This window comes from Chenopodium quinoa, unplaced genomic scaffold (genome assembly GCF_001683475.1).
Source record: "Chenopodium quinoa cultivar QQ74 unplaced genomic scaffold, ASM168347v1, whole genome shotgun sequence".
NCBI classification, from domain to species: Eukaryota; Viridiplantae; Streptophyta; class Magnoliopsida; order Caryophyllales; family Amaranthaceae; genus Chenopodium; species Chenopodium quinoa.
The window spans coordinates 4,440,192-4,501,139 of record NW_018743252.1 but is presented as its reverse complement, the minus strand read 5'-3'; the positions used below and the strand labels follow the sequence as shown (position 1 = coordinate 4,501,139).

General features: G+C 39.7%; 4 protein-coding genes across 4 annotated transcripts in view; 2 read left to right on the top strand and 2 right to left on the bottom strand.

Annotated features, from left to right (window-relative positions):
* Nucleotides 1–20,877: 20,877 nt before the first annotated feature.
* Nucleotides 20,878–33,044, top strand: LOC110735060 (potassium channel SKOR-like). The gene is made up of 14 exons (XM_021915189.1): nucleotides 20,878–21,244; nucleotides 21,373–21,664; nucleotides 26,025–26,249; nucleotides 26,391–26,454; nucleotides 27,138–27,477; nucleotides 28,021–28,316; nucleotides 28,436–28,516; nucleotides 29,114–29,212; nucleotides 29,554–29,775; nucleotides 29,957–30,145; nucleotides 30,770–30,845; nucleotides 30,970–31,264; nucleotides 31,564–31,685; nucleotides 32,782–33,044. The coding sequence occupies exons 2-14, from the start codon at nucleotides 21,384–21,386 to the stop codon at nucleotides 33,021–33,023; spliced, it is 2,532 nt and encodes an 843-aa protein (XP_021770881.1). The 5' UTR covers nucleotides 20,878–21,244; nucleotides 21,373–21,383; the 3' UTR covers nucleotides 33,024–33,044.
* A 5,470-nt stretch (nucleotides 33,045–38,514) lies between these two features.
* On the bottom strand, nucleotides 38,515–39,946 carry LOC110735059 (cytochrome P450 704C1-like). The gene is made up of 2 exons (XM_021915188.1): nucleotides 39,540–39,946; nucleotides 38,515–39,427 (listed from the first exon to the last, which is right to left on the bottom strand). The coding sequence occupies exons 1-2, from the start codon at nucleotides 39,549–39,551 to the stop codon at nucleotides 39,122–39,124; spliced, it is 318 nt and encodes a 105-aa protein (XP_021770880.1). The 5' UTR covers nucleotides 39,552–39,946; the 3' UTR covers nucleotides 38,515–39,121.
* A 4,523-nt stretch (nucleotides 39,947–44,469) lies between these two features.
* On the top strand, nucleotides 44,470–48,034 carry LOC110735058 (UDP-glycosyltransferase 708C2-like). Its single transcript, XM_021915187.1, has 2 exons — nucleotides 44,470–45,541; nucleotides 47,327–48,034. The coding sequence occupies exons 1-2, from the start codon at nucleotides 44,800–44,802 to the stop codon at nucleotides 47,947–47,949; spliced, it is 1,365 nt and encodes a 454-aa protein (XP_021770879.1). The 5' UTR covers nucleotides 44,470–44,799; the 3' UTR covers nucleotides 47,950–48,034.
* A 12,104-nt stretch (nucleotides 48,035–60,138) lies between these two features.
* Nucleotides 60,139–60,948, bottom strand: part of LOC110735057 (probable mitochondrial saccharopine dehydrogenase-like oxidoreductase At5g39410) — a 4,103-nt gene continuing 3,293 nt past the window's right edge. Inside the window, exon 2 of the mRNA XM_021915186.1 lies at nucleotides 60,139–60,948. This exon is cut by the window's right edge and continues 205 nt beyond it. Coding sequence (XP_021770878.1) covers nucleotides 60,461–60,948 — 488 coding nt within the window. The 3' untranslated portion in view covers nucleotides 60,139–60,460.

Genomic DNA, 60,948 nt, shown 5'->3' with positions numbered 1-60,948 from the left:
TTTTTATTAATGATAAATTTTACAATTTAACTATATATTTATTTAAGGTTAATTTACAAATTACCACCCACAAAATATGCCTATTTCGACATAACCACCAAAAAAAAAATATTTTAAAATACCACCCACTAATTTAAAAAAACACTCAGATGACCACCCATTTAGCAATTCCGGTGGAATTTCCGTCAGTGGGCCCCACTTTTTATTATTTTTTTCCTTTTTTTTCTGACTTTCTCACTCTCTCTCCCCGATTTCACTCTTCTTCTTCCTACCTTCTTCCTTTCTTCTTCCCAACCACCACCCCCACCATTGCTCCCTCACCCCAATCTCCCCCACTTTGCTCAGAAACCCAGAAACCCATACCCACCATCACGCAAAACCAGAAAACCTTGCTCAAAACCATCGAAAACCCTTACCCCACCGCCGATTTTTGGGTTTCGGGGTGTTTGGAGTGGTTTTCGTAGCGAATCTTGTGGGCGTCGGGACGAATTTTGCCCAAAACCATCGAAAACCCGACCCTCTTCCCTCTTTCTCTCTCTGTTTCAATTTCCCTCCATTTGCAGGAAATCTTCGATCTTCAATACCCTAGAATTTACCCCCAATTTGATTAGGGTTTTGCAAGATCAAGAAGGGAACTTCCTCAAGAACTCAATGATTTCATCAAAAATTCAAGCGATCATACTATAAGACTTGATTTGGAATTCTGGGTTTCGATTTGTACTCGATGGGTTTTGATATAGAATTCGGGTTTTTATAGGGTGAGGCATGGCTGGGGGGAGGGCTGCTGGAACGGCTGAAAGAAAGGGGAAGAGGGAGAGGTTGGCTGGAAAAGGGATGTCAGGGGGAGGGGTTTCCGAACAGGGATTCAGGCTGCCGGAATCAATGGGGGAAGGGAAGGGTTGATATTCAATGGTGGGGGTGGTGGTTGGGAAGAAGAAAGGAAGAAGGTAGGAAGAAGAAGAGTGAAATCGGGGAGAGAGAGTGAGAGAGCCAGAAAAAAAAGGAAAAAAATAAAAAAAGTGGGGCCCATTGACGGAAATTTCACCGGAATTGCTAAATGGGTGGTCATCTGAGTGTTTTTTTAAATTAGTGGGTGGTATTTTAAATTTTTTTTTTTTTTGGGTGGTTATGTCAAAATAGGCATATTTTGTGGGTGGTAATTTGCAAATTAACCTTTATTTAATAGAAATTAGGAATTTTTTCCATAGATTGCAAAATCTAATCATAAGTTTACAAGACACTGATTATAAGGACAATAAAGTTAATAACCCAAAATTTACTCAACCACTCAAGCAAATGGATGAGATTACGGCAAATTAAAGATTCACACGGTCAATGGTTACTTAAACTTCTAAAACCACCTATTACAACTCATAAAAACACATCAACGTAAGATTAATAAGGAAACAATTAATAATTAATTTGTTGATCAATCCGAATATCCGATTAATTAAAACGAATACATACTAATCAATTCTGATTAACATCAAATACTATGGTCATTCTGTCAGGTTATAACATCTGGAAATAGTAAGGATAATTAATAATTAGTTGTCAAAGATGCTCGGACATTGCACGGATGTGGGTGGACGGATGGCCGTATTTTAATACCCCCAAAAAATCTAATTCAAAGTAATGAACATAAACTCAAAATAAAAGAACGCATCTTATCTTTACTCACAAAATGATGTAATTCCTTTTTTTTTTTTTTTTTTTTTTTTTTTTTTTTTTTTTTAAGTTAGAGTTGAGATTTTCCACTATTTATATATTATCATTAACTAAATTTTTTTACCAATATATAATACTACCTCCGTTAACAGTAAGTTGCAACGATTAGACATTTTTCCTCTCTATTTTATATCAAATCGTTGCAACTAACTGTTAACGGAGGTAGTATATAAATATGATCATATAATATATTGTTGGATTTGTCATAATGTCTACTTTTATAAATATTTTTTCATAGTCTTTACTAACCTCTAATTAAAAATATAGATGGTCAAAGTTGTATCTCGACAAATGTGCAAATTCAACTCTAACTTATAAAAAAAAACAGAAGGAGTATGAAATAATACAGAGCACGAAATATGAGGTTATATGATAGGGGTACCTACACACAAAAAAGTATAATCACGTTGATGAGATAACCACAAAACTATGTGTTAAACCTTGAGTATTGAGTCATAATTTCATTAGAAAAGCATGACAAATTTGCTTAAGACATGCTTAATCCTTCATTTTTAGAGTGTTGGAATATATAAAGGTCAAAATAAAACTAGTTTAATTACTAAATCTATATCTATACTAATTTATTAAAAAACGTTCCTAATAACATTTATATGCTATGTATACCCCTCATTACGCCACGTCACCCACTCAACTTTTCAGTATGCCACATGGTTATCCCTTTCATTTGTTTCTCATTGCACGTGATGCTCTTATAATAAAACAATTTCCCACAAGATTTGAATATGCAACATCTAATTCTATAACTAAGTGTCTTAATTACCATTAAAATATGTGATATTCTATGTTATCTTTTAAATACAAAATATTAATATGTAGTGAATGATAATATGAATAACAAATTTAATTATAAGAAAATTAAGAATTAAAAATATGTCATTAATTAAAACACATATTATTTATCAATTTCATGTAATGACACGGGGCATCACATGAGCCCAAATACTAGTTATACTTCAAATGAAAAAAAGTAGTAAACTTGGAATTATTTGTAAAGTTGTTGAACAACCTTTCAAATCTATGCATTTCAAAGGCTAAAAGATTAGTGTTTCGGGGTTTTCTGATGTCCTGCGGGAGAGTTATAATTCCGAGACTGGAACCGGACGCCTGTACCTGCAAAATAACGGAGACTCCTGAGAGCTCCGCCTCCAACGGTCAAGTTAGTACCTGATTAAGGAGTAATTAATACGGAAATTAAAGTAATAAGATCTCTCTAGGTGAGAGTGCTTAGTGTTGGTAATCTGCGTCGTTAGCGAGATTAGCCGGTTGTTGGTGTTCCGTAATATTTCTGTTCTTCTCTGCTTGATTACTTAATTCCCTCCTTAATTAATGAGGATTAATTGAGTATTTATAGCCTTGAGAAACGTGCCACTCTCTAGGTTTAAGGTAAACCTAGGGCTGATCGGGCCTCTAGACTGAATTGGGCCTTGATGGCCGGTTTTTCCCATTTGGCATGGGTGGACACGTGGCGTGTCTAAATTGGTCCGTAGAGGACGTATCTGTGATTGACACGTGGCAGGCTCCTGTTGGCCTTCGTGAAGGACACGTGGCGGAACCTGGTTGGTCCACTTGTCAGACGGTGATTGGTGGATAAAAATCCCCTAATCATTTGCCCCTCACAGGTGGCACGTGACTGGTCACGTGTCGCCTGTGACAGGTGTCGCACGGTGACAGGCGACGGCCTGTTACAGGTGTCACCTTGCAAACGGCCGAGAGATTTTCCCGCCCAAATTTTGAATTTGGAAGCGACCCTTCGCCTTCTCACCTTGCCTATATAAGGAAGTGCTGACTTCGGTCATTTTCACATTTGAGAACTTTGCGAGAACATTCGGACCCCTGAACTTGCTCTGACATTTCGGACCTTTTCTGCCTACCGCCTGTTCTGACAAGCCGACTGACCCGAACTTCCAGGACTTCATCAACCGTCACTCGTTCAGGTAACTCAGTTCTCTTACTCTTAATTTTCTTTTTATTTTTTGAAATGGCACCATGGAAGCACACGACACGACCTAAGTTAGTGATCAGCCGGTCACCGGGGACGGCTGAATCTAGGACTAGGAGTGCCGCCTGCCCTTTTCTGGACCCATCTTTTCCCTTTATACAAAGTCCGACTGTATCTGTGTCTATGCAGAACGTGATGGCCAGAACGAAACAGACTGCTATGATATCAAACTCAGACGGCTCCTCCCAAAGGGTGCTCCTTAGTGAAACATCTGACCAGGCGCCAGATGTAGAATTGAAACGAGGCGACTGCCAAGCCGACAGTTCTGAGAGAGGGGCTAAGGTGGTCCCTTCCCATCTTACCATTGACATGTCTAATTTCCCTCCTGCTCCTTCTAAGGGAGAGGAGGCGGGCCCCTCTGGGAGAAGGGAGGAGTCGTCCTCTTCGGACTCGTCAGAGGACGAGTCCGAGTCCAGCTCTTCTGGCCACAGTTCTCCTGGCTCAGAAGAAAAACATAGCCGCCTACAAGAGGCGAGAGTTTCTCATGCAGTTGAGAAGGGGGACAATTGGGCGGAGCCGTCCGCCTCTTACAGAGAGGAAAACGCCCCCTACTACTGCAGGGTACCCCGGGGCCGGATCGCAACCATGCAAGACAACGTGGCGAGCTTTATTGCTAACCACAAAATGGGCCCGGAATTTTTACTGTTTGTGCCGGATCCAGAAGACACTGTCGTCTGGCCGGCTGGTACCAGCTATGGTGACGGCTGCTTTGGCTGCTATGTGGCGGCCATCAAAGCTGGACTGCGCTTCCCATTACATCCGGCTGTTCAGCGGATTTTAGATGGGTATGATCTGGGGTTATGGCAGTTAGCCCCCAACTCTTGGGTAAACGTACTCGGCTATGTGGCCGGGTGCGAAATGTACGGGGTGGAGCCAAGCTTTGAGGCTTTCGCCCACATGAACTATCTCAGCCGGACCCCTAAGTCGGGAGGTACCGGCTGGTACCAACTAACAAGCCATAGGGGTTACCTCATGACGAGAGGTAAGGCGAACAAATGGAAGGATTGGCGGAACACCTTCCTTATTATCGAGGGTTCAGACACGGAGCTGAACAAACGCTTTAACAAGTGGAATAGGGATCCGCCTCTTCTCGCAGGCGGCCGCAGCATGCCGCCTGTTCCCCCAAAGGCTAAAAAAGAGATCCTAGACAAAGGACTCTTCAAAGTAGAGACTAGGGTGAACTCTACTTCAGGGGTACGAGAGCAAGTACCCCTAAACTGCGTCCCGAGCTTCAAGTGGCTCTATGACGAGTACTTTTTGGCCGCCTGTGGCCTCAGCAGTCGGTGCTCTAGAGGTAGCCGGCCTGACAAATACTCTGTTTTTTCACGCCTTGTTTACTTGGGATTTTTACTAACTTTGCTGTTTATTTCTTGCAGCTGACGCCATGAGTAAAATAACAGCATCCAAGACTGCAGCGGCCATATTGCGGGCCTCGCTCATGAAACAGTCGTATGCCGACTCCCCCAACAAGGAGGCACCCTTGGTAAGCTTCAAAAACTCTTCCTCTTTTAGTTGTCTTATGCATATACTAACTCTTTTTGTTTTCAGTCTGACACTCCAAGGGCTTCTTCCTCGCAACAGCCGGACCCCAAGGCCCGGAGGACGACTGTTGCAAGCTCTCCTGGGTCTTCCAGGAAAACAGTGGCGGCTGAGAAGCAGCCGGCCACTTCTTCAAAAACCCAGGCGGGGCCGCCTAGATGTATGGACACTCACGTGTAAAAACTCACTCTTACTTCCTTCTTGACTAGGTCTAACTTGTTTTTTTTTTTTTTTTTTTTTTTTTTTCCTTTCGCTTAATGCAGCCGGCCCCCAGGGACTTGACTTGGTTGAGGTAGCCAAGTCTATGGTTAAAGTAGTTCCTCCATCTGACAGGGAGGCGGTCAGGGGTGCCGGCACCCTTGACCTTGATGGGATTTCAGGGGTCCTAGCTGAGGTATACTTAGCATATTTTTGAGCTTTTGAGTTCCGGGACGCCTGTTATCTTTTTTGTATGGAAACTGACGCCTGTTTTTCTTTGTACTTAGGCCCTGCTCCGAGTCAACAGCCTTCGCAAGCCGATTGATCGGAAAAACAAAGAGGTAAAGGCCGCAAAGGCTATGGCCGCCTCCAGCTGTGATAAGGCAATGTTTCAAATTGCCCAAAATGAAGTACTGACCATTGATCTTCTTTATTATCAGGCGCAGGCTACCGCCGCTGTTCGGGCTCAGTTAGAGGCGGCCCAAAAGAAGGTTGACGAGCTGGAGGCGACCGTCACAAACCTTAAGGCCGAGCTGAAACCTCTTCGCCAAAAAATGCACTCTTACGAAGCCATGGAGAAATCTTTGGCCAACGTAAAAGAACGCCTGGTGAACCAAGAGAAGAGTCTTACCCAAGAGCTCTCGGATAAGGCCGAGCAAGAGAAACAAGAGCTCGTCCGGGAGATGGTGGAAGACTCCGCTCAAATCCAGCGCATGACCTGGGAACGACTGTTCCCCAGTGCCGACTTTGCCTCATGGGAAAGAACGTACCGCCAGTGTTCGGAAATATATAATCAACAGATCCTGGCGGCTGCTGAAGAAGAGGCGTTGGACGGTGCGTTGGAGGAGGAAGAGCCGGTTGTGGCGCTTGTGCCACTTGGGGGTAAGGCATCAAAAGAGGGTGCAGCTAAAGCCGAGTCCAGCAAGAAGAGTGCTGACCAGGCGGCAGCTGCTGATACTGAACTGCCCCCTACTTAAGCTTTTAGTATTTTTTTCACGGCCTGCGTGCCGTTTGCTTTGTAATTACCCGGCCAGGGGGCCGGGGTTTTGAATATTCTGCTGGTCTTTAATGGCCGGCTCATTTATCAAATTTTTGTTTTGGTTCAAATTTGTCTAAGTATTTTTAATTTGTTCACTAGACCGACTGTTGTGTATGGCCGAACGTTAAGACAGGTACAAATAGTAAGTATGCCGCCTATGCCCCTGGACGACTGGTGGTCTGTTTCCAGGGTAGATGATCAGTCGGCCATTTATTCAATCGGTATTCGAACTATTTATTCAATTTGTCTGACCAAGTAAATAGAATTACCTAGTCGCCAAGGAATTAAGTAGGAAAACAAGCGGCGGGTACCGGTTGTTTCCCTTTATTGCCAATGTTGGCTTTTAACTCGTAATTTGTTAACCTAGCAAGAGTATTGGTTGAGAGCCTTTGTTTATTAAAAACAAGTGGACGACTCATACCTTTTAGGCTCCATACTAAGTTTGAGTGACTATTAAGTTAACATAGGAGTTACTTAGTCTTCGTCACAATCTAGATTGAGTAGTAGAGGTACCAGGCGGCGTAGGCCGGCTAGACCCCTTGATTCGCCAATGTTTGTTGGCTATTAACTCAATAGGTTACTTAGTAGGAATAGGGGTTCGAGTGCCCTTGTTTGTTTAAAACAGGTGGACGACTCAAACTTTTTAGATTCCATACCAAATTTGAAGGAGTGACTATGAGTTAACGTTGGAGTTACTCAGTCGCCGTCACTTTTGTTTGAGAAGTAGAGGTACCAGGCGGCGTAGGCCGGCTAGACCCCTTGATTCGCCAATGTTTGTTGGCTATTAACTCAAGGGTACCCCCTGCATTTATCCCAAGTAATACAGGCGGTCATCTGACTCAGATGTCAACTGCTACCACTGGTTTGGTTAGTGATAAGAGTTATCCTTGTCTCAAAAACGGCTACGTGGTTGCCCTTGGGGACAGTCGTATAGGTGCCGTGTAATTAGTTTATAGAACAATGTTCCACCCAAAAGGGAGCTGCTCTCTGCGACGAATTTCATCCGGAGGGATGCCGTCGGACGCCTGCTATGATGTTGGGACAGGTCGTATTAGTTTTGTAGATTTGATCAGGTGGCTTGGCGCCTGGTCTGATCATTCGGCCGGTGGCCTTGGTAAGTTCTTGGTGAACGTAGGTGCTAAGTAAAAGAAGGGTAGCCGCCTGTTAGGCACAGGGTCGGCCAGGCCCTAATCTTTTTAGCTAAGTGTTTGAGTAAAATACTCAATGGAGAGTAGCCGACTGTAAAGGAACAGACGGCATGCCCCTCTGAAGATTGAGTGAAAAACTCAAATGGAGAGTAGCCGACTGTAAAGGTACAGACGACATGCCCCTCTGAAGATAGAGTGAAAAAACTCAATGGAGAGTAGCCGACTTTAAAGGTACAGACGGCATGCCCCTCGTAATACAAAAATTGAATAGTAAGTGCAAACTTTATTAAGTAGCTCTTTACTTTACATCTTTCAGAAGAAATATTTTTTAAGGTTATCTACATTCCAAGTTCGAGGCAACGGTTGTCCGTCTGGTGTTTCCAGACGGTAGGTACCGTCCCTGACTTCCGCATAGATTCGGTAGGGTCCTTCCCAGTTGGGAGTTAGTTTGCCAGACTCATTAGCCCTACCTACTGCTTCCATTTTTCTAAGTACAAAGTCCCCTACTTTGAGTGGACGCCTGTGTACTTTTTTGTTGTATGATCTAGTCATTCTCAGGCGATAGATCTCATGGCGCAAAACAGCATTGCCCCTCTTTTCAGGAAGTGAGTCTAATGCCAGGCGCATGGCTTCCTAGTTTGCCTCTTCGTTATACAGCATTACTCGAAGAGTCGGCTCGTAGTGTTCTATTGGAAGAACAGCTTCTGCACCATAAGTTAGGAGGAATGGAGTTTCTCCAGTCGCCCCTTTTTCAGTCGTCCTAATGGCCCAGAGAACATGTGGTAGTTCATCTGCCCATAGGCCGCCTGCTCGTTCAATCTTTTTCTTGAGACCGTCCGAGATGATTTTATTAAAGGCTTCTACATGGCCGTTTGCTTGTGGACGGCCGACAGATGCAAAGTGGTGGGCAATTCCTTGGTCTCCCAACCAGCTTTTGAGAACAGGCGTCTCAAATTGGGGACCATTATCAAAAACCATAGACATGGGAACCCCGAACCGAGTGATGACGTTTTTCCAAATGAATGAAATTACATCTTTCGTCTTGATTCCCTTTACAGCCTCCGCCTCTACCCATTTAGTGAAGTAGTCAACGGCAACAAGTATATACCTTCTGCCGCCTGTAGCAGGCGTATATGGACCCAGAATGTCCATGCCCCACTTAGCAAACGGTAGTGGGCTGTGAATGGTAGTAAGGTCAGTAGCCGGACGGTGAATTAATTTGCCAAACCTTTGGCACTTGTCACATTTTTTCACCATCTCCATTGCATCTGCTTCCAAAGTAGGCCAAAAGTAGCCTTGCCGCCTTGCCCTTTGAGCAAGCATCCTACCACCTATATGGGAAGCACAGAAACCAGAGTGAAGATCATCTAGTATCTCTCGTCCCTTTTCAGGAGTAACACACTTTAAGAAGGGTTGAAGGTACCCCCTCTTGTGAAGTTCTCCCTGTATCATTTCAAAACAGGAGGCTCGTTTTTTCAGTGCTGCCGCCTGTTGAGGATCATCCGGCAGTGTACCGTTTGTCAGATATGCCCTGATTGAATCCATCCAGGTTGAGCTTCTGTCTAGGATTCCAATAGGGTTTTCCTCGATACTTCTCTTCTCCATTACTTCCCAAAAAACAGTTCGAGGAGTATCGGAGGAGGCGGATGATGCTAATTTCGAAAGTGCATCTGCTTGGTTGTTTTCTGATCTCGGCACTTGGATCAGATGGAAATCCTCAAGGGAGCCGACTGCTTGTCGGACCGCCTGTAAATACTTGATCATGGCCGGATGAGTTGCTTTGTATTCGCCATTGTACTGACTCACTATCAATTGTGAATCAGAACAGGCGTCTATTTTTCTTGCCCCTGCCGCCTTGCACATGCGGATCCCGGCTAGTAAAGCTTCATATTCTGCCTCATTGTTTGAAGCCTGAAAACTGAAGCGTAGAGCATACTCGAACCTGTCGCCCTCTGGAGATTGACATACGACGCCTGCTCCACAACCGTTTGAAGTAGAGCTTCCGTCCACATATACCTTCCAGACTTGGTCTGGAACTTGAGAGTCAGGAGGACGAGTCATCTCTACAATAAAGTCAGCAAAGGCTTGCCCCTTCACTGCTTTTCTAGGCTCGAAAGTAACTTCGAGACTCTGTATTTCTATGGCCCATTTGATCATTCGTCCTGACGACTCCATGGTGGTAAGGGGCCGCTTGATTGGTTGGTCTGTATACACGACGACTCAACTCGGCATTTTTCAGTACGTGACTGACAAAGTAGACCGGGAGCTGACAGCCGTCCCTTTCAGCAAGGAGCACAGCGCTTAACGCATGATCAGAGACGACCAGGTACATGTAGAGATCTTCTTTGGGCAAAGGGCTGACCAGCCTCGGCAAGGAATGCAAGTGAACCTTTAATTTCTGGAAGGCGGCCTCAGCATCCGGCCCCCATTCAAACCTTGCCTTTTTCTTAATTGCCTGGAAAAAGTATAGGCATTTGTCGCCTGATCGGCTTAGGAATCTCCCCAAGGCCGCCAGACAACCTGTTAACTTCTGAACCTCTCGGACGGTACGAGGCGACTGCATGTCAATGACCGTCTGTACCTTCTCAGGGTTCGCCTCTATTCCTCTCTGATTGATAAGGAATCCGAGAAATTTCCCAGACTCAACTCCAAATACACATTTCTTGGGATTGAGCATGACTTGGTGCCGCCTGAGTGTGGCGAAAGTTTCTCGGAGGTCCGTCAGATGATCTTTCTGAAGTTTAGTCTTGACAATCATATCATCAATATATGCCTCGACGTTTCTCCCAATCTGATCAAAGAACACTGTGTTTATCATTCGTTGGAAGGTAGCCGGGGCATTCTTAAGACCAAACGGCATGACCGTGTAACAGTATAACCCCTGATCAGTGACGAAGGCCGTCTTCTCCTGATCTTTCTTCCATAAGGGAATTTGATGGAAACCAGAATAGGCGTCCATAAAACTCATCAAGGCATGGCCGGCTGTTGAGTCGACCAGGTTATCAATTTTAGGCAGAGGGTAACTGTCTTTGGGGCACGCCTTGTTCAAGTCTGTGTAGTCTACACACATTCGCCAGGTGCCATTCGGCTTTTTAACAAGCACCACATTTGCAACCCAATCTGGGAAGTAACATTGCCGAATGAACCTCTTTCTTCACCATGGTTCCGCTTCTTTTGCCGTACCGGCTTCTTTTTCGGATCCACAGCGAGTTTGTGTACTGCCAGATCAGGACTAATGCCTGGCATTTCATGGACTTCAAATGCAAAGATGTCCTTGTACTCTTTCAACAGGTTGTGAAAGTCGTCACCAAGGTTTCTCAGAGCAGTCGTCCCAACTTTGACTGTTCGGTCAGGACGGGAGTCGTCTAATATCAGGTCCGCATGCTCACCAGCCGGCTGAGGGCGGAACTCATCCGGCCGCTCCTCTGCCAATGATTGCTATTTTCTTGCTTTTCTTGCGGACTCTGTCTGGGACGCCTTTCTCTTTTTGTCGCCTGTTTCTTCAACAGGCGCACTCTCCTTGACATTGTCAAGGTCTGTTTTTTCTCCACTTGACCCAGTGGCCATAACAGTGGGCTTGACATCCGAGAGATAGCACTCTCGGGCCATCCTCTGATCTCCCCTTAGGGAGCCGACTGTTCCATTATCCCTTTCAAACTTAAGCAGCATAAGTGACGGGATTATAACAGCCTTGGAATTATTCAGGGTTGGTCGACCCAGAATCATGTTGTAGGCCGAGAGTTCCTCTACCACTAGGAACCGGACTACCATGTGTCGTCCTTCCCCTTTTTCGCCCAGGCGAATGGGTAGATCTACTCGTCCCAGTGGGTGGACGACTCCTCCTCCAAACCCTATTAAAGGGTGGGAGGCCGGATGTATGCAGTCCGTCTGATATTTCAGTTTTGACAGACATTTGCTGCTGATGAGATCTGAGGAGCTCCCGGTATCTATGAGGATTCGGCCAACTCTCTGGTTGGCCACTTTACATTCAATAACGAGAGGGTCGTCATGCGGCCCCCTTATTCCTCCTAGATCCTCTTCAGTGATGACAATCTCAGGAAATGTATATTTGGACGGCCGTTCTTGGTGAACGGAATTTACATCTAACCGCCTTATATTATCTTTGTTGCCCCTAATAGTGGGGCCGCCTCCTGAGAAGCCGCCTGCAATGGTGTAGACGACTGCATCATCTGTATCGGAACTGTCGGCCTGTTGATTCTTTTTGGCCGACTGCTTTTTTGAGGAAGTGTTCCCCGTAGATTTCTTGACATAAGTGTCAAGATCACCTTGATCAGCCAAGCGGTCTAGGTACCGCATGAGACTGATGCAGTCATTGGTGTGATGACCAACGTCATCATGATAAGCACAGATTTTGTCTTGGTTCCGGTTGCTTGCAGAACCCTTCATGGGGAGCGGCTTCTCAATTGAGAACCGTCCCTTTATTTCTTTTAGGATAAACTGGTTATCCTTGTTAAACACATACTTTGGGGAGTATGGTTTGAATTCTTTTTTCTTTTTCTGAGTCGGCTGTTTAGAGGAGTCAGCCGCCCAGACCTCTTTTCTTTTCTCATCTTTGTTGGACGACTGTTTCTGTCGTCCCTCTCTATTGTCGAACCTCTTCCCGTCCGACTGTTTTATCGTACACAGATCAGTCGCCTGTATATAGGCTTCTGCTTCAATCAAGGCCTCTTGAAGAGTCGCCACCCTTTTTCGAACTAAATCAAATTTGAAGGTAGACCCGTCTTTGAGACCTCTAAAAAAGTCAGTATAAGCTACCTCATCCGGTAACCCTTGAATCTGTATTCTCATCAGGTTGAACCGCCTGATGTAAGAACGAAGCCCCTCCTTCTCGCCCTGCTGAATTGTTCCCAAATCAAGGGTCGTTTTCTTCGCAGGGATGTTCATAGCGAAGTTGGAGGCAAATAAGTAAGCAAGCGTCCTGAAGTTGTTTACACAACCAGTCGGCAGGTTGCCGAACCATTGCTGTGCAATTCCCTTGAGAGTCGCTGGGAAACACTTGCACCAAGTGGGATCATCCAACCCTTGAAGGTACATCAGGTTGGTGAATGCCATCAGATGGTCTTCTGGGTTAGTAGTGCCGTCATAGGCGCCTACTAGAACATTTTTTACTTTGGCCGGCTGAGCGGCTTCAGTAATTTCCTTGGAGAAGGCCGACGGCTGTTCACCAAGTCTAAGCAGCCGTAGCTGCCAGTCCATAGGTTGGACGTTTTTTGCTGCAGGTCCACCAAATGGAGGTGGCTGCATAAAATACTGTTGTTGCGGCACAAATGGTAAGTTTGGTACCGCCTGGGCACTATGAAAGCCGGACTGACGGGAGGTGCCGCCTGACTGACTCTCATGGTACGACTGAGTATGCCTCATCGAGGCATTTCGCAAACTGTCCTGAAAATTTGAAGTAGAAGCCGACTCTGATAATCGGTCACTCTTCTTCTGCTCTAGCAGGAGCCGAGCATCTGTGAACGTTTGCTTTGACCCGTCCGCCTGAATATGACGAACCGGTTTCCTCTTTCCCGTAGGATAACAGAGTTTTGTAAAATCAAGAGCAGGTGGCTCCCGCTTCTTGGATTTAGGATGGGGAGTCGCCTCTCGCCCTTGAACTGGCTTCCTCTTCAGTGAAGTGGAAGGTTTCTTGGCCGACTGCTCTTTGACTGAAGCAGGCGGTTTTTTGTTGATCAACTCTTGAATCTCTCCCTTGAAGTCCCTCATGAAGGTCATGAGTTCGTTCCTTGTGATGGGAGCAGACCCATCAGTCGGCTGTTGCCGAGCAAGCTGTGCGCCTGTTGGCTCGCTTCCTGTTTGAAGATGCTCCCGTTCCCTCCTTTCGGTATGGCGGGTACGTCGGGCCCTTAGGGTCCCGTCTGGAGCTGTATGAGTTTCAACTTCAAATTCACTTTCGGTATCATGGTCCGACTGAACTTGAGGGTCGTCTAGGGGACGCCTCTCTTCTGGAGTCGGTACAGACTTGGATGCCATCTCTGAAGTACTCTCCCCACAGACGGCGCCAAATGTTTCGGGGTTTTCTGATGTCCTGCGGGAGAGTTACAATTCCGAGACTGGAACCGGACGCCTGTACCTGCAAAATAACGGAGACTCCTGAGAGCTCCGCCTCCAACGGTCAAGTTAGTACCTGATTAAGGAGTAATTAATACGGAAATTAAAGTAATAAGATCTCTCTAGGTGAGAGTGCTTAGTGTTGGTGATCTGCGTCGTTAGCGAGATTAGCCGGTTGTTGGTGTTCCGTAATATTTCTGTTCTTCTCTGCTTGATTACTTAATTCCCTCCTTAATTAATGAGGATTAATTGAGTATTTATAGCCTTGAGAAGCGTGCCACTCTCTAGGTTTAAGGTAAACCTAGGGCTGATCGGGCCTCTAGACTGAATTGGGCCTTGATGGCCGGTTTTCCCATTTGGCATGGGTGGACACGTGGCGTGTCTAAATTAGTCCGTAGAGGACGTATCTGTGATTGACACGTGGCAGGCTCCTGTTGGCCTTCGTGAAGGACACGTGGCGGAACCTGGTTGGTCCACTTGTCAGACGGTGATTGGTGGATAAAAATCCCCTAATCAATTAGTGTTTCTAAAAGCTACTTATACAAGGTAATCTTATTAAGTTATTAGAAAGACAATGATCTATTCTCCATGTTATCATATACTCTCTCCTTTATTTTTTTTTTCCCATTTGACTTTTCACGGTCTCCAAAACGCGTCTTTAAACGCATTTATCTCCGTTTGTACACGTGTAAAAATCATAAAAATTCGATATTAATAAACTATACAATGAGACGATTCTAACATGATCCCACATGAATATACTATCACTAAGAAATTAACGAGAATTCATGGTCAAAGTTTTGAAAGTTTGACCCATATTTTTGAAATGGGGCAAAAATTAAGGGAAGGAGGGAGTATTTTTTTTAAAAAAAACAAGTTTAGATAATTGATAATGACTTTTTTTTTTTTTTTTTTTTTTTTTTTGGAAGCAAAGGATTAATCAGTTGAAATAGACTCATATAGCTAGAACACACTTAATCATTTGGATTCTTTCCAAATATTTACTGGTATATGTTGTTTAATCAATCACTATCATAATATATTAATCTCCAATAAGTAAATAAAGTAACATTATAGACAAAGAAAATTGGAATACAATTTTTTTTTTTTTTTTTTTTGAGGGAAAGAAAAATTATAGAAATTTATTTTGTCTATACTTATAATTGTTATTTTTTTTCCTGAAAAAAAAAGGATAATTTGTAAATTACCACCCAAAAAATAGACCAATTTTGATATAACCACCCAAAAAATATTTTATATTAAATTACCACCCATTAAATTAAAAAAACGCGCAGATTACCACCCATTTAGAATTTTCGGTGGAATTTCCGTAGTGGACCCCGCTTTTTCTATTTTTTTTTTCTTCTATTTTCTGGCTTTCCCACTCTCTCTCCCCGATTTTTTTCAATCTCCATTCTTCCTGCCTTCAATTCTTCAACCTTCAATCCTTCCATTTCATGCTCACTTCTAAATTCTTCCTCTTCTTCTTCATCTACAATTCCCTGCTCCGTCTTCATCATCTTCACCACTTGCATCCTCTTCCTCTTCACCATCAACTTCCTCATCCAGTTCATCATCACCATGACCCCCCACTTCCCCCATCTCGGCATCAAGCCTAGCAGCATTCCCACCCACAACATCAACATGCCCCACAACGACACAAACACCAACAACAACCACCTTTAGCAGCCCACACGCACCCAATTGCAGCAGCATCAGCTCGCAACCACCGTACCCCACCTCTTCAAAATCGCTTCACCAATCTCACCCAATTCGTCGCCAATTAAACCCATTTCAGCCACCAATTGGTTCAATTTCATCCCCGACAACACCAATTTCAGCTCCAATTCAACATTCGACCATCAATTTATGCCCAATTTTGAAACCCAGATGTGAGTTCACCACGAGTTGTTAATTAAATTTTAGAATAAATGCTCAGATCTGTGAATTGAAACTCGCCCTTTATTTGGGATTATGAGAGCTTTCTCTCTCTAAATTTTGTTTTTGGGTTTCGAAGGCAGAGGTGGAGGGCAGTGAAGTTGAAGGCGGTGGTCGGTGGTGGTGGGGTAGATTGCAGTGGCTAGTGGTGTATGTTAAGGGCGGTGAGGTTGATTATGGTGGCTCGTGGGTGGTGCTTCCGGTGGGGAATTGTAGATGAAGAAGAAGAAGAAGAATCTGGAAGTGAGCTAGAGAAAAATGGAGGATTGAAGGTAGGAAGAAGGTTGAAGAAGTTAGGAAGATGGATTGAGAAAAAATCCAGGGAAAAAAAATTAAAATATGGGTAAAAATTTTAAATTACCACCCATTAGGTAGAGCCCACAGACGGAAAACCACTGGAATTTTAAAATGGGTGATAATCTGAGTGATTATTTAATTTAAGGGGTGGTAATTTAAAATAAAATAGTTTTTGGGTGGTTATATCAAAATTGGTCTATTTTTTTTTGGTGGTAATTTACAAATTATCCAAAAAAAAATATATAATTGTTTTTTTTTTTGAAAAACCTATTTTGTCTACAATTGTCCTATTTGTACGAAATTAAAAAAAATAAATTGTTTGAACTTATTTATTTTGTGCTAATATAAACTTATTTTAAATTAGCTAAACTTATATAAACTAAATACTAATACATAGATTAAAATAAGATGAATGACCAAACACCTAGTTAATCTTCAATTAATACTTCGTATTACCGTATAAAACAACAAACAATATGATATTAGCAAAAAAGCCAGATATTTTAATTTTGTACACAAGGGATACTTTGATTGATTCAAAACAATTACTTCCTCGATTTTTGAATAGGTGCATCATTGGTTTTTTTTTTTTTTTTACATCATTCCAAAAGTAACTTTTACCATGTTACTAATTGTTGTTGAGTTAATTTTATAATATGTTTTCAAAATTTTATCCATTTATCATTTTCATCAAATTATAATTAAATATATTAGTAATAATTTACGTAACAAACGCGTTTATTTAAAATGATGCAACTATTAAGAAACAAACGGGGAAAGCATTTAAAAAGTTGGGATACATATTTAGGGGTGAAAGTTCGGTATTCGGTTTGGATTACACCCCAAACCGAATCCAAACCGAATTATTTCGGTTTCGGATTTTTGAAACCGAATCCAAACCGAATTTGGATTCAATCCAATCCAATCCAAACCGAAATAATTCGGTTTTGAGAATTAAATCCAATCCAAACCGAAATAATTCGGTTTTGAGAATTAAATCCAATCCAAACCGAATTTTTATGGGCTGCTGTATTAGGCCTTAAAATCTGGGCTTTTTATTGGGCATATAATTTTGGGCCTTTTAAGGCCTAAATTTTGTACCTGTTCCTGAACAAAATTAAAGCATAAATTTTAACATACAACTTTCACAAGTCACAACCATATGCCATACTGCCATAGTAACTAAATTGTCCAGCCATACTGCCATAGACCATAGTAATTAAATACACTTACACATTGTCCACATTGAGACATAAGAACTTAACAAGTCTTAAAACTATCAAAACAGTCCACATGATGAATTGATAATAAAACAGACAAACAGTCCACAAATGAACTAGTTCAACCAACAGGGCAGCTTCATTCTTAGGCTCTTGGCAGAAACTTCAAGTCTTCAATCAATAGGGCAGCTTCATTCTTGGCAGCTAACTCTCAATCAAGCTCAACCAAGTCCGGGTTTTGACCACCAATTGTCATATTCCTCAAGTCTAATAACATTAAAAAAAAATAAACAAGTTACATAATATATATGAAATAATGAAAAAAAATAACATGATAATTGTTGTTTTATGTTACCTTCTTCAAGATCTTCAACTTCTTGTAAACACTCTTCTATATTAGGAAAGGGAGAAGAACGTAGCCAATTTTGAGCACAAACAAGTCCTTCAACGACCCTTGGAGTTAAGGAGCTCCTAAATGGGTCTAGAACCCTACCACCAGTGCTGAATGCACTCTCAGAGGCTACTGTTGAGATAGAGACAGCAAGTATATCACGGGCCATTCTTCCAATTGTTGGAAACCTAGCACTATTAAACTTCCACCACCCCAAAATATCAAAATTTTCACATTCCTCCTCCGTTTCCTCTTCTAAATATTTGTCTAACTCAATTTTTGCTTCTCCATCTTTCTCACACTTATGTTTCTTATACTTACTTTTCAATACCTGAAGCTTCTTTTGTTTGGGAGAAAATTGGGAACTGTCCATACTTGAGGACACTTCCTCCCTAATCACATCACCAGAAGAACCACGATACTCCTCATACAATGCATTCAAAGACTCTTTCAAATTATTCACCAAAACAAATGCATGCTTAGAATCATAAATTTCAATTAACATCCACTCAACATAATCTAACTTATAACGAGGATCAAGCACAACAGCAATAAAAATCAGCATGTTTATTTTCTCCGGATCACCCCAATATTTGTCATATTTCTCCTTCATTTTAGTAGCCATAAGACACATCTCCACATCATCATTTGTCATCAAATCTTTCAAAAGGACAGCAACACTCACCAATTCATGGAAAAATAAATTGGAAGTCACATGCAAAGACCCAGAGACACGCAACGTAAGATCATAAAAGACTTGTAAAAATTCAGAAAACCTTCTGACTGTTTCCCAATCCTCAGAAGTAGGGCAGCCCTTCCCCTCCCTCTCATTTAACTCAATCACATAATGAGGGTCCTCCTCAGAGTACCTCTCAAAAGCATACTCAAACACCAAAGCAGCATCCAACATTAAAAAGGTGGAATTCCACCTAGTAGGCACATCAAGGCACAACAACTTTTTAGAGTTGATTTTTTCTTCCACAACACATTTTTTAAACCTTACCAACCTAGAAGGGGATTGTTTGATGAATCTTACAGCTTGTCTCACACGAGTAATAGACTCATTAACAATTTTCAAGCCATCAGACACAACCAAATTCACAATATGAGCAACACAACGCATATGAAGGAACCGACCCTTAAGAACCCCAGCTTTCCAACCATTTATTTTCCTTCTCATATATCCTATTGCGGTATCATTTGAGCTAGCATTATCAACAGTTATGCAAAATACTTTCTCAAGTTCCCAATCAAGCAAACATTTCTCAATTTCTTTCCCAATTTCCTCCCCCTTATGACTTGATATAGGACAAAAATTCAGAATACGTTTTTGCAAATTCCAGTCATTATCAACAAAGTGAACAGTCAAGCACATGTAATTAATTTGCTGAATAGATGTCCATGTATCGGTTGTTAATGAAACCCTTGAGTTACAATTTTTTAATACCAATTTCAGCTTTCTTTTTTGAGTTAAAAAAGTTTCATAACAATCTTTAGCCACAGTAATTCTGGAAGGGACATGAAATCTAGGCTCCATTACATTACAAAATTTTTTAAAGCCTACTCCCTCAACAAACTTAAAAGGCAATTCATCAACTATAACCATCTCAGATAAAGCTTTTCTAATTACAGTTGGATCATATTTCACATAAGACAATCCACTAGTACAACCACTTTCAATTTTATTGCTTTTGAAAGACAACAAACTTTGTTTTGATTCTTTAGGAGTATTATAGGGGTACTTACGACATCTATTTATATGAGCCCACAATGGACTAGTGCCATTTCTCTTTGTACCACACTTGTATCTCATACCACAGTACTTGCAACGTGCTTCCATTCCAGTGTGTGTTTCTTCCTTGATAAAGTGCTCCCAAACCTCGGAACGATCCTTCATTCTCTTCCTCTTGGGTTTGGATTTTTCATTGTCAGATTCATGCTCCTCAATAGGGACATTCCCTTCAACATTATCCATATTTGTGGACATTCTGATAATCTGATTTAAAACAGAAAAAAGAACTCACTCAATAACCAACAATTTTTATGCAAATCTATGAAAAACAATCAATCTATCACCAGTTCGAGCATAATACAATTCGAGCATAATACAATTTCGAGCATAATACAATTCGAGCATAATAACTATTCAAAGAAAACAATCTATCACCAGTTCGAAAATAACAAAGAAAACATGCAATTCGAGCATAATACTATAATAGAACAACATATATTCTGAACTCTGAAGGAATATCATCAATTCGAGCATAATACAATTCGAGCATAATAACTATTCAAAGAAAACAATCTATCACCAGTTCGAAAATAACAAAGAAAACATGCAATTCGAGCATAATACTATAATAGAACAACATATATTCTGAACTCTGAAGGAATATCATCAATTCGAGCATAATACAATTCGAGCATAATAACTATTCAAAGAAAACAATCTATCACCAGTTCGAAAATAACAAAGAAAACATGCAATTCGAGCAGGAAAAGAGAAGTGCAAGTGAAATCTGAAATTCAAAAATAACAAACATGCAATTCGAGCAGGAAAAGAGAAGTGCAAGTGAAATCTGAAATTCAAAATAACAAAGAAAACATGCAATTCGAGCAGGAAAAGAGAAGTGAAATATGAAATATTGAAATTAAAGCATACCGGAACACTCGAACAGGTGGTCAGCGGCGGCCGGCGTTGGAACACTCGAACGGAACACAGGTGGTGAGAGGGAGAGATGAGGGAAAATCTAGGGTTTTAGTGAGGGAAAGAGATCAGAAACGAAAGAGAAGTGAAATATGAAATATTGAAATTAAAGCATACCGCCATACCGGAACACTCGAACAGGTGGTCAGCGGCGGCCGGCGTTGGAACACTCGAACGGAACACAGCCACAGGTGGTAAGTAGGAAAGCAGGAAGTAGTGAGGTGGTGGATTGGTGGTGGTGGACGAACGGAGTGACTGAGTGAGGTGGTGAGAGGGAGAGATGAGGGAAAATCTAGGGTTTTACTTTTAGTGAGGGAAACGGCTGAGATTCTGAGAAATGGGCTTATAAATTTAGGGTTTGAGTATATATACGTAGGAAAATGGGCTGAGAAATGGGGCTTATTTCGGTTCGGTGTTCGGTTTTCGGTTTTTAAAATCCCAAAACCGAATCCAAACCGATATAATTCGGTTTTCATTTTCTCAAACCGATCCAAACCGAAAACCGAACAAAACCGAACCGAATTGCTTATTCGGTTCGGTTTGGTTCGGTTTTCGGTTTTTATCCAAACTACTTTCACCCCTATACATATTTCCAAATTGCTATAAACCATGTAAATTTTACCCGCCATAGTCATTAATCACCACACCTCCCCTGCCTTCGTTCCTCTGACCCTTCCTCTCCTTTTCAAACCATTTTCATTGCCAAAACTCAAACAATAAACTTATTCAAAAATTAATCAAATATATAAAGAAGAGACTAGAATTAATCATCGAAGCCGCTTTTCTTCAACCTCTTTCTCCTTTCTCACTTCGTGTATTAGCAGTAAAACAATAAGCTGTTTATCCGTGAACTGATGATAAAAAGAGATTGAGAAGACAATTGTAAAGTACGTAGTCGCATTTCCCGTGATATATTTGAATCAACTTCGATTGCAATTATATTCGAGGTTTGTTAATTTCTATCTTCTTTAATTATTCATGTAATTCGATCAATATAGGTAGAGTAATTTGTATTCCTTAATTTTCCCGATCTTGGTAATTTAAACTTACATTACATTGATCAATTTTTGTTTAGAGTTAATTAAGATGACGCCGAAGAAAATAGTACGGCTTATATCGGCGAAAACAATGTCGTGGAGTAGAGATGACGATGATGAAGAAGGGGTGCATAGAACCGGATCATCGAATCATGAGGAGGATTACATGGTTGAGAGGCCGAGGGAAAGGTTGAAATCGTCGAGGGGAAATCAATTCGATATGCTGGTTAATGAGTTCAATCAAGGCTCGTCTGAATTTTGTCGAGAGGGATTGTTTGACGGTCTTAAAGATCTTTATCATGGTCTTGCTATTCATCCTGAAAAAAACAGGTACCAACTTCTAACTACATTCTCCATTTTTATCTGTTTTTTTTTAACAATTATTTGGTGCCATTATTTGCTCTTTAAAAACAGAGGAATGATTGAGAGAAATGAATTATTGGTTAGAATTAAACTACTGGTAAACAATTAATGATATGGAGTAGATTGGGATTAGATGTATTGTTTTAACGAGATTTTAGGGTGTTCATTTTTTGACCGGTTTAAAATCAATTAAGGTGACATAAATTTGGTAAAATCATGGAAAAAAAAAGGAGTAGACGCTAAGTCATGAAATGTTTATAATTGAAAGAAATTCATAATCTCATTATGATTTTATGAGTGTACAAGACAGTTTCATTCTAAATTTTAAATAAGGTCTTTTCAAAGGATGAAATTTGTTGTCATTATATTTGTTTTAAAATTATTAAACCCTTAAATATTTTAGAAGTGATTAAACCAAAAAAATTACAATCATTTTGAGCAAAAGGGGAAAATAAAAAGAATGATAGAGGTGATTATATTTTTAAACCAAAAAACTATAATCATCATTTGGAGCAAAGTGAATAAATGATTCCATGCCAAATAGTTATGTTTAAATGTTCAACTCCTGATTATGTCTATTAATTACTCCCATCTTTTAATCATTTAAATTAATGACTCTTTGTTTGGAATGAAAGAAATACTCATGACAAATATAGAGTTAAAAAAATGACGGTAGATTTACGCATGCAATAGTCAAACTCCACCGCAAAAGATTAAGAAACAATTTATTTTTTTTATTTTTTTTGAGGGTAGAAACAAAATTAATTTGATGTTCTAGCAATATACTAAAAATATTTTCACAGTGAGATATTATACCTAATCCAATCAGTTAAATGGATGACATAGATCAAACACTAAGGGTGCGTTCTATTCACCTGATTTTTATTAACCCTTATCACAACTTATATGAATTTATTTTTCTTGAACTTATCAAATCTAAACTTATCTGAACTTATTAACCCTTATCTGACTTATTTTTCCTAAAATAAGTGGAAATAAGGTGAACAGAACAGGGCCTAAAAAAGAAAAATGTGATTGATAGATTTGGCTACAAAATTAGTGGTCAATCCTATTTTTTCAAACTATCTCAAAACATACTTATCAAAAGGACATTTTTAATTTTGCTACCACCAAAAGACAGGCATTTTAGTTTTGCTACCCCTTTAATTTTTTATTTTATTTTACTACCATCTAAATCACAGTTTTTAAAAATTACTACCACTTAACGGAATGGATTAGGTTTCTTTTAAGTTTATTAAAAAAAAAACCCACCACCCTCAACTGCCACCCTCCCCTCTCCCTTTCCTCCACCTTTGCAGCCCAACACAGTCACCACCCCAGCCACCCCCCTCCCCCATGCCGGCGGCGGCCAAAGCTTGGGCCAACACCGGCGACCCCACCCCAAACCCTTTCCCCCACCTACGACACCCCTAACTCCATTGATACTCACGCACAAAGCTTAAGGAAAGGGGTAACATGTTCATTTCTTCACCAAAACGCACAAAATTAGTACCAAAACGTTCACAATGCAACACACTATCATTTGGGATCAAGAATTGCGCGAATACATTTGTGAAACAAAAACCCCCAATTCGATTTTTTTAGGGTTCTTCGCGAAAATTTTAAAGGGGGAAGGGGAGAGGAGGGACGATTCAGGGTGGGGGAAGGGGAGGGGGCCGATCCCGGTGGGGTGGATGGGGAGGGAGGGTTGGGGCAGCGATGATGGGTGTGTTGATGGAAGGGATGGGTTGCGATGATGGGGCGTTGGGGTTGGGTTGGGGGGTTGCGTTGATGGAAGGGTTTGGGTTGCGATGATGGGGCGTTGGGGTTGGGTTGGGGGGTTGTGTTGATGGAAGGGTTTGGGTTGCGATGATGGGGCGTTGGGGTTGGGTTGGGGGGTTGCATTGATGGAAGGGTTTGGGTCGCCGGCAGGGGGGAGGGGGAGGGGGAGGGTGGCTGACGGGAGGGGGCTGGCTGGGGTGGTGACTGTGTTGGGCTGCAAAGGTGGAGGAAAGGGAGGGGGGAGGGTGGCAGTTGAGGGTGGTGGGTTTTTTTTTTTTTTTTTTTTTTTTTTTTTTTTTTTTTGTTTTTAAATTTTACTTTTTTTTTTAATAAACTTAACAGAAACCTAACCCATTCCGTTAAGTGGTAGCAATTTTTAACAACTGTGATTTAGGTGGTAGCAAAATAAAATAAAAAATTAAAGGGGTAGCAAAACTGAAATGCCTGCCTTTTTGTGGTAGCAAAATTGAAAATGTCCTTATCAAAATTTCTAAAATAATTTATTTGTATCTATCACTAGTTGTGTCATTTGTGTACCTCACAAGTCATACGAAAATCCCCGCTCTTGTAAGCTAATAGAGCTTAATTAAACTACTCTGAATATTATTAAATTAAAATAAAATAATAAATTGAGTTGAACTAAAAATAAGTCTAAAACAACATAGTCGGAATATGTCCGAAGGTCATTATCAAGTTGGGTCAATCTATTGGCATTTGGCAACGTGACATCTTGGTATGGGTGCAGCCGACTTATGGGTTCGGAATTTAGATTGAAGGCGTCTCTCTCAACCTCCCAGCTCATAGTGGGCGATTTGTTTCATTGACTACTAAATTATTTGACGTCTCACTATACGCCAGGTGGTATGCCTGGATTCGTATACACTCTACTTGGCAATTATTAGAATTTTATTTGGTGATCAATAATTTATAGGAAAATCTAATCCTACCGGTTCACAGTTTCACACCCGTCCAAACGCATGCCCAATCATGGCCGTGTAATCTAATTGGTAACCTCCCTATTTGAGTATTTTCCTACTAGGTTATCCCCGTGCAATACACGATTACAGTTGGAACTAAACTTTCTTGTAATTTATATTTTTTTGCATTATAATATATAGTATATGAACATTAGAATTAAATATAAAAAATTTACATTTAAGGAAAGGAAAAAAAAAAATATTGAAACCACGATCAAACATCAAACAAATTAGCTATGTGAAACTATAATTTAGGAGAGAACCTTGATTAGTTGAATTTATAGACACTTATGCATTGATGTAAAAAAAAATGTAGATTAAAAATAAAATAAAATAATCATTAATAATAATTGATGGCATCACATATAAAATTTGAGGGAAAATTTTTAATGTAAAAATGACACGTAAGATAATTTGAGAGTTGATGATGTCAGCAATGTTTTATTTTAGTAATAGTTAATTAATAGATGTGTTATACGTTGACCGACAAATTGGATTAGAAGACATAATTGATGTAGTAAAACAAAAAGGGATATGGTTGAGGTATTAACAAATTATAGCAAAAATTAGTGAAGTAAATGGTCTATTAAATTTTAATGATGTATGATGTGAGAAAGATCATGAAAGGATTACCAAATACTACTTAAATAAAATAAAAAGTAAAACCCCTATTAAAGCAATTGTAATACTTACAAAAAAAAATTAAAAATGATGGAGTTTTTCTATTTTGTACTCAATCGTCTTTAAATAAATACATCATTTAATTTATTTGGCTGTTTTGACTTTTAGAATTGTTATAAAATAATACTACTCTAATTAGTAAAAACTATGAAGAAGTTATTAAAAGTAGAAAATTGAAACTAATTAATTAAACAATTTTATTTAAAGTAAATGCATATTTTTAATTATGTGAATAACGCTATGATCAAATTAAATTTATAAGAATTCCCCATTATCCACTAATATAATACTCCCTCCGATTTCCTAGGTTATAATCCCTTTTTGTTGTAATGAGATTCAAACTCCTACCTCATGCACAATACATAAACAAGTGCATACCAATTGCACATCAATGAGAAGTGTTATTATTTCGTTTTTAGAATCGGCCTCTTTCTTTTTTTTGGCCCTCTTTATTTCGGGGCCTGTGTAGCAGGGCTCTTTGCCCACCTATTCCACCGTGCTAGCGTGTGATTATAAAAGCATTATGTGTCCCACATTGACAGATAAAGTAAAGAACATGCAATTTATAATCCCAGTTATTGAAGATATTGTATTGCTTATTGGTTTTAGGATACAAAGATAAAACAGACTTTATAAAATACAGTTTGCCTGTTAGACATTCATTTATGTTGCAGGGCATTTGATATTACAAAATTTCATAAGAAACACAAAATGTTATCATTTTGTGAGTTAAAATTCTGATTGAATATTAATTTGTCATTGTAAATCCAAGCAGCAAAATGTTGTGATGGTGCTCAAACACGCACACTAGTGTTGTTCTGCATGCTTTGTTAGACAAAAAAAGGGTAAACTGAAACCAGGAAAACGCACCATAATGGCAAATGCAGGTGGTACAAGGCATGGGACAAGTTTATACTATTATGGGCGATTTACTCTTCTTTCTTTACACCCATGGAGTTTGGATTCTTCCGCGGACTACCAGAGAACCTCTTTGTCTTGGACATTGTTGGACAAGTAGCTTTCCTCGTCGACATTATGCTTAGATTCTTTGTTGGATACAGAGATAAACAGACTTATCATATGGTCCATAAACGCCGTTCTATTGCATTCAGGTGCCATATTTTTTCTTATTTTTGTTTTCCTTACCAGTTTTATAATAGTTATGCTATTTCTTTTCAAAATTCAGCCAAATTAGCACAAACAAGAAAGTTGTTGCTGATTTAATTCGTACAAATTTCATTTCCTACTTACAGGTACTTGAAATCAACATTTATCCTCGATTTGTTAGCTTGTTTCCCATGGGATCTTATTTACAAGGTATTACTCGACACAGTTTCTTTTTTTATCCAGTTGCCTAATGTTCCTCCTTCTCCTTTTCGGTTCTTTTCTAACAGTTTGTTTGCCTAATTTCTTATGGAACTGTAGCCCTTATGTCTTCTTGACTATCACCTGTATAATGATCACGAGCTAAGCTCATTTGACATAAGAGTCCGTTATCTGCTAGAGGACTTTGAATAACATTTTCATCTTCTTATACTTAGCATGACAGAAAAGATCCAGAAACAAAAGTTGGTTCATACAAGTATAGTTTGTTGTAATTCCTTAATTGGAAATATTAAGACAGAAATTAAGTTTTGATCAAAATTTTAAGAGGTTAATATTTAGTATACTCTTCTCATAGTATATGCAATGAGTACTAAGCAATTTGCTCCTGAAAAGCACAAAATTGTAAAGGAAATCAGACAAAAATCCTCAATGCCATTGTCATTTTTTAGAGGATTTCTTCAATCATATAGCTCGATCACCTCAAAGATGATGTCCTTCAGAGCTCGATTTACTGTATGGACTCTTTGTGCCACAAAACTTCATTTCTTCTTGACTTCTTGTACTATGTATTTATTATGTACTATTGCATGTTACATAACCTGTTAAATATGTATATTAAAACCATAGTATAAATGTATAATTCATATAATAATGTACTTCATATATCTTTGCAGGCATCTCACAAAAAAGAAATAGTGAGATACATGCTGTGGATCAGGTTGTGTCGGGTGCGCAAGATTACTTTCTTCCTCCAGAAAATGGAGAAGGATATAAGGATCAAGTACCTTATTACAAGGATTATAAAACTTCTTACTGTTGAGCTCTATTGCACACATACAGCAGCTTGCATCTTTTATTATTTAGCCACTACAATTCCTGAAAGCCAAGAAGGTTACACATGGATTGGTAGTTTGACGTTAGGAGACTATAGTTATTCCCACTTTAGGGAAATCGATATTTGGAAGAGGTATACAACCTCTCTATATTTCTCCATTGTCACCATGGCTACTGTCGGTGAGTTGGTTTTTTTCTATCTCAAATGTTAAGCATATCAGTTTGATTTCAACACATAAACATATGTATATTAGTATATATGATGAAAATATGATAAAATATTGCTATGCCGTGGATACTGTAAGAAATTTTGTATGCCTTAGCTAGATAGCGTAAGCCATACAATTGATCATCTGGTGTGCTCTAAGAAATGCCGAGTAGAGACTATAGAATGATTACTAAGCAAATGAGAGGCATTTTCAAATCCAAGGATTTAACAATATCATTTATTTTGAGGTGAAAAGAGTAATGATTTATTCAGATAAGTCAAATTTGATTTACATTTATAATGCTAAAAAAGCTTTGGCAACAGTTTTGATTGATTATGGCAGGTCATGGAGTCATAATAAAGAGTGTTTTTAGTGTAAACTTAATGTGAATTACAGCGTAGTAATGTAGAATAAACCTACTTACGAAAAGATGTTACAGCAAAACTACTCAGATATGTGTTCATGATTGGCTCTAGAATGTCATTAACACATCAATGATGCTATTATATTACAGGATATGGAGATATACATGCCGTCAATATGCGGGAAATGATATTCATTATGATTTATGTCTCGTTTGACATGATTTTGGGTGCTTATTTGATCGGTAATATGACTGCATTGATAGTTAAAGGCTCTCAAACAGAACGATTTAGGGATAAAATGGCAGAAGTAATGAAATATATGTACAGAAATAGGCTTGACAGGGACCTTCGTAATCAGATTAAATCTCATCTGCGTCTGCAATACGAAAGTAGCTATACTGAGGCTTCTGTTTTGAATGACATTCCCATTTCTCTTCGAGCAAAGGTAATGTACAAGAACCAGCATTAAAAAATTTCTAATATGTATCTGAGAAATTGAGTTGCTTTTGCTTGTGTAATTTCCTTACTAGGATGAGCTAAATATATACTCTATTGTTTATGCAGATTTCCCAAACATTGTACATGCAGTACATAGAAAATGCTGCAATTTTTAAAGGATGTTCTATAGCATTCATGAATCAGATTGTAAGCTCCTAACTTTCTATCTATTTTTCGACAGATACTAATTTTCTGCATCTTACTGCTGTAACAAATACTAAAATGACCACTAGTTTCTGGGTGCAGCCATACAGATCAATGGTTGTCTACCTAAATCTTATGTGTTTTGACATGTTTCTCAAAGTTTAATGAGGAGATTCTGTGATTTGGTGATGAAGGTTAGGCCTTAAGATTTTCGGTCTGTTCATCACCAAATCATTTCCTTTACACATAGGTCCAGCCATACAGATTAATGGTGGTCAACATATGTTCTTATATGTTTAGACATGTTTCTCTTAGTTTAATGAGGAGATTCTGCGATTTGGTGATGAAGGTTAGGCCTTGAGATTTTCATTCTGTTCATCACCAAATCACGTTTTCACTCTAAAAGGACACCCTGGTACAAACTCAAAATTAATTTTTCGATTTGGTGATGATGGTTAGGCCTTAAGATTTTGGGAAGGTTATAACCCACAGTAAGAATGAAAACGTGATTCCTGTTCTTCTTTAGAGATACACAATGGTACGAAATCTCTACATTGTGATAGTTGGATTATATGTTAACCTATGCTTTTGGTCTTGCAGGTGACCAGAGTTCATGAAGAATTTTTCCTTCCCGGTGAAGTGATATTGGAGCAGGGAAATGTAGTAGATCAACTATATATTGTCTGTCATGGAAAGCTGGTATGTGTACATGCTTCTTTTATCCCAATAGGTTTCTTTTTGTAATACCTGGAATTGTAACTTTTCGTAATCTAATACTTTACACATGATAAAAGTTCGCTATTCCAATTTGACATCAGATGCAAAACTATAGACATGGTTAATATTGTACTTGCTTCACAAGTGGCATTTGATGGAAATGACAGAGTTCATCTTTTGATGCAGTTCAGACTTGAACTAATGTACCATCATGCTAGCTCTTTTCTTTAATAATCTCGTTATATTACTTCTCCTATATGGATACTAGTTTTCGGATAGTGGTTGCAGGAATTCACATAGTTATATCTGTTGCTCTTCTGCAGGAGGAGGTAGTCATTGAGCAAGATGGGTCAGAAAAGACGATTTCACATCTTGAACTTAATAGCACTTTTGGACAAATTTCCATTTTTGGCAACATCCCTCAGACTTGTACAGTCCGAGTTATTGATCTGTGCAGGCTTCTGCGGATTGACAAACAATCATTGAGTAATATTATTGACATATACTTCTATGATGGGAAAAAAATCTTTGACAATCTCCTTGAGGTAATTGGAGGACTGTGTCCATCCATATGAAAGCCAAGCATATTTTGTCTTTTAAAGATCAATTTTGCTCCCCCTTTTTTATGTTTTTTCAGATGTTGCTTAACCAGTAAAGCTCAATACAATCTTTACTTTGAAGCTAATGCACAAGTAATATATCTGCCATTGTTCATTGATTTGGTAGGGCAATGATGGAAAGTTCAACTTCAAGGAAATTGAATCAGATATCGCATCTCACATAGAACAACATGAATCGGAACTTGCTCTCAAAGTAAATAATGCTGCATACCGTGGTGATCTTTATCAGCTAAAGAATTTGATAGGTGCTGGAGCTGATCCAAAGAAGACAGATTACAATAAAAGATCTCCCCTGGTATGCTATTTCATCACTTATTCATTACCCTTTCTTGTTCTTACTCTTACTCTTATTCCAACATTTTAGATTGTGATCTGGTAGTCCCTTGTGTATGTAGTTGTATTTCTAATAATGCGTACAACTGTCATCACCTTTCAGATGTCCCTGTATAAAGTGTGCACTGTGCAGTTAGAACTTTGGCATGAACCTTTGTTTTGCATCATTAGCAAGGTTATCATTGTAGTGTATACTTCAATTTTTTTGGATAGGAAATAACTTCTGGTCTTGGCCTCAGTCAAGAAATGCAGGAAACAAAAGTGATTGCATGTTAATAAACTATATTTGTACCTTGCAATCTATACCTCATAATTTTTTCTCATGAAGGATCAAGAACCGTGTGCTCTAACTATGCGCCATTACAATTGTCTTCCTAGGTTTTCTGATATAGTACAGCATCACTTATTTAACTTATACCTGTATTAATACATTTAGGCCTTGTTCTCTACCCTAAATTTATAATATTCATTCATGTCATGTTCTCTTTACCCTTAATTTATAACATTCAGTAGAAATAAATTTTAATTAGTAAAGTTCAACAACTTCATAGAACAAATATAATAGCACAACCTCTTTTGGCTACAGCATATTGCAGCATCTCAAGGACATGAAAACATTGTTCTTTTTCTTATTCAAGAAGGCGCCGATGTCAACCAGTCAGGTGGCTTTTGCATTCAACTTCTTTGCTTTTTTCACTTTTTTTTTTTTTTTTTTTTTTTTTTTTTTTTTTTTTTTTTTTTTTTGTTATTTGAGCAGAATCACTGATAAATTTATTCTATCCACAGATGATTTTGGAAATACACCCTTACTAGACGCTGTGAAAAATGGACATGACCGAGTTGCTGAGTTATTATACAGAGAAGGAGCTAGAATTGATTTAAAAGATGTTGGTACTTTTCTCTGTACAGTCGTTCTAAGCGAAAATCTGGAATTTCTGAAAAGACTTGTGAACAATGGGGTTGATCCAAACTCTAGAGATTATGATCGTAGAACTCCACTTCATGTTGCTTGTTCTCATGGGTTATATTTGATGGCAAAGTTTCTGGTAGAAGCTGGAGCACTTGTTTTATTGAAAGACAGGTAATAGTTCACTTACATTGTTGGTAAATTTCATACTTTGCATGTAGTCTAAAGTTATCAATTGCAATGAAGCTTCCATGGTTATTGCTGGACGCCTTGACCTCACGTTTTGTAACTGGTGCTCAAACAAATGACAGTTTCTGCTATAATGCAATATATATTATATACATCTTTTTGCTTCCTTTGATGGATGTCTAAACTCTGAATGTCTGTAACGTCTACAACGATACATGCAGCTGCACTAGCCTTTAAAGCATACTTTTTTCATATTTCTGAATCATGAAATCTGAAATCTGCAGATGGGGCTACACACCACTGGATGAAGCCAAGATGTGTGGGCATAACACTTTGATAAAGCTACTGGAATCTGCAAAATCTACTCAACAGTATGAATTTGGTGACCACGATGAAGAAATTCCTGGTACTGTTTAATATTGTTTCGAAAATTGTCTCATTTATCCACTTTATAGTTCCCAATTCCCTCTTCCCGTAAGATATGAAAGAGACAAGTGAAAGCAAGAGTTTCTTGAGATTTAAAAGCCACCTTGGCCTAGGTCTTATAAAAGCTGAATAAAAACATACCGTATGTGTTTTATCATTTTGGACCTATAGCTTTCTACAATGAATAGCTTAAACGGGAACTTTGACTGTGGGTACCAGTGTTGTTGAAAATAAAGCCACAGGAAATGAAACAGTTATCTGAAAATTAGAAAAAAAAAAAATGAATAAAACTGATGGTAACATACCCTTTCCCTCTCTGATTCGATAACACTCTATTTTGTTTCCTCCTATCATACCAAACATTCCCTAAGGCTCTACCTCAATCCGCTCATACACATAGGTGCACATTTCTGGATTTCATGCTGTAATGAACTGACTTAAGGGAGAGTATTATTGGTAGTTTATTATGTTAGTAGTTATCAAATGAAGTATGGACAATTTGGTAAATCTAGTATTATTAGGTTAGTAGTTTGTAACCTTAGTATAAATAGAGGGAGGGTTGAAAGAAGAAGGTAGGCAGAAGTTAGATTGAAACTTGTTGAGAGTTGTGACCTCATCAAGTCACTCATTGGAGAGTTGTGAGCTAAACTCACTATTGAGAGTAATAGCCTTAAGCTATTAACTTATCCTTTGTAACCCTTCCACCATTATCAATCAATAGTAAAGCTTCCATCTTTCTTATTTCTTCTTTATAAACTAATTTCCCAAAAAATCAGGTTAATTAGCTTATCAAAGAACCAATCTCTCTCTTTATTTTACTGTTATTAGCATGAGGAATATCAGTCTATTACACATGCACGGGCTTTATATTAGCCTCTACGATAAAAGGTCTCGAAAGCTTTCAAACAAGCTTGAATGCATTTTTCAAAAGAATAGATGTTTTAAATTAGTGCATCTGCCAGAGGACTAGGATTAATGTTATGCACAATCTTTTATAGAAAAACAATATTATTGTCGAATTGATGTGTAGTAATAGGAATACACAGCTTGTAAACTTAATATATACTTGCTTGCAGATAAGAAACTCCATAAGAAATGTACAGTGTTTCCATACCATCCATTTGATGCCAAAGAGAACAGAACACACGGGATCGTTCTATGGATTCCACTGACAATAGATGAGCTGGTAAAGGCGGCATCAGAAAAGTTAAACCTCCCAACTGATTCTTGTGTTTTATCAGAAGATGGAGGTAAAATAATTGATATAGAAATGATTGATAATGGTCAGAAGTTGTATCTGATAAGTGAAACAGAATAGGAATCGTTCAACTCCTTTTCACCTCTTCTTCATGTGTACAAAATTTGGTTCATTCTTCCCTTTCTTTCATGTATAATAGCTGTATAAACAGGCAGTTGAAATTTTTTGAAGTTTTTATTAGATCTAGTTATGCCATGGCTCTATTTTGAGTGACTGAAAAGATTGGGTAGAGCCAAAGATTGGTGCTTCATGAGCTGATGGTTGGCGCGAACATATATGAATGTACTAGCTTATTTAAGGTGATTGAACTGCTCCGATTCCGTGGATTGAAAGGTCATTGAACGACATACATATTGTTGGGAGCTATGTTTAGTAGTTTAAGAGTTGCAAACTTGCAATCGATTATTATGAGCTATGTAAATTGTAGTTTACCTGTTGAAAGTTTATCAATTAATGAAAACTGCAATTGCACAATGTTTTTTATACACAACATTTTCAGATATACTATCATACGAAGTACTCATATATATTAGTACTAATCTGCTGTATGAATTATGGAATTTTATGTACTATATCAAGGAAATTAAACCTTAGCTTATGTTAATTACCCCAATTTATTGTAATTTAGCTCATCTAATATGTTTTTGTTAGCTAATATTTTAATCAGAGTTAAGGTGCCAGAATTTGGTCATCTTGAAAGAAATGGCATAAATGCAGATATGCTGTACAAGGGTGGGTTGTCAAAGATTAAGGTGACATTAGATTGTACTTAAATGAAGTTTGAGGATTGAGATTTCTTAAACTCATTCAGAATAATTGACAGTAGTACCCAAAGGCCTGGTGTTGCCACTTTTAGATTCGAATTCACAACTCACAAAACGATTTGTCAATTGGAATACTAATACAACTATACAAGTATCACTTTTGGGTCATTACATGTTTAGATCGAGTTATGTTGGGTCAAGTTGTCCTCATTTCGGGATCGCATTTGGGTTGAGCCAAATTTGGTTCAAGTCATGTTAGGCTGTTTACCCCTTGGTTGGGTTTGATTTAAGTTGAACTTTGCATTAAAACATTTGAGGGAAGTTTAATTTTGAATTTAATGCCTTTCAATTGCGGGATAAATTTTGGGTTGGAAATTACTAGGTGTGATAAACTTCAAGTTGGGTCAATCTCATGATCAGGTCAAACTCAAGCTGAAAAAATACAAATCAAATCACTACTGGGTTGAGTCAAGTTTGAATTGGATCACTATTAGATTATTAAAGTTTGAATCGAAAAGATTTTATTAACGAAGACTTAATTTACATTAATGAAAACAAAGCTTACATAGAGTATTATGATTTGAAGAAAAAAGTTTATATGAAAGAGACATTTCAATTAATTGTTTCACGTCTAAAGAGGCTATTGATTTGATCCATATCTTGAAAGAATTTATAATATTAGTCTAAAGAGTCTGTTGATTTGATTCCTATCTTGAAAGAATTTGTAAATTTAGTCTAAATAGGCTATTGATTTCATCTCATATCTTGAAATAATTTATATTTTTAATCATAAATATTTTTCTAATTAAGGTATCGGATTAGTAAATTTGGATTTTGAGCTCAAAAAAAAAAATTTCTATCTTGAAAAAATTTGTAAATTTAGTCTACAGGCCATTGATTTCATTTCATATCTTGACATAATTTATATTTTTAATCATAAATATTTTTCTAATTATGGTATCGGATCAGTGAATTTGGATTTTGAGCTCAAAAAAAAAAAATTTGCTCCCATTCCTTTTACTGTTCTTGTAACTATTTATGATGTGTGAAAACATTTTAAATTACTCCCAATATATAAGAAATAAAATAATTACGTAGAGTCTTGTTTAATTTGTCTCATGCTAAAAATATCAAATTTAAATAATTTTTACATAATTCAAAATAATTATCTAAGATGTTTATTGACAAAAGTATATAATTAAAACAAGAACTTAAAAAAATGGATAGTAATGATTTCGCCCTCTGTTATTTGTTTTAAATGCATTATTTTGACCAGTACATTTGCTGAAATGAATGTGATTACTCCCATCATACATGTTTTCAACCAAAGTAAACGGAGCCTACAAAAATGAATACAATTCCGTTGCTTGGATCATTGGTGCCAATTTCTTCAAAGATTGGAGACTAAAATTTCATTTTGAGGCCTATGTCTCCTTGCCACCAAAAATAATTATAAACACTAATCAAATGGTATATGCACTCAACACTGCACATAAGAACTTAAAAATAAAAACATGGAGTCAAATAAAACATTACTAACAATCAATAACTATATACTAAAAGACACACCAGCAATGACACGTGTCGATTTCTGGTGTGTTCTTAGTATATTTTTTTATAATTAATTACTAAATTTTATTTAAGGAAGTTATTTTTTTTAAAAAAAACAAGATGATTTTTGTCAACTATTAGCAATAATATTTACCATTTTTATGTTGATACTCAATTAATCACGGAATAATAAGGAAATAGGCCAAATTAGAAAATAACACCTGCAAAAACACCCAATTTTGATTATAGCACCAAAACATTTCGAAATTTTATTATAACACCTACAAAAATCCCAAAATTTTGGTTTCACCACCCACTAACGGACTTTTGGATAAAAACCGTTAGTGGGGCCTGCCATGTACATGTGTCAGCTGTGTATTGGTTTAAAAAAAAAAAGAAATTTTTTTTAAAAAAAAAAAACCTAACCCCCTAACCCAGCCAGCCCCACCACCGGCACCACCTGCCAAGCCGCCGGCATCACCTGCCCTCGCATAATCCGGCGAAACCAGCCCCAGCCCAGCCCTGAATTTGACCCGCGAAAAACCTTCCGGATTAACGCCTGTAATTGACGGTTTCCTGAGCAGCGAAATCGCCGGAACTTCACCAACGAAACTCACCGGATTCTGCAGGATTTCAGCCGGTTTCTTGAGCCACGAAATCTTCCGGACAACCACCTGCGAATTGACGGAGAACCACCTGCGAATCTGCTGAATTTCGCAGCGATTTCAGCCTGTTTTTGCGCAGCAACACCACCGAAATTTAGCTAAGACAACTTCCGGTTTAACGCCTGAAATTGACGGAGAACCACCTGCGAAATTTCGGTTGGTGCTGTCAGCGATTGTTGACGGTGGTTGAAGTGTTGGTGGCGCTATGGGGGAGCGACTGTTGCAGCTGCAGTTGGGAATTGATGGTCGCAGGTGGTGATAGCTTTTAGGTGCGGTGGCTGAGGTTGGGTTCTTGGTGAGGCTAGGGGAGGGGGTCGGTTTCTGGCGGGAGGAGAAAGAGGGTGGTTTCAGGTAAGGGGCTAGGTAAGGGTGGCGCTGGCGGTAGGGCTGGGCTGGGGCTGGTTTCGCCGGATTATGCGAGGGTAGGTGATGCCGGCGGCTTGGCAGGTGGTGCCGGTGGTGGGGCTGGCTGGGTTAGGGGGTTAGGTTTTTTTTTTTTTTTTTTTTTTTAAATTTTCTTTTTTTTTTGAAACCAATACACAGCTGACACATGTACATGGCAGGCCCCACTAACGGTTTTTATCCAAAAGTCCGTTAGTGGGTGGTGAAACCAAAATTTTGGGATTTTTGTAGGTGTTATAATAAAATTTCGAAATGTTTTGGTGTTATAATCAAAATTGGTTGTTTTTGCAGGTGTTATTTTCTAATTTGGCCTAAGGAAATATATAATATTTTTCAAGAAGATGTATTTTTGGTAGAATATTTTTTATGAATATGATCTTGATCAAATATTCCATGTTACTTCAATTTTGTTCAAGATATTAAACAATTTTGTTCAAAAGTAATTAAAATAACGTACTGTGCATGGCACGGGACCTAACCTAGTAATCTAAAAAGTAAATGTTGTCAATTCAATCAAACATATATGGGTTTAATTCCTGGTGCAATAATCAACAAAACTAATTAACAAATGACAAAACATACAAAGTACTTTGTATATACTATCCCTCTCTCCCTCTCTAAAAAAAAACCCTAAAAAAACCCTAAAAACTTTGGCAACCGCAAGGGGCTACCATCATCATCTCTTTGATGATGGTAAGCCCCATTTCTTTCTTTATTTCCTTTGTTTTTTTTGTTTTTAGCCATTAATAATTCTCCTTGCTCTCTCTTTATGAGAGTTTTCTTCCCAATTTTTGGGTTTGTTCTCTCCTTTTGTGAGAGTTTGGTGTTTGTATTTCTTCTCTTCCCTTATGAAGATTGGAATTTATTTTTAGGGTGTTATTTGAAAGATTGGATTCATGGGTTGTTATTCGTACAATTTCGCAATTGGCGTTGAAATTGAGGATGCGATCGACATGGTCAGGTAATGAATTTTCCTCCCAAAACTATGTCAAGAAAATGGATTCCCTCACAGAAGGCTGCATAATTCAGCAAACAATCGGGAACTGTACTTCATCGTCAGATCTAGTTTCTCATCATCATAGTTTCTTTAAAGAGGATTTTTACTTGATTAATTTAAATTGTATTTTATTTTTCTATAATGCTTATTGTAGATGCCGTATGGCTTTCAATTAATGATATTTTATCTTTCCCTTCAAAAAAAAAAAAAAAAAAAATTAACAAATGACAAATAAAAAATTATATCATGTGGCAACTAAATCCTCTTAGTGAAAGGGACACCAATGGACCTCAAATTTATTTGAAGTTCAAGAAATATGGTTGTAAATTTTGAATTTAACTTTCCTACTCGTATTTTTTAGGGGAAAATTAGAATTTAACTTAATTAAAATTTAGGAATTTAACTTAATTAAATTTGAGATCCCTAATTTGAAAATTTGTTCCCTAATTAAAGTACACACAGTTAGGGGTGTACAAAAACTGGACCGGACCTGAAACCGGACCTGAACCGACCTGATCCGGACCGGACCTGACCCGGACCTGTTGATTCAGGTCCGGTCCCGGTCCTTAAAAATCAAGGTTCCCGGTTCCGGTCCGGACCCGGTCTAAACCCGGGGTTTTCAGGTCCGGACCTGAAACCCGGAAAATTGTTTTTTTTTTTTAAAAAAAAAAAAAAAAAAAAAAAAAATTAAAATAATGCTGCTGCTTGACAGCTTGAGGCCTTGAGTGACGCTTGAATTCTCTTTCATTTCATTCTAACCCTAACAAACAGGCTGTCTCCCCCTCTCCCTCACGCAGACACGCAGTCACGCAAGTCTCAGCCGAGTCAGCCCAACGCGGCAACGCCCACCGCCGACACCTCCTGCCTTCCTCACTCTCTCAGGCGAAGCCCAGGCGCCCACCGACCACCGCATGAGACAGCTACTGCGCGATTTTCCATTTCTCCGGTAAGTTATTTTTTTTTTAATGTAAATCTAAATTATCTAATTATGTTTGGGTATTTTGTATTCGAAATAATGAATTAAGTGTTAGAATTTATATGTTTATTCATGTTTCAATTGCTTATAATGATTATTTGATGTTTGCATGTTGAATTTCTTTTTTTTACTTCAATGTTTTCGAATTTATGTTTTTTCTTTTTTGGTTTATTTTCGAATTTCTTTCGAATTTATGTTTTTTTTTTTGGTTTTTTTTAGTTTAAAGTTTAGGGTTTTAGGGTTTAATGTTTAGAATTGATAACAAGTATGGTTTATCTTCGAATTTATTTATTTTTATGTTTTGGTAATGGGATTGTAGCAGAGGACAATTAGTTTTTCATCATGATTGCATTGTTTATTTTTGTCAAGTACCTGAATTTCTTAGACTCCTTTTGGTTGGACTTTGAAATTAGAGAAAATGCAATTATTTTGATTTCAAAATTAGAAATTGAGAGAAAGGTAGAAATTAGCTTGGTTGATATATGATAAGTTGGAATGTGCCTCTGAAATTGACATAAACTTCAGCAAGTAACGTGTAACACAAAAGAGAAAAATAAAAAGGAAGAGAACAAACAATGAGATTATGAGAGCAATGAAATTTTCTGACTGCGACTAGCTAGAATTACCATTGGAACTGCTGGATAGAGTCTGAGAGTTTCTGTCAATGCAGCATGTAAATACTGCATTCTTTCAAGTGATTCTTCTGTCAAACTAGCAGCAAGTTCTGAAAATTTTCCTACAAATTCACACAGAAAGAATGCATTAATCTCCTCAGTAAACCGATATGATTACAGACTTCTAAGTTATGATTCACTTACTGAGACATTGCTTTGTGAACTTTTCATTAGTTCCACTTTGTTACTGATTAATTTGTAAACAAAATCATCAACAGTTTTGACACTTCTCTTAAGTTTAGCCTCTGCGCCAATGTTGAGAAATTTCTTGATAGGCCAAAAGATGTCTACATATCGTAACATGGTTGAAGCACTAGCATCATCAAAAGCCTGGCCAAATTTCTTCCCTTCTTCATTTGAGCCACACATACTGTCTAGATCAACTCCAAATGCAACTTTGAAAATAGAATCTAACGTTGACTTCATAAACAAGTCCTATAGAAAGCCATTTCAAGTTAGTTCGTTACTCCAAAGTCTCCAAAAGTACATAGCTCATCTTATCAGTAAAACACTTTTGTCCAATACAACCAGTAAAACACCATCTTACCTGAATATCCATAATTTGGGTGGAGTGTCACGGAAGGCGGCTAGGGGTGGGGCTGCCAATGAAGCTGGTTGTGTACTTGTGTTGTGTTGTGTGGGCAGTGGTGGATCTGGGTATTGACATAAATTTCAGAAAGTTGGTTGTGTTGTGTTGTGTTGTGTTGTGTGGGCAATGCCTCTCTCATTTTTTTCTTAACATAAATTTCAGAAAGTTGAAAGTATTTCTAATGTGTATTGATATTTCTAATGTGTATATATGGACACTTTTTAAGCTAACTTATACTTTAAAATTTGTGTTTATTCCTGCTAGGCTGCTAAAAGTATGGACTCAGATTATTAAGATTAAATAAGTTGGCTAACCTGTGTGTAGTTCAGGGGTTCTTATTTTTGTTTTTATTCTTGCAGGGAGTGAAGGAAGTCAAGGAACCACGGATTCTTATTCTTGCAATGTAAGTTGCTCTTAATTTTTTTTTATAAAATGGTATGTGTATATAATTGTTACTTTAAAATTACTTATATTGTATATAATTATATTGTAGATGGAGAGCTCTCAATCCAAACGGTCTGCTTCTTTTTCTGAACAAACGTCACAGCCACTTTCTGAAAAGGATATGGAAGAATTGCAATCTACTTTGCCTCCTGATAAGAAGCTAAAAGCGGGGCGGGAATATATATGGAACAGAAAAAGTAAGAGGAAAGCTGAGTATTGGAAATATTACTTAGAGTACGTCGAGAATGGAAAACTACGAGCTGAATGTAAGTTCTGTCCTAAAACTTTTGCTGCTGATGGTAATCTTAATGGTTCAAAAAATGTTAAAAACCATGCAGAATCATGTCTCGGTAATCCTATTAATATAGAAAAAGAAAAGGGCAAAGAAAAGCAAACTAAATTGTATTTTGATCAAGAACATGAGAGTAGTGAATTAAAGTGTGGGAGTAGGATTATTAACTTGAATGATGTTAGAGAGGCATTGATTCACATGATTATTGTTGATGAGTTACCATTTAAGCATGTGGAAAAATCCGGTTTTAGGCACTTTGTGCAAGTTGCATGTCCACAATTTCACATTCCATCTCGTGTTACCATTGCTCGTGATTGTTTAAAGTTGTATTATAGTGAAAAAGAGAAATTGAGAGAAATGTTTAAGACATGTCAAAGAATTTCTGTGACCACTGATACTTGGACTTCAATACAAAGAATTAATTATATGTGTCTTACAGCTCATTTCATTGATAATGACTGGAAATTGAATAAAAAGATCATAAATTTTTGTCCAATTTCTAGTCATAAAGGAGAGGCTATTGGAAAAGCAGTTGAGGCATGTTTAGAGTATTGGGGTATTGATGATAAACTTTTTACTGTCACTGTTGATAATGCTTCTTCAAATGATGTTGCTTGTGCACACTTGAGTAGAATGGTTAGAAGAACAGGATGTATAAATGATGGAAAAAATCTCCATGTTAGATGCATTGCTCATATCATTAATTTAATTGTGTGGGATGGTATTAGAGAACATGGTGTGTGCATTGATAGAGTTAGAAATGCTGTGAAATATGTTAAGAATTCCCCTGCAAGAATACTTAGATTCAAAGATCTTGTGCAAAAAGCAAACATAGATTCAAAATCTTCTTTATCCTTTGATGTCCCCACTCGTTGGAACTCCACATACATAATGTTGGAAACGGCTTTGAAGTTTCGACGTGTTTTTAGTGGGTTATCTCTTCCTGATGGAGAGGATTTGAATGACAATGAAAGGCCTCCCGAACCCGAAGATTGGGAAAAAGTGGAGAGGTTGGTTTTGTTTCTAGGGGGGTTTTATCTGTTAACTAAACGAATTTCTGGTTCCCATTATGTGACAGCTAATAAAGGTTTAGGAGAAATTGCTTCTATGTATGATATGTTGAATAATTGGGAACAAAGTGAGGACTTGAATATTCAAGCCATGGCCATTGCAATGAAAAAAAAGTTTGATAAGTATTGGGGGGATGTGGATAAGATGAATAAGTTCATTTATGTTGCTCTTCTTCTCGACCCTCACTCTAAGATGGTCATTGTTGAATTGACACTAACGGATATGCATGGACCGGAAAAGGGTACAAAACTTGCTAATGATGTGAAGGAGTTCGCTTACTCTTTATTTGAGGAATATAGAAAAATGTATGCTACTTCTAATATTCCAGATTGTGGAGATAATATGTCAATGGATATTGATAATAGTAAAGGAGTGGGTTCCGATTATGTGAGGAAACTAAAAGAAAGAGCAAAACGATTGAAGGGGACAAGTGGGTATGCGATAAGTGAGTTGGATAGGTACTTAAATGATCAATTAGGGCCGGAGGAGGAAGAACAAGATGCATTGACATGGTGGGGTAAGAATGGTCAGCGTTATGTGATTCTTAATCGCATGGCACGTGACATACTAGCCATCCCATTGTCGACCGTTGCATCGGAATCTGCTTTTAGTACGGGAGGTCGTACTCTAGATCCATTTCGGAGTTCTTTAACTCCTAAGGTAATGCATCGTTATCTTTTTATTTTATAAAATCAAGTTTGTTTATATCTTAATATGACTTTGTTTATACATATTTGTGTAATATTTTTGTATTGAAGATGGTTCAAGCGTTACTTTGCACACAAGATTGGCTTAGAGCTAAGGAAGTGCCAATTGTTGATGTGGAAGAAAATTTGAAAGAGTTAGAGGAAATAGAGAAAGGTAGTAATAATTTTATGTATTTGAAATTTTGTTACACCAAATTTATTATTTCATTGTTATCAATCATTAATATATTCTATATTGTATTTTATTTAGAGGTGCAACGTGGTGAATCTAACGATGTAGACGATGAAGTTGTTTTCGTGGACTCATTAGTGTGAATCACGCGATCAAAGGGAAAACAACTCGTTGGAGAATTTATGTATTCCTAGTACTTGAGAGTTGAGAGTTGAGACTTAAGAGAATTTATGTAATTTTATGAGTTTTCGTGGACTTATTTGTATTTTCGGTGGACTCATTTGTATTTTTGGTGTTTGAGAATCGGGACTTTATAGACTTTATGTAGTTTTGTAATTGATAATTTTGGTTTGTATGTAATTATTAAATTATGCAACAGGTCTAAAAATCACAAAACAGGTCCATATGCAGGTCCATATGCAGGTCCAACAGGTTTTGTATTAAAAAAAAAAAAAACGAAAAAGACACAAAACAGGTCCATTCAGGTCCAAACCCGGACCGGACCTGATTTTTCAGGTCTGGCCCGGAACTGGACCTGTTAATTCAGGTCCGGTCCCCGGTCCTCATAATTACCCAATTCAGGTCCCCGGTCCAAACAGGTCCGGTCCAGGTCCGGTCCGGTTTTGGACCGGTGTACACCCCTACACACAGTATAAAAAGCAGCACAATTATTCCAAATAGACGATTATATGCATAATAAGGTTCAAATTCAAAAGTCAACTCAGACCATTCCCAAACCGACGTCGTTATACAACCATTGGTCTCTATTCGTTAACCACTTTACACTTAATCCATTATTTATTTTGAGATGGGGATGTATTTTAAATGATAGAACGTAAGAGACAATGTGTTCGATCCCTCGCATCTTGATTCTAAAATTTTTAATCACTCTGTACAAAGCAATTATGAGGTCGTTTAAAAAAAAAAAAAAAAAAAAAGAAAAGAAAAAGAAAAAAACTATAAGGTTGTGGGATCAAATCCCATAAATTTGATATCTCACATAGTCACGGCCTCACAAGAAATAAGGATTCCGTCCCCTTCTGTCTTTAAGACTTCATTTGTTTTGACGGAAAACTAACATTTTTTTAGAAAATAATGTCACATTTTTCATTGTTTGGTTAGTAGAGGGATGGAAAACAGTTATCTCGAAGGTGGAAAGTAGTTCTCCCAAAACATGTTTTCCTTCTAAAAATAAGGTATGTCACATTATCCTTCATATTACTTACCTCCCTTACCTTTTCTCTCATTCATCTTCTCCCTTCCACTTCTATTATCCCCTTTCAATATAAATTTTCTTTTAAGGAAACAAATAAAGGAAAACTATTTATAAAATTGTATTTTTCCTAAGAAATTATTACCTCTATTTCTTGTTATGTGCAACAAAGGAATATTTTTATGTATCACCAATAATACCCCTTTATTGCACATAATAATAAACAGAGGTAATATTTTCATGGAGAATCATTTTACCAAAAATTATTTTCCGTTAAAACAAACAAAGCATAAAAGGTTTCTCAGGTTGAATGTACACGTGACAGGGATCTCGCTAGATTCGTCTCGACGTCTACTTTTCAAATATTAAATTTTATAAAAGTATAATTAAAGATATTAATGGCCAAAGTATTGCATTGGCAAGTATGAAATGCAAATGTGCAAAAAAAAAAAAAAAAAGTACATTTCAATTTTAACTCAACTTTTCTTATTTTATCCAACTTTATTTATCTCTTTTCACAAAAGTTTAAAAAGGCGAGTTAATCAAATGCAAAAGCTATAAAGGAAAAAAAAAAAAAACTAAATTTATACTTGTAAAATTTACTCCTAATGTTTAACATAAGTTGATTTTTTTTTTGTGTTCCACCAGGTTCATCCTTTGGACTAATTCGAATTCAAGGATTAGTTGTGGGTGGTTAGGTTCTAATCCCCTCCCAATTGTTGTTGCGGGGGATCGAATACGAATCCTCTCTACAAGTGCAGTCCCAATCACCATTGCACCAACAACCAATTGGTTATAACGATAAGTTGATAACCATATAAACCTTTATAAAAACTTATCTCACACCAACATCTTATTTTTTATGGTCACTTTTTAATCAACCAAATCTTTCTATCTTAATTGTTAGTTCGTCATAGTATAAACATATACTACTAAAGGCAAATGAGACATTTATTTAAAAAAAGAGGAATACTTGCCTATAAGTCTAGTAACAAGATATTAACAACAATAAGGTGGGGACAAATTATTTCTGAATCACTCCATTTTCTATAATTTACTGACAATACATTAATTTCAGAAGTCGTTGGTCCAAGATTTGTACTTTATAAAATATAAAATCCACCATACTTAAATACGTGCATGTCTGCCTCAATCCCCAGCAAATTTGCCACACCACCTAACTCTTGAAGTAATAAACTAAGGGAAACTTCTTGCAAGTCTACCACTGAATTCACTACCTACTCACCCCAAGTATATTAAGCTAAGGCAAACAGAGTACTCTGCTAACATCCTACCAAAGCCATATCTTCCCAACCCCAATGGATTCGACACCCACTCGCCCGGCTCAAGTAGCCGTATGCCCAAGCGCAGGCATCGGACACTTAACACCTTTCCTACGGCTAGCATCCATGCTAACCTCTAACTCATGCAGCGTCACCCTCATCATCATCCGCCCCACTCTATCATTTGCTGAAGCCAACCAAATCAACACCTTCTTATCCACACACCCCCACATTACCGCCTCAGAATTCCACATCCTTCCTTGTGAACCATCTTCAAACTCCAACATCCAAGACCCTTTTCTCCTCCAATATGATGCAGTCTCCCGGTCTGCACACCTCCTCGTTCACCACCTCGCCACACTCTCCCCTCCACCCTCCGCTGTATTCTCTGACCTGATGTTCGCATCAGGAATCAACAAGCCACTCTATGACCTCGGCATCCCTAACTACAATGTCATTACCTCTTCTGCTAGGTTCTTCTCTTTCATGACTAGTCTTACTCATCTTAGAGTAACAAGAGGTGATGATGTTGTGATACCAGGTTTAGCTCCAATAGTAGGAGACGACATTCCACCTATATTTTCTAACACAGACCATATGTTCACTCGACTGATAGAGACAAGTTGTAGGTATCTTCAAGATGCTAAGGGTATTGTACTCAACAGCTTTGACTTCTTCGAACCTGAATCAATCTCAGCCCTTCAAAATGGCAAGGTTCTTGCAGGTCTACCGTCGGTTTTCCCGGTTGGACCATTCATTCCATATGGGTCAATAAACGGTAAGTAAAATTGTAAAATTTTGTTGAAGTATTTGTCTATCAAAAACACTATATTACGTTATATTCTACACATGATTGCACTCAGATTAGCCATATTTTGTTGACTTATGATAAATAAATAAATGAACCACCTAACCAGTAACCATATTATTGATATATAAATTGTTGATTTAGACACATAAGTACAAAAAAAACTATCAATTTGACATAATAAGTATTAAATATTCTTTGAGCTGATTGAAGCATATTTGTTGAATTTTTAATTGCCAGTTTCACCCATATATTAGTAATAGTTGTGTTATTCAATATAAATAAATGAAGTGATGTATAAGCGTTACAGACTTGTTCTAAATTTCGAAACAAAGAATTGAAAAAAAAAAGTATATAAAAGTCCGAATTATGGACTTGTTCTAAATATAATATGTCCCCCATTGTGAGAATAAGTAATTATCGGTTGTTGTCAAAACCTAATAATATATTATACTAGATTAGCTCCCGTGCCATGCACTGTAATTTCACTACAATTAATCAATAAAAGAAAAAAAATTGTATTAAAAATAACATAGATAAAATACAACTATAACATATTTATTATCTTCTTATTTTGCGTATATAATGAAATAAAACATGAAATATAACGAAAGAATCGATTAGACAACTGAGTATATTACAATTACATGTTAGACCATATGAGTGTTTAAAAATTCAATGCTAAATTAGTATCAATTTTCTTTTTATTAACCAAATAAGTATTTAAAATTATGTATTACACTTAATGGACAGGAATATTAACCTCAATTTAATAATATTTAAACAATTTTTTTTACTTAAATATGACAATATATGAAAATATTGGAGATACAAATAAAAAAGAATGAAATTATAATTAACCAAATTTTCTTACATGATTACATGCAGATAAAGTGTTTACAATTTTACGCTATGTTGTTAAACTTCCTTCATTTTGTTATATTATTCGTATTAGAATTAGGCGAGAAACCAATTAAAGTATTAAAATAATCAAAATTCCCATAATAATAATAATAATTTGCGTAGTATGAATCTACTATTTAATAGATTCATCATATTAAATATTGTTACAAAATTACCTTATTAAAAATATATTAAACATTTGAATGAATGAAATATGATGTATTAAAGAAATGTTATAGTACAAAGTAATATTTATTATGATGCATTATCCTATTATTAAAAGATATGAGAAACGGAGTAATAGCTATAAAGGAATATATTTATCATAAAAGATACGTATAAAAGATTTAGAATAATATTATGATAGTTATATTATACTAAAATTCTCCAAAGAAGATTTTCTTCTTTATGATGATTATGTTAAATAATTTTCGCATAAAAAGGAAGGTGTGTTTTTGGAGGGAAAAAAAATACACCAGGAATTGACACGTGTTATTCTTGGTGTCTGTCTTAGTATTATGTTATTATACCTACGGGACAATTTTTTTTAATACTACTATTTCTCAATATATGCATCATTTTAACTTTACATTGTTTATGTTTTCAAAAAAAAGAAAAAAAAAAAAAAAAAAAAACTTTACATTGTTTATAAACTTGTTTTGGCCTTCTATATCTTTGATTATATATTATTAAAAAATATTTAAGTCTGATAATTTAAAAATATACATTGAGATTAAACTTATAACAAATAAAATAACGACATTTACCACTATATATTAGTAAATAAAAGAGATCAAGATTATAATATGAATAGCTAATTGAAATATTATTGTACACCCGTAATTTGTACAGGCGATAACATACCATGGCTGGACAACCAACCATCAAAATCTGTTGTATATGTCTCCTTTGGAAGCAAAACGGTAATGAGCAAAGACCAGATAAGAGAAATAGGGGATGGGCTTGAGAGGAGTGGGTTGAGATTTTTGTGGGTGATCAAGACAACAGTAGTCGACAAAGAAGATAAGGAAGAGCTCAGAGACTTGCTAAGTGAAGCATTTTTTGAGAACACCAAGGAAAGAGGATTAATTTTAAGGGAATGGGTGAATCAAGAGAAGATCCTTGCACATCCGGCTATAGGAGGGTTCTTAACTCACTGTGGATGGAACTCAGTCATGGAAGCTGCTCAAAGAGGGATACCTTTGCTTGCTTGGCCCTTACATGGCGATCAAAGGGTCAATGCCGGAGAGGTGGAGAAGGCAGGATTAGGAATATGGGAAAGAAGCTGGGGTTGGATTGGAGAAAGATTGGTGAAAGGTGATGAGATTGCAATGAAAATACAAGAGATGATGACGAGTGAGAAGCTAAGGGCTAGTGCAACAAGAGTTTGGGATGAAGCTACGAAAGCATGGGAAAAGAATGGAAGCTCGAGAAAAATGTTTGAGACAATTATTGGAGATAAAGTTAGTACTTAGTAGGGTGTGTGTTTCGGGGTTTTCTGATGTCCTGCGGGAGAGTTACAATTCCGAGACTGGAACCGGACGCCTGTACCTGCAAAACAAACGGATGCTCCGGATGATTGGAGATCCGCCTCCGACGGTCAAGTTAGTACTTGATTAAGGAGTAATTAATGCGGAAATTAAAGTGATTGGGTCTCTCTAGGTGAGAGTGTTTAATGTGTGTAATCTGCGTTTTTTGCGTTATCTCCCTTAATGAGGATTAAGGGAGGTATTTATAACCTCGGGAAACGTGTCAATCTAGGTTTAGGTTAACCTTGGGCTGATTGGACTTCCCTCGGAAGTTGGGCCTAGGTGACCGGTTATCCCAGGTGTCACGGGAAGGACACGTGTCGTGTCGTAATTGGTCCATAGTGGACGGATCATTGCTTGACACGTGGCAGACTCCTATTGGCCCATGTGACGGACACATGGCGGAACCTGATTGGTCCACTTGTCAGATGGTGATTGGTGGGGAAAAATCCCCTAATCATTTGTCCCTCACAGGTGGCACGTGACTGGTCACGTGTTACCTGTGACAGGTATCGCCCTGTAACAGGCGACGACCTGCTACAAGTGTCACTCGGCGAGAGGCCGAGAGATTCTCCCGCCAAAATTTTGAATTCTGGAAGTGACCCTTGGCCTTCTCACTTTGCCTATATAAAGGAGTGTTGACTTCGGTCATTTTCACACTTGAAAACTTTGTGAGAGAACATTCGGACCCCTGAACTTGCTCTGACATTTTGGACCCTTTCTGCCTACCGCCTGCTCTGACAAGCCGACTGCAAAGGATTTTCAGAACTTCATCAATCGTCACTCGTTCAGGTAACCGTCGGTTCTCTTACTCTTAATTTTCTCTTTACTTTATTCTTTTTTGAAATGGCACCACGGAAGCACACGACACGACCTAGGTTAGTGATCAGCCGGTCACCGGGGACGGCTGAATCTAGGACTAGGAGTGCCGCCTGCCCTTTTCTGGACCCATCTTTGCCCTTTATACAAAGTCCGACTGTATCTGTGTCTATGCAGAGCATGATGGCCAGAACAAAAAAGACTGCCAGGATCTCAAACTCAGACGGCTCCTCCCACAGGGTGCCGATTAGTGAAACATCTGACCAGGCGCCAGATGTGGAAGTGAAACAAAGCGGCTTGAAAGCCGGCAGTTCTGAGGGAGGAGTCAAAGTGACCCCTTCCCATTTTACAGTTGACAATTCTACATTCTCTCCTGCTCCTTTTAAAGGAGAGGAGGCGGGCCCCTCCGGGAGAGGGGAAGAGTCGTCCTCTTCGGACTCGTCAGAGGACGATTCCGAGTCTAGCTCTTCTGGCCATGCTTCCCTGGACACAGAAGAGAAAAACAGTCGCCTACAAGAGGCGAGGCTTTCTCACACAGTTGAGAAGGGGGACGATTGGGCGGAGCCATCCGCCTCTCACCGAGAGCAAAATACCCCCTACTACTGCACGGTACCTCGGGGCCGGATCACGGCCATGCAAGAGAAAGTGGAGAGCTTTATCGCAAACCACACAATGGGCCCCGGCTTTTTAGTGTTCGTGCCGGATCCAGAAGACACAGTCGTATGGCCGGCTGGTACCAGTTATGATGGCGCCTGCTTTGGCTGCTACGAGGCGGCCATCAAGGCTGGGTTGCGCTTCCCACTACATCCAGCTGTTCAGCGGATCTTGGATGGGTATGAGTTGGGGTTATGGCAGTTAGCCCCGAACTCCTGGGTCAACGTACTCGGCTATGTGGCCGGGTGCGAACTGCACGGGGTGGAGCCGAGCTTCGAGGCTTTCGCCCACATGAACTACCTCAGCCGGACCCCTAAGGCAGGCGGTATCGCTGGTATCAATTGACGAGCCACAGGGGCTACCTCATGACGAGAGGTAAAGCAAACAAATGGAAGGACTGGCGGAGCACCTTCCTCATCATTGAGAGTTCAGACACAGAGCTGAACAAGCGCTTCAACAGGTTGAACAGGAATCCACCCCTTCTTGCAGGCGGCCGCAGCATGCCGCCTGTTCCCCCCAAGGCTAAGAAAGAGATCCTAGATAAAGGACTCTTCAAAGTAGAGTCGAAGGTGAACTCTACTTCAGGGGTACGAGAGCAAGTACCCCTGCACTGCGTCCCGAGCTTCAAATGGCTCTACGACGAGTACTTTTTGGCCGCCTGTGGCCTCAGCAGTCGGTGCTCAAGAGGTAGCCGGCCTGTCGAATACTCTGCTGTTCCGTGCATTTCTTGTTATGACTTTTATTAACTTTGCTATTTGTTTTTGCAGCGGACGCCATGAGCAAAATTACCGCCTCCAAGACTGCGGCGGCCATGTTGCGGGCCTCCATCATGCAACAGTCTTCAATCGACTCCCCCAACAAGGGGGCACCCTTGGTGGGCTTCGAACCTTTCACCCTCTTTTTGGAGTTGTGTTTATGCATATACTGACTCTTTTCTTCTTTTTTAGACGGGCGCTCCAAGAGCTTCTTCTTCCCAACAGCCGGACCCCAAGGCCCGGAGGACGACTGTTACGAGCTCTCCTGGTTCTGCCAGGAAACAAGCGGCGGCTGAGAAACAGCCGGCCACTTCTTCTAAAACTCCAGCTGGGCCACCTAGAAGTATGAAATTGTCCTTGTAAATTTTAGACTTGCTCCCTTCTTTACTAGGTCTAATCCGTTTGTTTATGCTTGATGCAGCCGACCCTCAGGAGCCTGACTTGGTCGAGGTGGCCAAGTCTATGATCAAGGCCGTTCCTCCAGCTGAAAGGGAGGCGGTCAGGGGTGTCGGCACCCTTGACCTAGACGGGATTGCAGGGGTCCTTGCTGAGGTATACTTAGCATATTTTTGAGTATTTGAATTCCATGACGCCTGTTTTCTTTTTGTTTGGAAACTGACGCCTAATCCCCTTTTTACTTAGGCCTTGCTCCGAGTGAACGGCCTTCGCAAGCCGCTTGACCGGAAGAACAAAGAGGTAAAGGCTGCAAAAGCTTTGGCCACCTCTGATTGTGATAAGGCAATGTTTCAAATTGCCCAAAATGAAGTTCTGACCATTGATATTCTTTATTATTAGGCGCAGGCTACCGCCGCTATCCGGGCTCAGTTAGAGGCGGCCCAAAAGAGGAATAGCGAGCTGGAGGCGACAATCAACAACCTTAAGGCCGAGCTGAGACCTCTTCGCTAAAAGATGTCCTCATACGAAACCTTGGAGAAATCCCTGGCGAGCGTAAAGGTACGCCTGGTGACCCAGGAGAAGAGTCTTACTCAGGAGCTCTCGGAAAAGGCCGAGCAAGAAAAGAAAGAGCTGGTCCGGGAGATGATGGAAGACTCTGCTCAAATCCAGCGCATGACTTGGGGCCGCCTCTTCCCCAATGCCGACTTTGCCTCATGGGAAAAAACGTACCGCCAGTGTTCTGATAGATATAATCAAGAGATCCTGGCGGCTGCTGAGGAAGAGGCGTTGGAGGAGGAGGAGGAGCCGGTAGTGGCGCTTGTGCCGCTTGGGGGTAATGCATCAAAGAAGGATGCAGCTGAAGCCGAGTCCAGCAAGAAGAGTGCTGACCAGGCGGCAGCTGCTGATATTGAAGATCTGCCCCCTTCTTAAGCTTTATGTCTTCTTCCCACGGCCTGCGTGCCGTTTGTTTGTATTTACCCGGCCAGGGGGCCGGGGCTCTGAATATTTTGCCGGTCTTTAATGACCGGCTTCCTTTTAATGAATATTTTTGTTTTGCTTCAAACTTGTTCAAGTATTGAATATTCTGATATCCAATTGTACACTATACCGACTGTTTTACATGACCGATAGTTGCAGACATGTACAGATAGTTAGTCACGCCGCCTATGCCCCTGGACGACTGGTCGTCTGTTTCCAGGCTAGACGATCAGTCGGCCATTTATCCAATCGGTATTCGAACCTTTTTTAAGACTGGATCCCCTTTAGGCAGGCGGTTCTGTCATATAAAATTAACCAAGTAGGAAAGTGGTTTCCTACTTGTCATGTTTTTAGGCTAGAGACTTTAGGCCGTCTAGGCCGACTGTTCCCCGCCATATTTAATCTAGTGTGAGCCGGTGCTGTATGAACACCTTTTTAGTTTCATACTAAATTTTTAAGGAGTGACCAAGTAAACATGATTGTTACCTAGTCGCCAAGTAACTGAGTAGTAGAGGTATCAAGCGGTGGGTACCGGTTGTTCCCCTTTATTCGCCAATGTTTGTTGGCTTTTAACTCATAGGTTGTTAACCTAGCAGGAGTAGTGGTTGAGAGCCCCTGTTTGCTAAAAACAGGCGGACGACTCATACCTTTTAGGCTCCATACTAAGTTTGAGAGAGTGACTATGAGTTAACTTTGGTGTTACTCAGTCGCCGTCATTCCTGCTTGAGTAGTAAAGGTACCAGCCGGCGGAGGCCGGCTGAACCTTTTGATTCGCCAATGTTTGTTGGCTATTAACTCAAGAGGTACCCCCTGCATTTATCCCAAGTAATACAGGCGGTCATCTGACTCAGATGTCAACTGCTACCACTGGTTTGGTTAGTGATAGAGTTATCCTTATCTCAAAAACGGCTACGTGGTTGCCCTTGGGGGCAGTCGTATAGGTGCCGTGTAATTAGTTTATAGAGCAATGTTCCACCCAAAAGGGAGCTGCTCTCTGCGACGAATTTCATCCGGAGGGATGCCGCCGGACGCCTGCTATGATGTTGGGACAGGTCGTATTAGTTTTGAAGATTTGATCAGTTGGCTTGGCGCCTGGTCTGATCATTCGGCCTGTGGCCTTGGTTAGTTCTTGGTGAACGTAGGTGCTTAGTAAAAGGAGGGTAGCCGCCTGTTTAGGCACAGGGTCGGCCAGGCCCTGATCATTTTTAGTTAAGTATAAGGGGGGTGGCTGTGTGTTTGGAACCAGTCGGCCCTCTTTTATGGAGAGTAGCCGACTATATGTCCAGACGGCATGCCCCTATGGTGATAGAGTAAAATATTCAATGGAGAGTAGCCGACTGTAAAGGTACAGGCGGCATGCCCCTCTGAAGATAGAGTAAAATACTCAATGGAGAGTAGCCGACTGTAAAGGTACAGACGGCATGCCCCTCTGAAGATAGAGTAAAATACTCAATGGAGAGTAGCCGACTGTAAAGGTACAGACGGCATGCCCCTCTGAAGATAGAGTAAAAATTAAACATGGAGAGTAGCCGACTGTTTGTTAGTAGGCGTGCCCCTCTTAGTACAAAATTGAATATTAAGTATGCAAACTTTTATTAAGTAGCCCTTGACTATTTACATCATTCAAAAGAAATATTTCTTAAAATTATCTACATTCCAAGTTCGAGGCAACAGTTGTCCGTCTGGTGTTCCCAGACGGTAGGTACCGTCCCTGACCTCTTCACAGATTCGGTAGGGTCCTTCCCAGTTGGGAGTTAGTTTGCCAGACTCATTAGCCCTACCAACTGCTTCCATTTTTCTAAGTACAAAGTCCCCCACTTTGAGTGGACGCCTGTGTACTTTTTTGTTGTATGATCTAGTCATTCTCAGGCGGTAAATTTCATGGCGCAAGACAGCATTGCCCCCCCTTTCAGGAAGTGAGTCTAATGCCAGGCGCATGGCTTCCCAGTTTGCCTCTTCGTCATATAGCATTACTCGAAGAGTCGGCTCGTAGTGTTCTATTGGAAGAACAGCTTCCGCACCATAAGTTAGGAGGAATGGAGTTTCTCCAGTCGCCCCTTTTTCAGTCGTCCTAATGGCCCAGAGAACATGTGGTAATTCATCCGCCCATAGGCCGCCTGCTCGTTCAATCTTTTTCTTGAGACCGTCTGAGATGATTTTATTAAAGGCTTCTACCTGGCCGTTTGCTTGTGGACGGCCGACAGATGCAAAGTAGTGTGAAATTCCTTGGTCACCCAACCAGCTTTTGAGAACAGACGTCTCAAATTAGGGACCATTATCAAAAACCATAGACATGGGAACCCCGAACCGAGTGATGACATTTTTCCAAATGAATGAAATTACATCCTTCGTCTTGATTCCCTTTACAGCCTCCGCCTCTACCCATTTAGTGAAGTAGTCGACGGCAACAAGTATGTACCTCCTTCCGCCTGTAGCAGGCGTATATGGACCCAGAATATCCATGCCCCACTTAGCAAACGGTAGTGGGCTATGAATGGTAGTGAGGTCAGTAGCCGGACGGTGAATTAGTTTGCCAAACCTTTGACACTTGTCACATTTTTTCACCATCACCATCGCATCTGCTTCTAAAGTAGGCCGAAAGTAGCCCTGCCGCCTTGCCCGTTGAGCAAGCGTCCTACCGCCTATATGGGAAGCACAGTAACCAGAGTGAAGATCGTCCACTATCTCTCGCCCCTTTTCTGGAGTAACACACTTTAAGAAGGGTTGAAGGTACCCCCTTTTGTGAAGTTTTCCCTTTATTATTTCAAAACTGGTTGCTCGTTTTTTCAGTGCTGCCGCCTGTTGATGATCATCCGGCAGGGTACCATTTGCCAGATATGCCCTGATTGGATCCATCCAGGTTGAGCTTCTGTCTAAGATTCCAATAGGTTCTTCCTCAATGCTTCTCCTCCCCATTACTTCCCAAAAAGCAGTTCGAGGAGTATCACAGGAGGCGGATGATGCTAATTTTGAAAGTGCCCTAATTTTGAAATGGCACTTGGCTCAGATGGAAATCCTCAAGGGAGCCGACTGCTTGTCGGACCGCCTGTAAATACTTGATCATGGACGGATGGGTTGCTTCGTATTCTCCATTGTACTGACTCACTATCAATTGTGAATCGGAACAGGCGTCTATTTTTCTTGCTCCTGTCACCTTGCACATGCGGATTCCGGCTAGTAAAGCTTCATATTCTGCCTCATTGTTTGAGGCCTGAAAACTGAAGCGTAAAACATACTCGTACCTGTCGCCCTCTGGCGACTGACATATGACGCCTGCTCCACAACCATTTCAAGTAGAGCTTCCGTCCACATATACCTTCCAGACTTGGTCTGTAACTTGAGAGTCAGGAGGACGAGTCATCTCAACAATAAAGTCACCAAAGGCTTGCCCCTTCACTGCTTTTCTAGGCTCGAAAGTAACTTCGAGGCTCTGTATTTCTATGGCCCATTTGATCATTCGGCCTGACGACTCCATGATGGTCAGTGGCCGCTTGATAGGTTGGTCTGTATACACGACGACTGCATGTGCCAAAAAGTAGGGCTTCAATTTTTTAACAGCCATGAAGAGTGCAAGACCAAATTTCTCCACTAAGGGATACCTCAACTCGGCATTTTTCAGTACATGACTGACAAAGTAGACCGGGAGCTGACAGTCGTCTCTTTCAGCAAGGAGAACAGCGCTTAACGCATGATCAGAGACGGCCAGGTACATGTAGAGTACTTCTTTGGGCAAAGGGCTGACCAGCCTTGGCAAGGAATGCAAGTGAACTTTCAATTTCTGGAAGGCCGCCTCAGCATCCGGCCCCCATTCAAACCTTGCCTTTTTCTTAATTGCCTGGAAAAAGTATAGGCATTTGTCGCCTGATCGGCTTAGAAATCTTCCCAAGGCCGCTTGACAACCTGTTAACTTCTGAACCTCTCGGATGGTACGAGGCGACTGCATGTCAATGACCGCCTGCACCTTCTCAGGGTTCGCCTCTATTCCTCTCTGATTGATAAGGAATCCGAGAAATTTCCCAGACTCAACTCCAAAGCCACATTTCTTGGGACTGAGCATGACATGGTGCCGCCTGAGTGTGACGAAAGTTTCTCGGAGGTCCGACAGATGATCTTTCTGAAGTTTAGACTTGACAATCATATCATCAATATATGCCTCGACATTTCTCCCAATTTGATCAAAGAACAGTGTTTATCATTCGCTGGAAAGTGGCCGGGGCATTCTTAAGACCAAACGGCATGACCGTGTAACAGTATAACCCCTGATCAGTGACGAAGGCCGTCTTCTCCTGATCTTTCTTCCATAAAGGAATTTGATGGAAACCAGAGTAGGCGTCCATAAGCTCATCAAAGCATGGCCGGCTGTTGAGTCAACCAGGTTATCAATTTTAGGCAGAGGGTAACTGTCTTTGGGGCACGCCTTGTTTAAGGCTGTGTAGTCTACACACATTCGCCAGGTGCCATTCGGCTTTTTAACAAGCACCACATTTGCAACCTAGTCTGGGAAGTAACATTGCCGAATGAACCCTGCATCAAGTAATTTTTTAACTTCGGCGGCTGCCGCCTGACTTCTTTCTTCGCCATGGTTCCGCTTCTTCTGCCGTACCGGCTTCTTTTTCGGATCCACGACCAGTTTATGTACCGCCAGATCAGGACTAATGCCTGGCATTTCATGGACTTCGAATGCAAAGATGTCCTTGTATTCTTTCAATAGTTTGTGAAAGTCGTCACCGAGGACTCTCAGAGCAGTCGTCCCAACTTTGACTGTTCGCTCAGGACGTGAATCGTCTAAGATCAAGTCCGTATGCTCACCAGCCGGCTGAGGGCAGAATTCATCCGACCGCTCCTCTGCCAATGATTGCTATTTTCTGTCTTTTCTTGCGGCCCCTGTCTGGGATGCCTTTCTCTTCTTGCCGCCTGCTTCTTGAACATGCGCACTCTCCTTGACATTGTCAAGGTCTATTTTTCCACCACTCGACCCAGTGGCCATAACAGTGGGCTTGACATCCGAGAGATAGCACTCTCGGGCCATCCTCTGATCTCCCCTTAGGGACCCGACTGTTCCATTATCCCTCTCAAACTTGAGCAACATAAGAGATGGGATTATAACAGCCTTGGAATTATTCAGGGTTGGTCGTCCCAGAATCATGTTGTAGGCCGAGAGTTCTTTTACTACCAGGAACTAGACTACCATGTGTCGTCCTTCCCCTTTTTCGCCCAGGCAGATGGGTAAATCCACTCGTCCCACTGGGTGGACGACTCCTCCTCCAAACCCTACTAAAGGGTGGGATGCCGGATGTATGCAATCAGTCTGATATTTTAGTTTCGACAGACATTTGCTACTGATGAGATCTGAGGAGCTTCCGGTATCTATGAGGATTCGGCCAACTCTCTGGTTGGCCACTTTACATTCAATAACGATAGGGTCGTCATGCGGCCCTCTTACCCCTCCTAGATCTTCTTCAGTGATGACAATCTCAGGAAATGGATATTTGGAGGGCCGTTCTTGGTGAACGGAATTTACATCTAACCGTCTGATATTGTCTTTGTTACCCCTAATAGTGGGGCCGCCTCCTGAGAAGCCGCCTGCAATGGTGTAGACGACTGCATCATCTGTATCGGAGCTGTCGGCCTGTTGATTCTTTTTGGTCGACTGCTTTTTTGAGGAAGTGTTCCCCGTAGATTTCTTGACATAAGTGTCAAGATCACCTTGCTCAGCCAGGCGGTCTAGATACCGCATGAGACTGATGCATTCATTGGTGTGATGACTAACATCTTCATGATAAGCACAGAATTTTTCTTGGTTCCGGTTGTTTGCAGAACCCTTCATGGGGACCGGCTTCTCAATTGAGATCCGTCCCTTGATTTCCTTTAGGATAAAATGGCTATCCTTGTTAAACGCATACTTTGGGGAGTATGGTTTGAATTCTTTTTTCTTTTTCTGGGCCGGCTGTTTAGAGGAATCAGCCGCCCAAACCTCTTTTCTCTTCTCGTCTTTGTTTGACGACTGTTTCTGTCGTCCTTCTCTTTTGTCGGACCTTTTCCCGTCTGACTGTTTTACCGTACTACAAAGATCAGTCGCCTGTATATAGGCTTCCGCTTCAATCAAGGCCTCTTGAAGAGTCGCCACCCTCTTTCGGACCAAATCAAATTTAAAGGTCGACCCGTCTTTGAGACCTCTGAAAAAGTCAGTATAGGCTACTTCATCCGGTAACCCTTGAATCTGTATTTTCATCAGGTTAAACCGCCTGATGTAAGAACGAAGCCCCTCCTTCTCGCCCTGCTGAATTGTTCCTAAATCAAGGGTCGTCTTCTTCGCAGGGATGTTCATGGCGAAGTTGGAGGTGAATAAGTAAGCAAGCGTCTTGAAGTTATTTACACAACCAGTCGGCAGGTTGCCGAACCATTGTTGTGCGATTCCTTTGAGAGTCGTTGGGAAACACTTGCACCAAGTGGGATCATCCAACCCTTGAAGGTACATCAGGTTGGTGAATGCCATCAGATGGTCTTCTGGGTTAGTAGTGCCGTCATAGGCACCTACTAATACATTTTTCACTTTGGCCGGCTGAGCGGCTTCAGTAATTTCCTTGGAGAAGGCCGACGGCTGTTCACCAAGTCTAAGCAACCGTAGCTGCCAGTCTATAGGTTGGACATTTTTTGCTGTATGTCCACCAAACGGAGGTGGCTGTAAAAAATACTGTTGTTGCGGTACAAACGGTAAGTTTGGTACCGCCTGGTCGCTATGAAAGCCGGACTGACGGGAGGTGCCGCCTGACTGACTCTCATGATACGACTGAGTATGCCTCATCGAGGTATTTCGCAGACTGTCTTGGAAGTTTGAAGTAGAGGCCGACTCTGACAATCGGTCACTCTTCTTCTGCTCTAGCAGTAGCCGAGCGTCTGTGTATGTTTTCCTCGACCCGTCCGCCTGAATATGACGAACAGGTTTCCTATTTCCTGGAGTAGGAAAACGGTATTTTGTGAAATCAAGGGCAGGTGGCTCCCACTTCCTAGATTTAGGATGAGGGGTCGCCTCTCGCCCTTGAACTGGTTTCCTCTTCCGTGAAGTGGAGGGTTTCTTAGCCGACTGCTCCTTGTCCAGAGCAGGCGGCTTCTTGTTGATCAACTCTTGAATTTCTCCCTTGAAGTCCCTCATGAAGGTCATGAGTTCGTTCCTTGTGATGGGAGCAGACCCATCAGTCGGCTGCTGCCGAACAGGCAGTGCGCCTGCTGGCTCACTTTCAGTTTGAAGATGTTCCCGTTCCCTCCTTTCGGTATGACGGGTACGTCGGGCCCTTAGGGTCCCGTCTGAAGCTGTGTGAGCTTCAACTTCAAATTCATTCTCAGTATCGTGGTCCGACTGAACTAGAGGGTCGTCCAGGGGACGTCTCTCTTCAGGAGCCGGTACAAACGTGGATGCCATCTCAGAAGTACTCTCCCCACAGACGGTGCCAAATGTTTCGGGGTTTTCTGATGTCCTGCGGGAGAGTTACAATTTCGAGACTGGAACCGGACGCCTGTACCTGCAAAACAAACGGATGCTCCGGATGATTGGAGATCCGCCTCCGACGGTCAAGTTAGTACTTGATTAAGGAGTAATTAATGCGGAAATTAAAGTGATTGGGTCTCTCTAGGTGAGAGTGTTTAATGTGTGTAATCTGCGTTTTTTGCGTTATCTCCCTTAATGAGGATTAAGGGAGGTATTTATAACCTCGGGAAACGTGTCAATCTAGGTTTAGGTTAACCTTGGGCTGATTGGGCTTCCCTCGGAAGTTGGGCCTAGGTGACCGGTTATCCCAGGTGTCATGGGAAGGACACGTGCCGTGTCGTAATTGGTCCATAGTGGACGGATCATTGTTTGACACGTGGCAGGCTCCTATTGGCCCATGTGACGGACACATGGCGGAACCTAATTGGTCCACTTGTCAGATGGTGATTGGTGGGGAAAAATCCCTAATCAGTGTGAATTTAAAAGTTCCTTTAAAGATTGCTTGGAACCCCAACTTATCTAGTGCTATGTTATGCTTGTGCTTTTAAGTTTTTGATAAAGTAAGTACTTATGTTTTGCTTGTAATTCCAAGTAAATTGTCTAGAGGTTGTATCTTGTTCTTGTTTGGCCAAAAAATTAAATTAAATAAAACGTGATGCATTATTGTTTCTATCTTTTAGCCGACTACTTGAGACAAAGGTAGTAATCAGATAATAATGGAAAAAAAAATTACAAAAGGCTTCAATTATTTATGGCCTACCTATTAATTAAGGACGGTCCCAACTATAATAGTATCTTCTGAAAACAGATTTTTCCCTAAACTATCCTATTACACAGGTTGCCATGTTGCACAATTTCATTGACAAAAGTTTCTAATACTTCGAGTAAAGTTTCTAATACTAAATTTATTTCTTATTGGTCATGAATAATTGGATTATTGGAAAACATCAATCTCCGATTCTTTTTTGTTTTCAAGTACTCTATTGTACCCCGTAGGATGAAAGGAGTAATAATAAACAACCTTGCAAAATCTAATCACATAAGTTCAGGACCAATAATTTGATATGTCCTTTGTAAATGTTTCTCATGCAAAATTTCTTCATTCCTTCTTTCAATCCATAAATCTTGTGTAGTAGCACATAGCTAAAAAGACGGTGTACAAATTATTTGCAAGAAATAAAGTAATAAGACCAAATAAACCAACAGGACTGTAACACACGACTGAAAAGCTAGAAGGCATTTATTCTGAATCTCTAAAGTTCACTGTGTTCCGTTTATAGTTATGAGCTGCTGTCTACTTTAACAAAACAGATTACAAAAAAATGGATGTGAAACCTAAAAATTAAATTGAGAAGGAAATGAGTATCACTTACGAAGACAAAGCACGTTTAGATATCAGATCAAACGATATCCCGTTCTGTTGAAGCCGTTCTTGCAGATCAGTTGGTCCAAACACAATCCCAGGGGTAAGAACACCTCCTTTAGGCAGGTTCTGTCTCTGATTAAGGGTAATAAGAGCGCACTGAACCAAAATAATTGGGGTGGTTATATAACCAATCTCTGGTCCCATAACTCTAGAGATTATTTCAGTGTCAGGTTTTTTGTTTTCCAGGGATGAAGTACTGCTGTCACTGAAGCCGTGACCAACAAACCACATTTTGAAGCTTGCATGACTAACCTCAGCTTCAGTGGGCCCCTTCTTCCTGAACCCCCCAAGACTGAAAACTGATGGAAATTTTAAAAGCAGCCACCTTCCAAAGGAAAATTTACCCAAGAGCCCAATGAACACCCCCACAGTGATAAATTTCAAGATGCCTAGCAATGATTTGGTGCCAATCTTCACCCCGAAATGAGCTG

Excerpts from the sequence above, each read along its gene's own strand:
- LOC110735058 (XM_021915187.1), top strand. The coding sequence starts at position 44,800 with ATGGATTCGACACCCACTCGCCCGGCTCAAGTAGCCGTATGCCCAAGC. Across the intron at positions 45,542-47,326 it reads TCCATATGGGTCAATAAACG|GCGATAACATACCATGGCTG; the intron begins GTAAGTAAAATT and ends TAATTTGTACAG.
- LOC110735060 (XM_021915189.1), top strand. The coding sequence starts at position 21,384 with ATGACGCCGAAGAAAATAGTACGGCTTATATCGGCGAAAACAATGTCG. Across the intron at positions 28,517-29,113 it reads TAGCATTCATGAATCAGATT|GTGACCAGAGTTCATGAAGA; the intron begins GTAAGCTCCTAA and ends TTGGTCTTGCAG. Across the intron at positions 31,686-32,781 it reads CCACGATGAAGAAATTCCTG|ATAAGAAACTCCATAAGAAA; the intron begins GTACTGTTTAAT and ends ACTTGCTTGCAG.